General features: G+C 41.1%; 2 protein-coding genes across 3 annotated transcripts; both read left to right on the top strand.

Moving 5' to 3' along the window:
- Positions 1 to 20,912: 20,912 nt before the first annotated feature.
- Positions 20,913 to 33,164, top strand: LOC118802243 (C-type mannose receptor 2-like). Of its 2 annotated transcripts, none has more exons than XM_036562729.1 (11): positions 20,913 to 21,152; positions 22,663 to 22,737; positions 25,903 to 25,950; positions 26,428 to 26,534; positions 29,521 to 29,655; positions 29,758 to 29,863; positions 30,098 to 30,163; positions 31,895 to 32,001; positions 32,341 to 32,475; positions 32,578 to 32,683; positions 32,918 to 33,164. In XM_036562729.1, exons 2-11 carry the CDS (start codon positions 22,674 to 22,676, stop codon positions 33,061 to 33,063), a joined length of 1,020 nt encoding a protein of 339 aa, XP_036418622.1. In that variant the 5' UTR covers positions 20,913 to 21,152; positions 22,663 to 22,673; the 3' UTR covers positions 33,064 to 33,164. The 2 variants fall into 2 exon arrangements, with proteins under 2 accessions (XP_036418622.1, XP_036418621.1); XM_036562728.1 differs by having other exon boundaries at positions 20,934 to 21,143; positions 32,918 to 33,142.
- Positions 33,165 to 33,996: 832 nt separating this feature from the next.
- Positions 33,997 to 40,387, top strand: LOC118802247 (ladderlectin-like). Its single transcript, XM_036562732.1, has 6 exons — positions 33,997 to 34,032; positions 35,119 to 35,259; positions 37,194 to 37,316; positions 37,419 to 37,524; positions 37,771 to 37,836; positions 40,140 to 40,387. The coding sequence occupies exons 1-5, from the start codon at positions 33,997 to 33,999 to the stop codon at positions 37,824 to 37,826; spliced, it is 462 nt and encodes a 153-aa protein (XP_036418625.1). The 3' UTR covers positions 37,827 to 37,836; positions 40,140 to 40,387.
- The last annotated feature ends 31,189 nt before the right edge of the window (positions 40,388 to 71,576 follow it).

Here is a 71,576-nt window from a genome sequence, read left to right as displayed (position 1 = left end):
GGCCTCAATTTCAAGACACACAAAATAATATGTCTTGATGCTGCTGTGTGGAATTAGTTACAAAAGCATAATAAGTGTCATATTTGTGAATGTCCACCAGGTGGCAGTAGAGTATAATTAATGACAAGAGAACCCACAATTCCACACTGATCTCATGGTCTTAATTTACTTAGTTACTTTAATGAGCTCTAGATAACTTCACTGACACACACACAGGTGACTGAATGATCTGAAGGTACTGACAGTGTACGACGCTCATTAAGGGAACATCAGATAGCAGATCTGATATGGGCCAAGCCTGGGTAGTTACTTGTGGCCCCCATACTGCATGGAATGATGGAAGGAGGGGGCTGGATGTGGTTCCTAGAACCCAGCCTGTTTACTGCATTAGAGAGCTGCATCTCAGCCACCTTTAAAGCAGCACTGCCACAACTGACCCACCAACACTAAAAACAGGCTGTTACAACAGCTTTCCTGCTGGGTGGGACTTCCACTGTCACGTGGCAGCACCAGGCTCAGGGAGTGGAGGTTGGCAGGAGCTTCAGCAGCCACAGATGACTGTGGTGTTGGTGGGACTTGAACTCATGATCTCCTGAAACAGAGTGAATGCTTAGTCCACTGAACCAGTCCTGTAACTCATGATTATAAGACTACATCTCCAAAATAAGCCTACGTGTCCAAAACGTTTACTACACTGAAAAAAAAAAAAAGTGTTTTTGTTTAAACTACGTAACTTAAAAGTTCAAGTTTATTAAACATCAGATGTTCAGTTTTAATGGTCTATTAATTTACTACTTGATGTTCAATCAGCACAAACTTTGAATCAGCCACAGATCATTTTAATCTGAATCTGAATTAATCTGTAAACAGGATGTGTAGCACTGCTCCTTGTGCCGAGGCTGATTGTGCTGGACCGACTAAAATGAACTTTATGACCCAACATTATTCTTTGTTAAAATAACAGACAAAATGTTTCTGAATGGTTATTTGATTAGATAAAATGAAGCAGTGCTCAAGTTAAAAACTGTGTGACTACCATGATAAACAAAACTCAAGTAAGTATTTTTATATGAAATATGTCGTATGATTTTATATGTTGCATAAACGTTTATATCTTCCTTATTTTGTTTAAAGGATATGAACCAATCAATTATGCTGTTACTTTAGCGCAAAGCTGCGGTGATGCGATTATAGCACTGTACGCAAAGATGAGAATGACGAGGTCAAATTCAACCCTATAGCAAGAAGTTCTTCCAGTAAGTAAAATTAAATGTTTTCCCATATTTTTCTAAATCTTTTTGCACTGTCCTAATTCTATGTTTTGTTTCTCTTCAGATTTCAGTCACGCACCTCACCAAGAACCATTCTGGCAGGAAGAGATTGATGATCGCTGCGATTTCCGGCATCCATCACAAGCCGTCAGCTTGTCACTATGGAAAATGAACTACGTGGCCTGCATATGTATCAAGGCGAGATACTTAAATCTATTTATTCATCATTGTAATACTGAGTTTGTTGTGCTCCTTGAATAAAATTGAGTGAGATTTACTTCATAAGCATTTGTTTGACCAATGTAATCTTTTTGAGTAAAACTCAGCATCTTTCCCATTGGCTCCTGGCATCTTCGATCTGCATATTGTTTTACTCAGACTCTTTGTGTTGTCCAGCCTACCTTCCATCATATGCGCATCTTTTTTATACTTCAACTAGACATATAGATGTTGTTTGTAAATGCAAGTTACCATCAAACTTACTGATCAGTATAACTCTACAACAGCTATGTAACACAGTGACAACTGAACAAAACTATGTAGATTTAATTTAATCTTGTTAACCTTATATGTTCTTTTCTACTTTAATTGGTAACGTAACAATAATAATCTGAATGTTGGAGTAATACTTTAAAATAATCAGTTCAGCTAATTAGAACTCACTCGTGTGTGATTTACTGAGTTATATATTATATATTATACATATTACTCAAGTGACCAACTTTAAAGCTACCTGACGTAACATTTTTGAGTAAATCCAACATTTCATTTATAGGTAATACATAAAAATCTCCAAGGTTAGACACTGAGGAAGAACTGGTTGACCAATGTGTTAAAAAACCTAATCATACTAGAGAAATAATGACCTCCCACAATCGAATTGTGAGAGATAAGAGAGGCTTTCACTTGAAAAACAAAGCACAGATGAAAAGATTTATAGTTGTGTATGATCAACATGTTCTATTACCAGATTTTACAACTTTATCTTACATATTATTAATTGATTTATGCCATTTTAAAAATGGTTATGCCTAAAGGGTTTGATTCTAGGCTTTAACTGCCATATTCTTGTATTGTATGTGGCCCTAGCAATAGTGGAATATCTTTTTTTTTATTAAAATGTTACTGAGAAATTGTATGTATTCCATGTCAAAAATCCCAGAAGCACCTCCTCTCTGTATGCTGACTCATCATTCTTGCTAATCAGACCCACCACAGTCGTGTCATCAGCGAACTTGATGTGGTTTGAGCTGTACAGTCGTGAGTCAGCAGGGTAAACAGCAGCGGACTGAGCACACAGCCCTGAGGGGCGCCGGTGCTCAGTATGGTGGTGCTGGAGATGTTCTTATGGATCCTGACTAATTGAGGTCTCTCAGTCAGGAAATCCAGGACCCAGTTACAGAGGGAGGTGTTCAGGCCCAGCAGGCACAGTACAGCATTCTGACGTAGGTGTCTTTATTGTCCAGGTGGGTGAGAGCCAGGTGGAGTGTGGTGGAGATGCCATTGTCTGTTGAATAGTTGGGGCGATATGCAAATTGCACTGGGTCCAGTAAAGGGGGGAGCTGGCCTTTAATGTGCTTCGTGACAAGCCTCTTGAAGCACTTCATGATGATGGGAGTGCAACGGGATGGTAGTCATTGAGGCAGGGATGATGGTGGTGGACTGGAAGCACGTTGGAACGACTGCAGTGCTCAGAGAGATGTTGAATATGTCCGTGAGAACATCAGCCAGCTGTACGCCGCATTCTCTGAGCACTTTGCCCGGTACACTGTCAGATCCTGGGGCTTTTTGTGGGTTGACTCTGTGTAGAGTTCTCCACACATCAACAGTGGACAGATACAGTACCTGTTCATTTGGAGGGGGTGTGGTTTTCCTCACCGTTGTGCCGTTCTGTCCTTCAAACCAAGCATAGGAGTTATTCAGCGCATCTGGAAGGGAGGCATCACTGTCACAAGCAGGTGGAGGTGTCTTGTAGTTGGTGATGGCCTGGATGCCCTGCCACATGCGCCGTGTGTCAGCAGTGTTTTGAAAATGATCATGGATTTTCTTTGCGTAGGCGCGCTTTGCTTTCTGATGGCCCAGGATAGCTTGGTTTGGTTCTCAGCAGCATGCGCACCTCTGCAGTCATCCATGGCTTCTGGTTGGGGTGCATTGTGGCGAGTTTGGAGACAGTAACATCATCAATGCATTTGCTGATGTAGCCAGTCACTGGTTCTGTATACTCCTCCAGATTGATGGAGTCACTGGAAGTTGCTGCTTTTCTGAACATCTCCCAGTCAGTGTGCTCAAAACAGTCCTGAAGAGCAGAGATAGCTCCTGGTGGCCAGGTTCTCACTTGCTTCTGGTCCAGTCTGGCACGTCTGATGAGCGGTTTGTATGCTGGAATGAGCATCACAGAGATGTGGCCTGAGTAGCCATAGTGGGATCCAGCACATTAGCCCCCGAGGTTACATACGGGAGGAATTTAGGAATTTAGGGAACACCGACTTCAGATTAGCATGGTTGAAATCTCCAGCAACAATAACCTTTCATAACGTAGCAAGACTAGCTCATGCAGCTCTTCCCGCAGTCCATCTGAAAGCAGAGATTGTGGCTGATTTCTCAGCTGTAGCAGGCTCTGGCGATGGTAGACGCTGGTGCTGTTTGTTGCAGTCATGATTTTTGAGTTTTGGTCGGGTTACAGCGACAGATAGTAAAAAAGAGCAAAAAGCACCTCTTTGTTGTTACCGAAGTGGATGTGAACACAACAGTGTTATGGTTCACCAGAAATTATTGAGAGCTCTCTTCAAACCGTTTGGGGACTTTCCCAAAATCCGTAACAAGGATCCTGTGAGACTTAAAAATTAGGAGACCTGCTGAGAGAATTAGAGTGTTACCTAGCTGACTTTGGATATAGCAAGAGGAATCAACTCCCTAGCTGAGAAACTACCTTATGCACTGCAAGAGAAATGGATAGTTCTTGGCAGCCAGGACAAATTAGAGCACCAAGTTCCATTTCCATCATTTTCATTCATCACTTAGTTTGTCTGCAGAGATGCTCACAGTCAATGACCCTAGCTTCATTTTTGGCTCATCTGGTGGTATAACAGCTAATGTAGAGCATTCCCCAGAAAGATTTGGCTACTGTAAGAATCTCATCTCACAAAACTGAGCTTTTTCCATCATGCTAAAATGATTTTCGAGTTAGAAGAATGTCTTACATCTAAAACAGCAGCTATGGGACTTTGTGTGTTTAACCACAAGGTGGTGCCCCTCACTCTTATTTCAGTAACTCCATTAGAGTTTCTGCACCGTTCATCAGAACAAGCTCTGCCTCTTATTGTTCACTTACATCTTTTGAATTTGAATGTTGGTGAACCATTACAGCAGACCATCTGTTCTTAAACTGAGTCTGGTCTGATTTCTCTGGTCTGCACGCTGGTCACCTTCACTTTAGTGGTTTAGTTCAGTTCAGCTTCAGGTTTTTCTGGTTTTAGAGATCAGCTACAGCCTCCAGAGAAACCAACAGCGCAGCAGAGTGAACTAAAACTCCAGCGGCAAAGTGAGTAATTCACCACTTCAACCACATAAACCTGTACTGTAAAACATTTCTGTAATTTCCACAGTAATGTACCGCGTTCAAGCCAGTATGATACTGTTTTACAGCATCACACAGTATTCTGTGTTGAATTCTACAAAAACACTCTTTTTAGCTCTTATGTTCAGAATAGAAAGCCAGTAGATCAGGACAGACTCAATAAAAGACTTTTCCTTTAAAATTCTTTCAGTGTGAAAAAAATAATAAAAAACTGTTTAAGGAACCTCAAAACTGAGGTTTCTTAAACAAAACAAGTGCTGTTTATTGTCAGTGATTGTACTTATGTACTTGTCATTCTAAGTTTCCGTCTGTCAGATCCAATATGTTTTCCTGCCCAGTCCAACTGACCCCAGTACCAGCCTGAGTACACACCCACTGAGAGCCTTGCCCACTTTATACCCCACACTTACACTGTACTAGATATCAACACACTCCACCTCCCTGCCTTTGATAACAGCTTTCAGCTAAAATCAATGAGTGTGTTTTTGATATGTTAATCTGTAAAAAAGCATCACACCATTAACAGAGTGATCCACCGCTGGATCGTTTATTATCACATTGCATTTACACAGGTGAAAGGTGAGTGAAAATCTTAAGTGCGTAGCCCCCTTGTCGAATTTAAATACAGAAAAAAATATATATAAGAAGAAGAAAAAAAAAATATATATATATATACGCCAACTATACACATATACACAATATACACTAGTCTTGTACTATTTTCAATGTACAGTTGTACAGTAACAAATTATGTAAAACTAATTGAATGAAATAAAAACTGTAATATGTGCTGTTGTACACATTTCTGTATGTGCAGTTAGTGAGTCTGAGGTAGATAATACATTAGATGCAGTTACACAGAGGATAGAATATTGATACAGAAATCTTCCAGATTACACAAGATACGAATAGAAGATGTACAGCATGGCAATCTATATGTGTGAGTACAGATTTGCTGTATTGAAGGTGCAGAGGATCAGAGTGAGTCTGATGAGATGTGGATGAGGTGTAGATTGTCCGTGGAGATGATGACTCAGAGGTGCAGTGACAGGCCTATGGACCGACACACCAGCACTACTGGCTGTTCAGCAGCCTGATGGCCCGGGGGAAGAAACTGTCTCGGAACCGGCTGGTTCTGGACTTTATGCTTCTGTACCTCCTCCCGCTCGGCAGCTGTGAGAACTGACAGTGGCTTGGGTGGGTGGAGTCCTTTAGAATCCTCCTGGTCTTCCTCGGGCAGCAGCTGGGGTATAAATCCAGGAGGTTTGGGAGCTGGACCCCGGTCATGTGCTGGGCTGTCCGTACCACCCTCTGCAGAGCTTTCTGCTCAATGGCAGTGCAGTTTCCATACCAGGTGGTGAGGGAGCTGTTAGAACGCTCTCCACAGTACATGTGTAGAATGTTCTGAGGATGTGGAGGTTCATGCCAAACCTCTTCAGCTGCCTGAGGTGGAAGAGGCGCTGTATATTTTTCTAAACATAAACAGATTTCAAATTTGATGCTTGCAACACACTCAAAAAAGCCGGTACAGAGCTATTTTTACCACTGTGATACATCATTTTTCCTTGTTATTTACACATTTTAATCATTTGGAAAATAAGCATAGAAATTGTTTCAGTTTTGAAAGTGGAATTTTTCAACAATTCTTGTTTTACTTTGTTTGAGTTTGTTTCAGACTATCTGAGTTAAGTTTGGGCCCAGAGAACTCAGCAGCATTTCTGCAGAGAATTGGTGTATTGCTTTCTTCTTGTATAATAGCGTTTCAAGTTACATTTCTTGATGGACTGGCCAACTGTGTTAAGTAATAACGGTTTTCTGTTGTTTCAAAATGGTGGAACTTGAAAATTGAATAAACTTTTCACTCTTATTTTATCCTGTACCACTTTTCTTTGAGTGTTCAGGGTAACAATTAAAATATTGACAAAATACAATCTAGTTAGTCAGATAAAACATTTAAAATCATTTCTTTGTAATACTGTCAGTTAAATAAGAGTCAAGGAAATTTAAACAATGAAAAATTTTCATTGCAGTTTATTAATTGCATAAACTATTTTGGAAATTGGGTTTGTATTAAGGTGAATAACTTACTACTTAATCCTGTGTTCCTCATCACCCTAAAGACATTTTTATCTAAAGGTTTATGATTAAATGCTATCTGATATACAGAAAGTGAAGTTGACGTATAGGATTTGACACATATGAATTATATAAGAATTTATATATCACAAGGAATATAGGACAAATACCTCCACTGAAGAAACTAAAACAGGAGACACTCTGGATTTGCGTAACACTTCTTCTTTCAGTGCATAGCTCTGTTTGTGTATTTCACTATTCCACTGTAAATACATAAAAATATCATATTCAGTAATTTCACAAATAGATTAAATGTGATTTTAAAACACGTATTCTCACTACGACTGTCAGCTGCTTCCAGTTCATAAAAGAGAAGGTGTTATTTCAGGATCATATCATGTCTAATGTCCACAAACTTTCAGAAGATTAGATTATTTGATGAAATGTGAGTCATGCTGAATGTGGTGTTTTGAAACATTCCCTGGAATTGACCTTGTGCTGTGTCCAAGTTCCTGGGAAAAGCTTTCTCATTCTTACTTGAACAAATGTAATAACATATCTCCGCTATCAGGAACCTGAAGGTTCAAATATTTGCACAACATGATCAATTTTCGATTCATCATGTTGTGAATGTTCGCTTTTCTCAGTTCAGCTGAATGAGGTGCTTTATTTTATTCAACGAATAAAGACATTAAAGATCAGTATTGATAAAAGCAGCAGCAGTTCAACTTACACAACAGTGTAAGTGTGTGGTATAAAGTGGGCGGGGCTGTCAGTGGGTATGTACTCAGGCTGTTACTGGGGTCAGTTGGACTGGGCAGGAAAACACTGGATCTGAAAGAAGGAAAATCAGAATTACAATCAGTGTCATTTTATTTTGTTACACATACAAGGAATTTGTCTTTTTGAGAGCCTCTGTCCCTGATTTTATGTTTTCTTCATCTTCTTATGTAGCACCCGATTGGTGGACAGTGTGTTTCTGCTCATTGTTCAGCAAGATATTTATGATAATTATGATTTTTTTGCAGTACATCACAACAACTTAGTGCCAAACAGAAATCTGATTCAATAACATCCTAAAACTTATCAGTGATTAATAAATAAATACTTTAAACCAAGCAGTAACATTTTTATGTTTACTTTAATATCTAGACAAGTGGTACTGAGAGGTTATTCTGAGGTTGTGAAAGTTGTGTAGTGTATTCTTGGCCTAAGCCTTTAAAAACCCTTTAAAAAAGGTCCTTCTCATAATATAGTAACAGTTCTACTTAGTTTCTACTACTCTGAGTTTCCTATTTTGAATTTTACAATTTTGGAGGTTTTTGAAACCTTTGGTGAGCCCACTTCCCCGAGTTGATTAGCCAAGACATGTTTGGTGTCTATATTTTTACTTCGTTCATTTTAACACACGCTAAAAATCAGTAGTCACAATTTTTTTTCTGCAAATGCATCTCCAAAACTACTGTGCAGCTGAAGTTTATGTTTCTAGCTCACAGTGAGTCATACTGTGTCCTAAAGCACACTGACCAGTCTGACCACCCTAATGAAGACCTGAATGAGGCTTGAGAAATGTTTTGGAGATCTATGTGTAGCTCCACTGCTAAACTAAAGAAGCAGAATTTGAACTGCAAACATGTCTCAGTTCATCGACTGCATCTACGGTAAGTGGAACACTGGGTAAATTTGATTTTTCAGAGAAATATTTGGAAAAAGGCAATTACATTAATTTTTTAAAAGAAAATAAAATATCCTCTTGAGAGAATGCACTTCTGCTCATTTTAATTAATTTAAAATACTGAGGAAAAAAATAAACATAAACGCCTGTGCAAAGGTTATGCTCCATTAAAGATTTTATTTTTTCCCAATATTTTAAACTCAGCAAATAAACAAAAACTGTGCTCTAAAATTAACAGAAAATACCATACGTAATTGAGTTCTCTGTATATGAACTGTCAAAATCTGTGGAGATAAGTCATATCATTTTACATACAATGATATCATAAAAGACATTCCTTAATATCAGATTCTATAATGAGGGTCATGTGATTCAAGTCATTTTCTGCATTAAATATATTTTATTAACATTTTTCAAACCTTAGTGGATGCTGAAACAAAAAAGTGATTTAATTGACCCATAACTACACAAACATGGACATTTCCACCAAATTCCTTCCCAATTTAGTCGTGTCCAGTTCCACCTATTAGTTTGATCTCCCCCAATAATATGATGCTACCAGCACTAGGAAGGTGAAGGCTAACCACATCTTTTCAAACTGGAGCTCAGTGCTTGGAGAAAACTGACTGCTAATTCTGTTATGTCAGCTAACAGACACAATGTTGGCTAGCATCGCACGATCAACGGAGGACCACCCAACCCAGCCAGTGAGCGGGGGGACAGCTGTGCTCAACTGTCAAACGCAGGCAGCTGTGGCTTCACCAGGGATAGAGTCATGCTGACTGTAGTGTTGTAAATATTCTCTGGAATTGACCTTGTGCCGTGTCCAGGTTCCTTGGAAAAGCTTTCTCACTCTCATTTGTGTTAATATGATAAAATATCACAGCAATCAGGAACCAGAAGGGTTCAAATATTTGCACAACATGATCTACAATTTTCAAAGAGTTGTTTTTTCTCAGATCAACTGAATGGGGTTGCTGTTTTTCTTTATTCAATGAATAAAGAAATTGATAATCAGTAATGATAAATGCATATTCAATTCAATTTACACAATAGTGTGGTATAAAGTGGGCGGGACTCTCAGTGGGTTTGTGCACAAACTGTTACTGGAGTCAGGAAAACACTGGAACAAATAGACGGCAACTCAAGGTAACACTATTTTGAGTGTTCCTTTGTAGATGATTAAAACCCTTTCAACAGCTGTGCTATTGATACATTATTTACATGAAGTAGATGTATTGGTGATATTTTACATGAAGTAGACTTAATGTTACTTCCACTACAAAACCTTACCTTACCCAAAAACCTTACCCAAAAACTTAACCCTTACCATGGCACTAATCCTAACCCTAACCATAACCTCAACCCTAAACCTAATCCTAATGCTCTCCCTGGCCCTAATCCTAACACAAACCTTAACCTCAACCCTAAACCTAATCCTAATGCTCTCCCTGGCCCTAATCCTAACACAAACCTTAACCTCAACCCTAAACCTAATCCTAATGCTCACCCTGGCCCTATTCTTAGCCTTAACCTCAACCCAAAACCTAATCCTAACCCTAACCTTAACCTCAACCCAAAACCTAATCCTAATGCTCACCCTGGCCCTAATCCTAACCCTAACCCCAAAACCTAACCCTAATGCTCAAGCTGGCCCTAATCCTAACTCTAACCTTAACCTCAACCCAAAACCTAATCCTAATGCTCTCCGTGGCCCTAATCCTAACCCTAACCTTAACCTCAACCCAAAACCTAATCCTAATGCTCTTCCTGGCCCTAACCTCAACCCAAAATCTAATCCTAATGCTCTCCCTGGCCCTAATCCTAACCTTAACCTCAACCTAATCCTAATGCTCACCCTGGTCCTAATCCTAACCTCAAACCAAAACCTAATCCTAATGCTCACCCTGGCCCTAATCCTAACCCTAAACTTAACCTCAAACCAAAACCTAATCCTAATGCTCTCCCTGGCCCTAATTCTAACCCTAACCTAACCTCAACCCAAAACCTAATCCTAATGCTCTCCCTGGTCCTAATCCTAACCTCAACCCAAAACCTAATCCTAATGCTCTCCGTGGTCCTAATCCTAACCCTAACCTCAACCCAAAACCTAATCCTAATGCTCACCCTGGCCCTAATCCTAACCCTAACCTTAACCTCAACCCAAAATCTAATCCTAATGCTGTCCGTGGTCCTAATCCTAACCTCAACCCAAAACCTAATCCTAATGCTCTCCCTGGCCCTAATCCTAACCCTAACCCTAACCTCAACCCAAAATCTAATCCTAATGCTCTCCCTGGCCCTAATCCTAACCCTAACCTTAACCCCAACCCAAAACCTAATCCTAATGCTCTCCCTGGTCCTAATCCTAACCTCAAACCAAAACCTAATCCTAATGCTCTCCCTGGCCCTAATCCTAACCCTAACCTTAACCTCAACCCAAAACCTAATCCTAATGCTCTCCCTGGTCCTAATCCTAACCTCAACCCAAAACCTAATCCTAATGCTCTCCGTGGTCCTAATCCTAACCTTAACCTCAACCCAAAACCTAATCCTAATGCTCTCCCTGGTCCTAATCCTAACCTCAACCCAAAACCTAATCCTAATGCTCACCCTGGCCCTAATCCTAACCTCAACCCAAAACCTAATCCTAATGCTCACCCTGGCCCTAATCCTAACCTCAACCCAAAACCTAATCCTAATGCTCTCTCTGGCCCTAATCCTAACCTTAACCTCAACCCAAAACCTAATCCTAATGCTCTCCGTGGTCCTAATCCTAACCCTAGACTTAATGTTACTTCCACTACAAAACCTTACCTTACCCAAAAACCTTACCCAAAAACTTAACCCTTACCATGGCACTAATCCTAACCCTAACCATAACCTCAACCCTAAACCTAATCCTAATGCTCTCCCTGGCCCTAATCCTAACACAAACCTTAACCTCAACCCTAAACCTAATCCTAATGCTCTCCCTGGCCCTAATCCTAACACAAACCTTAACCTCAACCCTAAACCTAATCCTAATGCTCACCCTGGCCCTATTCTTAGCCTTAACCTCAACCCAAAACCTAATCCTAACCCTAACCTTAACCTCAACCCAAAACCTAATCCTAATGCTCACCCTGGCCCTAATCCTAACCCTAACCCCAAAACCTAACCCTAATGCTCAAGCTGGCCCTAATCCTAACTCTAACCTTAACCTCAACCCAAAACCTAATCCTAATGCTCTCCGTGGCCCTAATCCTAACCCTAACCTTAACCTCAACCCAAAACCTAATCCTAATGCTCTTCCTGGCCCTAATCCTAACCCTAACCTTAACCTCAACCCAAAATCTAATCCTAATGCTCTCCCTGGCCCTAATCCTAACCTTAACCTCAACCCAAAACCTAATCCTAATGCTCACCCTGGCCCTAATCCTAACCCTAACCTTAATCTCAACCCAAAACCTAATCCTAATGCTCTCCGTGGTCCTAATCCTAACCTCAACCCAAAACCTAATCCTAATGCTCTCCCTGGCCCTAATCCTAACCCTAACCTTAACGTCAACCCAAAACCTAATCCTAATGCTCTCCCTGGTCCTAATTCTAACCCTAACCTTAACCTCAACCCAAAACCTAATCCTAATGCTCTCCGTGGCCCTAATCCTAACCCTAACCTTAACCTCAACCCAAAACCTAATCCTAATGCTCTCCCTGGTCCTAATCCTAACCTCAAACCAAAACCTAATCCTAATGCTCACCCTGGTCCTAATCCTAACCTCAAACCAAAACCTAATCCTAATGCTCACCCTGGCCCTAATCCTAACCCTAAACTTAACCTCAAACCAAAACCTAATCCTAATGCTCTCCCTGGCCCTAATTCTAACCCTAACCTTAACCTCAACCCAAAACCTAATCCTAATGCTCTCCCTGGTCCTAATCCTAACCTCAACCCAAAACCTAATCCTAATGCTCTCCGTGGTCCTAATCCTAACCCTAACCTCAACCCAAAACCTAATCCTAATGCTCACCCTGGCCCTAATCCTAACCCTAACCTTAACCTCAACCCAAAATCTAATCCTAATGCTGTCCGTGGTCCTAATCCTAACCTCAACCCAAAACCTAATCCTAATGCTCTCCCTGGCCCTAATCCTAACCCTAACCCTAACCTCAACCCAAAATCTAATCCTAATGCTCTCCCTGGCCCTAATCCTAACCCTAACCTTAACCCCAACCCAAAACCTAATCCTAATGCTCTCCCTGGTCCTAATCCTAACCTCAAACCAAAACCTAATCCTAATGCTCTCCCTGGCCCTAATCCTAACCCTAACCTTAACCTCAACCCAAAACCTAATCCTAATGCTCTCCCTGGTCCTAATCCTAACCTCAACCCAAAACCTAATCCTAATGCTCTCCGTGGTCCTAATCCTAACCTTAACCTCAACCCAAAACCTAATCCTAATGCTCTCCCTGGTCCTAATCCTAACCTCAACCCAAAACCTAATCCTAATGCTCACCCTGGCCCTAATCCTAACCTCAACCCAAAACCTAATCCTAATGCTCACCCTGGCCCTAATCCTAACCTCAACCCAAAACCTAATCCTAATGCTCTCTCTGGCCCTAATCCTAACCTTAACCTCAACCCAAAACCTAATCCTAATGCTCTCCGTGGTCCTAATCCTAACCCTAACCTCAACCCAAAACCTAATCCTAATGCTGTCCCTGGCCCTAATCCTAACCCTAACCTTAACCTCAACCCAAAACCTAATCCTAACATTCACCCCAACCTTAATCCTAACTCTAACCTTAGCCTCAACCAAAAACCTAATCCTAACACTCACCCTGCCCCTAATCCTAATCCTAACCTTAACGTCAACCCAAAACATAATCCTGGCCCTAATCCTAACATTCACCCTAACCTTAATCCTAACTCTTATCTTAACCTCAACCCTAAACCTAATCCTAATCCTCATCCTGGCCCTAATCCTAATTCTAACCTTAGCCAAAGCCTAATCCAGTGTATCTCCAGGTTCAGGATGGTGTCAGTCTGTCTGTATCAGCTTGTTGAGGATGTTGATGGTCTGTATTAAAGCTGTTAATGTTCAGTTCCTCTCAGTTAAATAACTTCTGACCTGAACTCAAACTCCAAATAAAGTGAAAAACTACTGAATTCAGCAGATTATAATGTTATTTAGTAGGAAGGAAGTTACATCATAAGCTCTAGTTGGAGTGTTTGAAAGGTACACTTTAAGATGTGGGCTGTATTATAAAGTGCTACTTTGCTCCTCTGACTAAATGAATTCACTCTCCAAAATCTTGTAGAAGCTTCCCAGAAGAGTGGAAGCAGTTATAGCTGCAAAGGGGGACCAACTCCATATGAACACCCATGATTTTGGAATGGGACATCCAGCAAGCTCTTATAGGTGTGATGGTCAGGTGTCCACATACTTTCGGCTGTATGGTACGTTTTGACATCACTCTTTGAGAAGACTTTCCTGTCCATTTACACTGCTGTTTCTTGAATGTACACTGTTTGCCAATTTGTTCAAGCCTGATTTATTCTCTACAATGTTAAATTAGATTATGGTCATGATTCACTTTGGTTTTGCTGATTTTGATCGGAAGCCAGTTCATATATCATAAACTAAATACAAACCGTTTTATTCAACAAAAACACAGAACACTTTGCGATGCAGTATCTTTATTGAAGGTGTGATTTAAACAATAAAGGTTTGTGTTATTCAGCTCAGTAATTGCATGTTATATATGTAAGGTTCTGATTAGCCATTCAATCAGTAGCAATGCTCGGTCTATATTGAGTGACTGAATGTAAAAGCTTTGTTGTTTATTTGTTGCAGAATTAAGTTCTGAATTCTACAAATAATGTTTCATCATTACAGTAAAGCCAGAAGATAATGTAGAAGGAGATTATTCATGTGAAAGCAAACCATGGAATGATCTGTTTGGCAAGGCCAAAACTGTCAAGTTCAATTATTGATGAGTAATTCATATAATCCAGAATCTCTGCGGTAGAATCTGCTGCATTGTATCAAAATTAAACTCATCCTGCAAAACACAGAGAAGATAAAGTCAGAAGGAACACGGTGCATATGAGTAAAGCTCAGAACACGGTTAGGCTAAGTAGGCTAGATTTATTTTCTAGCACTCTTCCAGCAGGTGGACCTGTGTGAAATTCTCTGTTTATGGAGTATGGTGTAGATCAGACGTCACAGTTATTGAACAAACTATCAGGTAGTTACAGTTCAGCTGTGTGTATGAAATTTGCAGGTGATGATTTTATTGATGTTTTAGTTTGGCCAGTAATTGAATGGGATTTTAATTAATTGTAATTTTATTTTTCGGGATCACTTTATAAAACAGCCCAGTGTAGCTTTGTCATTTACTGTGTAACTTCCCAGAACTTACAGTGTAACTTCTCCATATAAGGCAGCACATATAAAAACATATCAGTTCCTACTGGTACTTACATGTAGGTACAGCAGAAGAAAATGCAAAACAAGACAGTAACAACTGTGGACTCACTTTTCAACATTTACTGTGTAATGTCCCAGAACCTATGGTGTAACTTGCTTGTTTTGTGTGTGGTGTGCATATGTATGTGTATATATATATATATATATATATATATATATATATATATAATGTGTGTGTATGTATGTGTGTATGAAGAGTAATAAAAAGCTCTCCTAAATTCATAGCTTAAAAATAAATCTCACTTAATAAAATAAGGCCAAACCACACCACCAAAAAATATTTTAAATAGCTAAAATGTCCATAACTTAAGTTAAACAACACTTCCATAGCGTAGAGCAATATCTGGAGGAACAGATGACCACTTATCTTTCTTAGGGGGAAGTGCTAATTTTCAAAAGTGTAGAGCCATTTCTCAAAGTGTTCTTATATCGACATGTAGTCGTGAGTTATGGAGACCAAAAACATCATAATGTTAACATTTGCACATGAAATTCTAACGACGTTAGATGTTTATATGTTGGTTTTAAGTGATGGTGTTAAGTAACCAAAATTATGCCAAAGTCAAACTGACGTAGAATATTGACATTGAGTCGTGAGGTATGGTGACCAAAACCCAACGCCTGGTCATAATCTTAACATTGGTATTTTGTTGGTTTGAAATTGTGGTGTCAGGTAACCAGAATCTAACATCTTCCAAACATCTCATGACAATGTCCTATTAATGTAGAATACCAACATTTAGTTGTCAGGTATGGTGACCAAAACCCAACATCTGCTAAATGTCATAATGTTAATGTTCACACAACCAAAATCCAACGTCTTCCAAACATCTCATGACAATGAGAAAATGTTATGTTTTCAGGGTAGATTTTGTTAAATAGTTCTTTTATTTTATTGTTTGTGTGAACTAGATTTAAAATAGAAAATCATTACATTAAAAATCAAATTAGAAATTAAATTAGGATAATAAACTGCCATTACAGAGGAACAGGGGCTAGAAACACTAACAGTGTTTACACAGAGCTGAAAGCTGCTCTAATAGGAACATTTTCAGGCCGGATTTTAAAGTGTCCAGCGTCGGGGCTCTTCTAATGCTCTCTGTCAGCTGGACAGAGCCGGTCAGGAGCTAAAAAGCCTCAGTCTTTTCTCTGATTTGTTCCTGGAGTTTAAAGAGAAACAGTGGCATTATAGAAACACAAACCTGGCAGCTAAAATATGCAACACATTTTTCTAAAATGCCCCCAAAATCAATAAATTGTTAAAAATGGTTAAACATTTGTTCTCAAAAACTAATAATTAATTAATATTTGATATTTTCTTTAATCTTATCAAAAATTTGATGACAGTCATATCAAAGTTATTTAACAACATAGGAAACCAACATGGTCACAGTTGTTAAATGAATGGAAGTCAATTAAAAATATCTAAATAAAAATGCAAAAACATTAAATAATAACTCCTTATTTGTCATTGACCCATGTTTATTTTTCCCTATTATGCATTATATTATGAAATGTTTTGCATCATTATTGAATAAACAATAGAGCTGAATATTGTGCAGCAGTTCTCAGATTCCCTTCATCAGTGCAGTAATACAGCAGGACTAAAGCAGATAAAACACCTTTAAAACACTGCAGAAATAAGTAAACAGTGGACGCGTTGTTCACTTTGATATGGGAAGATTCGTTATGAAATGCACTTCAAAGAGTTTTTCATTTTAATGGAAAAAGACAACGAGACACATCTTCTAATAAAATACATGGATTTTTATTTGCGAAGTCATTTTGAACTCATGATATTGATATTATACATTATATATTCTGTATATGTAGATATTTATAGATGTGATTTAAAATGTAGGAATTCTACATAAAACCAACAACAGAATGAAAACTGTCTGATTAAATATCTCAAGTTTATGAAGCTGATGTAGGAATTTATAATGTGATTTACAGTAAACTATGATTCTCAGTGCTGTATTCATATCCAGTTATTACTCCAGTCAGATTCATTAAAATGTAAATCCACAGTGTGACCTGACAGACACTGACTGAGTGGAAAAACACTTTGCAGGTCAAAATACATCAAAATATCCACATAATAAAGCTCTTCTCTTCTCTATAATCAGCTCAGCTTCACATAAATCAGTTTAATAATCACAGTTATATGATCGTTGTGTGTATAATCTGCTGTTTTAACGGCTCACTGGAATTTCTGTTTCTCCACAGAGACGCTCCACAGAAATGTTCTCACACTCACGTATGTGTGACCTGTATCCCCTGGAGGATGAAGGACACTCCCACACCATCTCACCCACCCAGAACTGAGGAGGTCACACCTGCATTTCCACAGAAAACATCAGATCAGAGCTTCTACTGCTTTCATGAAGCCATGCAGAGCTTCAACACTGCATTCCAGAGAGTTTCAGCTCTGAATGAGGAACGTTTACTACATTATCTTAAATACTGACTTGAACTGTTTACAGATGGACTGAACTGAAATATTCACTCAGTAATAAACGACTAAACGAATAAATAAATGAAATGAGTTCAGGAATGTTGTCTGTTCTCAGGCCAGTCTTGTTGTATGTTATTACACTGTGTCGCTCTCCATGGGCCGCATTACAGTGAGGATCTGAGGGGGTGTGTAGTTTAGAGTGTAACCAGCGGATAGAAGTGTTCACCCTCTTCGTGGGTCGTGTCCTCCTGTGTTACCCCCTCGCTGTGTTTCATGTTGGGGTTTTCGCATCTTCTTCTGAGCTACATTATTAAGGGATTTTACTGTTGTTGTTCAAATGGGAGGATTTAGAGTGGTTTAGCATTTACCCTTTAATGACTCGAGGAAAACAGAGCAAAAATTATTATTCAACTCTTACTCAGAATCTTCAAATGTACAGAAAAAGCAGAAAGTGTTACAGTATAGACACAACAGCACATCACACAGTAATGAGGCTACATTAGTTTAGCGTCAGAACAGAACAGAGACACATTAGCAGAGTTGATCAGTTTAATCAGCAGGGTCCTCATCAAGGGTGAGGACCTTTTATCCGGACTTATGTGGTTTCATGAGAGCATCTGCACTCATGTAGAGTTTAGATTCAGGGACCATATTCAGGGTAACACACACAGACTGAGGCTGAACCCACACACAGTGAATCACATTCAAACACAGAACACTGTTTCAGTGTTGATCAGTGAGGACACACTTGAACTCAACACTGCTGAAAACAGGACAGTAACGGGGACATTTTGATCTGTTGTGCTGTTTGTTCATTTAGATGTGGTCTGAAAGGGATTAACCAGACTGGACAGTAATTAAAATGAGTATAAATCATCATTCAAAACTGTTTGTCTTATTTCTGCTTCATCTCTTACATTCATAGAGTTACAGGCCCAGACTTGTAGTTTACACTGCAGACCGCAGGAAGCAATGTGAGCCCTCTAAAGCTGATGGGGGGCAGCATCATCACCGCTCACCCAATCAGAGGAGCTGCTCTCTCACAGAACAGCACCCAGCCTACGATCCCTGAGAGAAGATCATGATGCTTTTCTCTTCATTCTCAAGACCACGTTTCTGTCTCTCTTTATCCACAGTTATGGTTTTTGTTTGTACTACTTTAAACTGTAGACTTTGATGCTTTCCTTCTACTAAATTACAGAGAAACCCTGTAATAAGATTTTCTAGGTGAGAGCAGCTTCCAGAGTGTAATGAGGTGTAATAAAGATGTAATAAACATGCTGATGATACTCATGTTGCTCATTAAACCTGTATAAATCTGATAATAGAAGTTGAATTTTGAATATTGTGGTGAAGTTTCTATTCCAATGTAACATTATGGGCATATATATTATAGACATTAATAATCCCAAATCTAAAGAGATTTTATTCTAAAGAGATTTTAAGCCAGTGATATACATACATTCACACTTATACCATACACAGATCCACAAGAGGGAAGTGCTGATGTTGAGGAAGGTCAGTTTTAGTGGGTCTGTAGAGATGACCCCACTCAAAAACACCTCTACCCTTAAAGATCCACAGCAGGGACAGGACAACCTGGTGTCCAGTCCTGGTCCTAGAGATCTACCACCATGATCAGTTTTGGTGTGTAATTGTTTCCAAATGATTCCTGGTGGAATCAGTTCATGCATGCATACCAATGAACACAGGTCAGCTGTAAGAATTGTTACCTTAACAAGACCTGAAACAGTGGTAGTGTGTAGTGGTAAAATATAATAACACACATTATTTTCTTCAAGCTGTGTCAAGTTCAAGCTGTAAACTTTTGCTTTTCATAATATACAGTACATAATAACATTGAAAGATTCAGAGAATCTGGAGAAATCTCTGTTTGTAAGGGACAGTATTTGCTGGCCTTTGGGTTAATTAGATAGTTTGAGTTTATGCAGCAGCAGCAGGAGGGTCAGTTCATGCAGGTGAGGTTTGCACATTGTTGTACCACATTAACATCCAGCCAGCAGGGCATTACAGTAATCTAGCCTTGAAGTAATAAACACCTCTTCGAGGACAGATGTTTCACTGTTTACATTAACAAACTGGGTAACAGGAACAGCTCTTTCCTGGTTCCTACAGGGTTTTCTAGTCTATCTAGTAACATAGACACCACTCGTGTCAAATGCTGCACTAAGATCGAGGAGGACTAGCAAAGACACATTTCCTTGGTCAAAGAATAAAAATTCTTATTAGTGCTGTCTCTGTATTATGATGTGGTCTAAAACCAGACTGAATTTTTTCATGTATATGATTCCTATACAAATAGGAACTTAATTGTTTTGCTACAACCTTTCCAAGATCTTAGATATAAAGGGGAGATTTGAGATAGGTCTATAATTTGATAGTTCACAGGGATCGAGGTTAGCTCTCTTAATCAGAGTCTAAATACTGCTAGTTTAAGAGTTTTTGGGATGTATCCAAGGGTAAGAGAAGAATTTATTATTGACAGAATAGGTTTGGTTATTTTTTGGCAACATTTCTTTGAGTAAACCTGTAGGAATCGGATCTAACATACAAGTAGAAGATTTTGCGGAGGAAACAATTTTAACTAGTTCATTTTGCTGAGGTAAGGTAAACGATTCCAGCCTCTCTGCAGTGATTACAATATTCTCAGGATCTGGCATTATAAGGCAGCAGATTTGTAGAGTTTAATTGTGTATTCTGAATTTTCTGTCTATTTTTTTTCAATTTTATCACTAAAGAAATTCATAAAATCATTGCTGCTATAGGCTGATGGCATCTGGGGTTCAGTAACTGTTTGGTTCTTAGTTATTTATAAATTGTGCTAAATAATAATCTAGGATTATTCTTGTTTTCTATGAGAGAGGAGAGATAGGCTGAGCTTGCTGCAGTAAGGCTGTCCCTCCAGGCAGACTGGAACACTTCTAGTTTAGTCAGGCACTATTTTTGCTCTAGTTGTCTGACAGTCTGTTTTAAAGCTTGAGTATGATCCCTGTACCATGATGCAGCTTTTTCTGCATCATTTAACTTTTTAATGGAGCCACATTATCTAGAGTAGATTGAAAAGTACCCTCTAAACACTTGGTCATAATATCTAATTCGGTAGGATTAATTTGGACGCTGAAGTTCCATTTGATTAGGGTGAGTGTAAACATGCTCTGTCCCCTGATCTCTATATGTAGTTATGACAGCAAACAGTCAGATCAGCTGCTTTGATAGTGAGAAAATCTGGATTAAGATGACAGAATTTACATTAACGTGGTGGAACATCAAAATTCCTGACTGAACACATACCAGGGGATGCACAGTTGACTAGTACGCTAATTACTCCACTAGTGGGCGCTGTGGGCAGACTGTTGGAGGACAGTGTCTGAAACACAACCTCAGTTCACTCCTTCTTCCAGCTTTGCCGATTGAACCAGACTCTCTCATACGATCTCTCCACTTCATCTCCTCCTGTATATAAAGAGGTGATCCAGCAGTCCAGCATCACTGTCTGCTTGGGAAGATATTCACAGAGTTCTCCACCACCTCAGCAGAAGAACCCATCCACAAGATCATCCACCAGAGGACAAGAACATCTTGTTAACTGGTAATTATGGTCAGCATGTTTTCAATATGCTTTTACCAAACACTAATGTTAGATTAAACACAATATTATTCATATACTAATATTTATTAATGCAATAAGTAGTGTTTTTATGTATATTAATGTGTTTGTTTAACCATTTCCAAACCTCTCCTCATGGAAGTTGAGTATTATTTGTACACTTGTTTGGGCTAAACAGTGCTTTATTATATTAAATCAAGTGTGCTGGCTATAAAGTTTCACCATTCCATGTGACATCTGGGGTCATCGAGAACAAATCTTAAACTAAACTTTGTTCTTCAAGCTAGCTCACGAGATATTACATACTATTTTTCAAAATAAGACTTTTTTTGTTCAGTTTTACTGCATCTATTTCCCATGGGTGATTCACATGTTGGATCATTTTGCTTTGTAAATAACTGAAATGATTAAAAAAACATATTTTTGTGTTTGAAAGGGTTCTCTTTGCCTAATATTATATATATAAATATGCAATAACTGAGAAAATCAGAAGGAGCAAATACTTTTTCTGAGCCCTTTAGCAGCCATGGATCAAATCAAACCTTAGTATGAAGCCAAAGTGACTCAGGGAGATGGGATGTAAATGTATGACAAGCAAAAGAAAAAAAAAAATCTTTGCTCAACACACACACAGAAGTGGACTGTGATGCTCTTGTAGTTCTTTGCAACACGTTCATTAGCTTTAGGCGGTTGTGGACATTATGTAAATGAATGAAGCAACCGCATTGAGTTTAGCCAATCAGGCTGGTCTTCATCACGAATGGCAAACATGACTGTCTCTGATAGTACACAGTGGAAACTACAGCTCTCAGTCTCTTCCCTCAATCCATGACAGTTTACACAATAATGAAATATCTGCTTTTATACAGAACTGTAGACAGTGAGGGTTTGGAGAAAAGACCTTCAGCTGGGTGAAGTTCACATGGTTTGATAAGGCACAATTTAAACCACACAGAGCTTGAAGGTCACTTGCTAAGGTAGCTAGCTAACTTTCTAAGTTGTGTGGATGACGGATTCATTTTGAAAATGAATAAGCATAAAAGCGTACGTCTGTATTTTAGTCTAATTGTGAGTCTCTGAGCAACAGCAAACAGCACATCAGATATCCAGCACCATCATCCCTGCAATTCTCTAGAAAAACATGTAGATGAACTTCCCTAGAAATTCTTATGACTAGTAGTTATGCCACGCCTCCAACAAACTATAAAAGTATCTCCACAATTTCTCCATCAACTTCTTCTCTCAGAGCTCTGTTAAAATTTCACAGGAGACTGGCTGGAGATCTAAAGGTAGAGCGTTTCAAACCTTCCCTCAGTGACCAGCTTCTGCTGTATATTTGTATTTTAAAATGATTTCAAATGAAGCTCAACATCTAACAGCTACATTTACTCTGACAAAAGACTTAATGAGTTAAACTCTCTGTTTGTGTACATTGTGAACGTAGAGTCTCTGATACATTAAACTCTGTCACTGATCTACTGTGTCTGAAATTTCTCTGCAGTCTCTGCCGTCATGGCGATCCGGTGCTCCTCCTTGCTCCTTGGGGTCATGTGTCTCCTCAGTGTCCAGCTAGCTGGTGAGAAAACACATCCATTTCACTGATATGCAGTCACATCATTACGGATTAAGGACAGTGTATAAAATAGTGTGTGATTCTGCGAGAAATCAGGAACAACTCCAGCACTCAGATTAGGAGATTAATCTACACTGACACATAAGTATTGACACACTGGTGTGAAATACTTATTTTTGTCAATTAAATAATGCAGGAACAATACTGTGTGTTTTGTATCTTTCCCCCCTTTTTAAGATGAACATCAGTGGATTATTCTACTGAACTGGCTCAAAGTCAGAATCAAACATATTTTGGACATTTAACTAATTACGTTCATTTGATTAAAATTACATTTCATCATGACCAAAACAATCATAACTCTACCTTGCCAAATATGTCAGTAGTGACTGTTTTGGTGACAATTTTAGCTCATTTTGAGCTCAAAAACGCAGCCAGTATGAACAGCAAACACAGCTCTGAACAGCTGTTCACACAGAAAATCATCATATTTTACATTAAAACACTAAAAAGTGCTGAACTGCAGAAAATATGGTGATGCTTAATGTTCCACACTGACTTTCAGAGTTTTGGACACATTTACTTTAAAATAATGGGATCTAACCATGGCTCACCATGTGGCCATGAGGGACAGGGATGCAGCCTCACTTCCTGCTGTAAAATGCAGGGGCGTGGCTAAAATTACAGATTAAAATCTTTGGTTTTTGTTGGAAATGGTCTACTACATACTGCTCGTGTACTGATTGTGCCCAAAACAAAGTAGCTAGAATGCAGTATGTGACCAACATGAATTTTCTCAGTATTACAAAGATACCCGGTGATGTACTACTCTGGCAAAATTTTACAGTACGTGGTTTGGGTTATGTTCTGTGTTTATATACGGCATTCCATAATGCAACACAGTCATTTCAGGAGGACATAACCACTGATGTAACCACATGGTTTACTCCAAACAGCACCCTCCATTCTGTATTGGTATCATTTTAAAACTCAGCAGGCATGCCTCTTCACTAAAATATATTCACATGTGTTGATAAAGATCAATACCAGGTTTTGAGATGGTTCTGATTGGCTCAGTCCCAGATGTTGGCCGTCTAGTTGCGCCCCCTTTCTGTAGTGCGGCACATGGATTTTGTCTTATACTGGATACTGTACTGTGTACTATTACCAAGAGTAGTATGCAGTATCAGTATATACTAGTGCAATATACAGTATGTTGCATAGTAGTGTGCTGTTTTGAATACAGCCTTTTTGTTTTGTAATTGACATGAAAATGTGGGACATCATTTTAAAATATTTTTATATTATAAATCTAAATATTTCAACTTTACTTTAAACACACTAAAGATATCTTTTTAAAAGCAAAAAAGCACAAAAAGTTAGTATAGTCACAAGGCGCAATCATCGGGGTCCAAGCACCATCAGCGCAATGAGGCACTCATGTTTATAAAAATTCACATTTGTTGTTAATTATTGTTTCAACTCCTCCAAAGATATTAGGATACAAGCCTTAAATTGTTTGCATGCACCAACAGCTCAGACGGGACCTATGTTCCAAATTTAGTCACAATTAGTGACTTAAGTTTGCAATGACAGCTCAGACAGGATTCAAACCCAGCACCTTCACACCAGATGAGAGGTGGTTTCATGGTAAGCCTCTAGCAGCCCATAGGAAGACTGCACTTTGTGAGATCATTTATTTATAGGGGCAACCAGCATCATTTTAGCAACTAGTTCACAACTTTCAATTGTTATTATTTAAATTTTTTATTGAGATCATTTTGTTTCTGTGTCAAATTCTCTTTTATATAGAGAGAACAGCCACATATGCAAACTTAGCTCCACTTCAGAAGGACTAATTAACACATGGTGGCCCTACTGTTTATAAACATCCAAGTTTTGTGATGATTCTTGATCTTTAGACTGCTGTGAAGGTTTTGAAATCTTGAAAATTGACATTTAAAAAATTCACTTGTTTGAAAAATAAGGTTTCATGTATTTTCCCAATCATCTAAAGTTTTTGTGGCAGGAAATAAATAACTAATCCCAGTGAGGCACTTATGTAGAATAAACAAAGGATACTGTGGAAAAAAGAAATTTGACTGTAGATCTTATGAGAGGAGAGATGGTTCAGGAGAAATGGTCTGAATGTATGATTGTATAGTGGTACCATTAGGCCAGTTTGGATAATTTCATTTGCCTGTGTATTGGGTCACATACTGAACCTACTCTCCAAATTTGGTCTTTGGATGACTTACAGTGTCGTCTCCATAATGTGTTGCATCATAAGAGGCCCTGACATTTATAATTATCAACATTTTTAGACAACTGCTGAGTTTTTCTTTTGTAAAGACTTTAGTAGACAAATCAGCACCTTCACAAAGGAAGGGAGATGTTTTCAAGATAAGCCACCAGAGGCTGATAACAACAACTGTACTGTTTGAGACCATTTATTTTCAGGGAGTCAAGCAATATTTTAGCATCTAGTTTTGGACTTTCAGTTATTTTATGTTTGGGAACTTTTCTTGGCGACTAACTGAACAAATTTGGTCACAATTGTGCAATCCCTGATAGAACAGTGAAGCAGAAGAGACTTGAAGGAATGAATAAAGCTTTGTAGGTCTTTTGTGTGTTTCTTGGATGTATTTCCAGTTTGAAATTGAAATACATCTGTACCATAAAAATGACCTGTTGATCTAGAAACCTTTAATGAGAAGAGCCATGTTAATGTTCAGGGCTTTTTTTTAAACTGTTCAATGCCTCTTTAGGTTTTACACACCATGATAGAAATGTAATATGATATTAATGTAAAAGGGTTGTTTTGTCATATTTTTACATATTTAAACTCTCACAATCTATTGTTGATGCAGACACTGTGCAAAAAAAACAGTACACCAAGGTGCTAAATATATATTCATTGATTTCGGAAGCTGATGTTGCTGTTAGAGATGATCATTTGCTCACATTCAGCTGCCTTTTGGGCACTGTCTGCTGCTACAAAACTTTCAACATATCAGCAAAGAAGGAATCATTGAGACTTTGAAATTGTGTGTGTCTGGATTTGGCGTCTCTGTAGGTATTCAAACGCTCATAAACTGCTGTTGATGCAGACACTGCGGAAAAAAAAACAGTATGCTGAAGTGTTACATATTTATTTACTGATTTCAGGTGCTGATGTTGCTGTTGGAGATGATCTCAACCTTCCTCCATCTCTTGGTAAGTTTAAGGGTAACAGCTATGTAGCCTGTTTCCACTGCAGGTTTATTTTATTTTTCTTGCTTTTAAGCTTTTTTTGATATTCTAGAAGAGTTCTTTGAACTCCCATCCAGCTGCCTTTTGGGCACTGTCCACTGTTGTGCTCTAAAATATTAAATATATTAGGAAAACAGAAGAAAATGAGACTTGGAAATACGCAGAACATGATTTGTGCTTTTTCAGAAACAAATATTGTTTTTATCTTTGAGAGTTTTCAGTTGACAAACACCTGTACCATAAAATGAACTATCAATGTAGAAGCTTTCAATGAGAAAAGCCACGTTAATCTCTGAACTGTTCATTGTCCCTGTAAGTTTGAACCACCATCTTAGATATTCCAAGATAATGTAAAATGTAGTTTTTGTTGTTTTGGCTTGTTTTGGCCAAATTTGGCATCTTTTTAGATATTCAAACTCTCACAATCTGTTGTTGATGCAGGCACTGCGGGAGATAAACAACCTGTTCTCAAAGCCTCTGGATGGACATCATATGGACCACGCCAATTCATGTTCTTTGCCATCGAAAAAACCTGGGAGGAGGCTGAGGTGTGTTTATTCAATGCTGTTCCTACAGGTGTTCAGTCTAAACCACCATATTTTGTAAAAAATATCCTTAAGGTGGACTGTTCTACCTTCCAACATTTGATCAGTAAAGCAGTTTGAGTTGATTTTATGCTTTAATTTTTATTTTTAAAAGTGTTTGATGTTCTAGTTGTAAGAATATAATGTTATAAAGTGTTCATTAGTGTCTCATCCAGTGTGAAATACTGAAGAGCAAGATTTGGAGTAGAAACTCCAACATCTAAAAGGAGACGTCCAAACAGGTTGTGTTAAAGTAAAAGTCCATCCTGGTGAAATGTTTGTCTCTACTAATTCCTCCTGTAGAGCACCTGTGAGGAGTACGGCGCTCATCTGGCTTCAGTGCACAATGAGAATGAAGACTATTTCATTAGGCGTCTGATTTACAATCAGGCTGGTTATAATCGTCCCTCGTGGCTCGGTGGCTACAACAGTCACATGGTAAGTGTGTTTGAGTTAGTGCTGAATCTCTCCCAGTGTTCTGTGTGCTCAGTCTCCTCTCTCGGGGACAGTGGATACTCATTTCAGATTGCTGTTCTTCAGGTTCCCAAACGCTGGTACTGGACAGATGAGTCTCCTTTTGTCTTCTCTCCCTGGACCCCAGGCCAGCCAGAAGGCTCTGGACACTGTCTGCAGACCAACTTCAAACGTAGCGAGATTAGAGTTCCTATCTAACTTTGTTCCACACACTCTACTGGTGGCTACATGAAATGTTCCATGCATAGTCTTTTTGATATAATACTTCTGGTCTATATTTGCCTTTATGATAGTGGTTTATATCCATTACCATGTTTTCCACCCCTGTGCTTTTATAATGACTGGAATATTGTGTGTTTTTTCATCATGACTGTATTTTATAGAAATCTGTGCACTGTTCTTGCAGGTGGCTGGGATGATCTTGACTGCAACAGTAAAATTCCTTTTGTCTGTGCTCGACTGGTCATGACAGGTGAGTTTAATGTTTTTTAACAGTGGACCTGGAAGATTGTGTTTTTCAGAAATGATATGTTTTTTATCTTCAAATATTGATCCAGACCTTTAGAGATGATCAGCTGACATTTGAGTGGGTGTGAAAGAGTTCACACTCCTCTTTACTGAATTAGGGGCTCAGATTGTTCTTTAGATGAGTCTCCTCTCTTTAGCTGGTCACTACAGTAGTGTGTGTGTAATGAAGTGACACAGGCTTGTATGAAGTGACTTAAACAATGAAAGTTAGGACTTGAGTTAAATTGATTCTTCTCAGATTTTCATAAAACATCATTCCAATAAAACAGTGCTAGTTCAGTAGATTTTCCTATTTTCCTATTCAGATTGGATAAGTCACAGAAACAGCTACATTAAATGTAGTATGTGGTATTTGTTTAATGTATGATTTGAATTCATTGTGTTCAGAGACAGTATAAGCTACACTGTATGGGCAGCAATGTTTTAACATTCATCACAAGAGCATTTGACAGGTCAGGGCTCTGTGCCAAACTGGTCACTCCATGTCTTTATGGAGCTGCTTTGTGCACAGGGACTCAGTCATGCTGGAACAGGAATGGCTCTTCCCCCAACTGCTGACATAAAGCTGGAAGCAGATGACTGTGTAAAATGTCTTTGTGCTGTAGCTTTAACATCACCCTTCACCCTGAGAAGTTATTGGGCTGAAATCCTACCGATTCATGATATTAGCACTCACAGTTGACTGTGGCAGATCTACTAGGTCAGGCATTTCAAGAACTGACCCTAAGCAAAAGTGTCATCCTGTGACAGTGCCATGCTGAAGGTCACTGAGCTCTTCAGTACCACCTCTTCTACTGCCAGTGTTTGTCTATGAAGACTGCATGGTATGAGCTTGATTAAATATACCTGTTAGCAATGGGTGTGGCTGAAACACCTGAACTCAATAATTAGAGAGGGTCCCCAGACGTTTGCCTATAGAGTGTATGGTTTATAGAATATATGCAGAGGTCTCATAGATTTGTTCATTGTTTTCAGGGGCTCATACAGCTGGTACAAGTGATGCCCAGCTCCCTCCATCTCTTGGTAAGTTTAAGGATAATGGCTGTGTAGCCTGTTTCCACTGCAGGTTTATTTTATTTTTCTTGCTTTTAAGCTTTATTTGATATTCTAGAAGAGTTTTTTGACTCACATCCAGCTGCTTTTTGGGCACCATCCACTGTTGTGCTCTAAAACGTTAAATATATCAGCAAAGCAGAAGAAAATGAGACTTAGATATTAGCAGAATTACGATTTGTGCTTTTACTGAAACAAATATTGTTTTTGTATTTGAGCATTATCAGTTGACCTGCACCTGTACCATGAAAACAACCCAACGATCTAGACGATTTCAATGATAAGAGCCATTTAAATGTCCAAGGTTTTTCTGAACTGTTCATTGTCCCTAGAGGTTTGAACCACCATCTTAGAAATTCCAAGATAATGTAAAAGTGTAGTTTTGTTGTTTTTGGCCAAACTTGACAGCTTCTTAGACGTATCAACTCTAACAATCTGTTGTTGATGCAGGCACTATGGAAACAAAACAGGCAGTTGACGCTAAATCTGCATGGACATCATATGGACCACGCCAGTTCAGGTTCTTTGCCATCGAAAAAACCTGGGAGGAGGCTGAGGTGTGTTTATTCAATGCTGTTCCTACAGGTGTTCAGTCTAAACCACCATATTTTGTAAAAAGTATCCTTAAGGTGGACAGTTCTACCTTCCAACATTTGATCAGTAAAGCAGTTTGAGTTGATTTTATGCTTTAATTTTATTTTTAAAAGTGTTTGATGTTCTAGTTGTAAGAATATAATGTTATAAAGTGTTCATTAGTGTCTCATCCAGTGTGAAATACTGAAGAGCAAGATTTGGAGTAGAAACTCCAACATCTAAAAGGAGACATCCAGACAGGTTGGGTTAAAGTAAAAGTCCATCCTGGTGAAATGTCTGTCCCTATTAATTCCTCCTGTAGAGCACCTGTGAGGAGTACGGCGCTCATCTGGCTTCAGTGCACAGTGAGAATGAAGACTCTTTCATTAAGCGTCTGATTTACAATCAGGCTGGTTATAATCGTCCCTCGTGGCTCGGTGGCTACAACAGTCACATGGTAAGTGTGTTTGAGTTAGTGCTGAATCTCTCCCAGTGTTCTGTGTGCTCAGTCTCCTCTCTCGGGGACAGTGGATACTCATTTCAGATTGCTGTTCTTCAGGTTCCACAACGCTGGTACTGGACAGATGAGTCTGCTTTTGACTTCTCTCCCTGGACCCCAGGCCAGCCAGATGGCTCTGGACACTGTCTGCAGACCAACTTCAAAGGTAACGAGATTAAAATTCTTCTCTAACTTTGTTCCACACACTGTACTGGTGGCTACATTAAATGTTCCATGCATAGTCTTTTTGATATAATATTTATGGTCTATATTTGCCTTTATGATAGCGGTTTATATCCATTACCATGTTTTCCACCCCTGTGCTTTTATAATGACTGGAATATTGTGTGTTTTTTCATCATGACTGTATTTTATAGAAATCTGTGCACTGTTCTTGCAGGTGGCTGGGATGATCTTAACTGCAACAGTAAAATTCCTTTTGTCTGTGCTCGACGGATCACGAAAGGTGAGTTTATGTTTTTTAACAGTGGACCTGGAAGATTTGTGTTTTTCAGAAATGATATGTTTTTTTTTTATCTCCAAATATTGATCCAGACCTTTAGAGATGATCAGGTGACATTTGAGTGGGTGTGAAAGAGTTCACACTCCTCTTTACTGAATTAGGGGCTCAGATTGTTCTTTAGATGAGTCTCCTCTCTTTAGCTGGTCACTACAGTGGTGTATGTGTGTAATGAAGTGACACAGGCTTGTATGAAGTGACTTAAACAATGAAAGTTAGGACTTGAGTTAAATTGATTCTTCTCAGATTTTCATGAAAGATCGTTCCAATAAAACAGTGTTAGTTCAGTAGATTTTCTACAAAGTCCTATTCAGATTGGATAAGTCACAGAAACAGCTACATTAAATGTAGTATGTGGTATTTGTTTAATGTATGATTTGAATTCATTGTGTTCAGAGACAGTATAAGCTACACTGTATGGGCAGCAATGTTTTAACATTCATCACAAGAGCATTTGACAGGTCAGGGCTCTGTGCAGGCCACTGGAGTTCGTCCACACCAAACTGGTCACTCCATGTCTTTATGGAGCTGCTTTGTGCACAGGGACTCAGTCATGCTGGAACAGGAAAGGCTCTTCCCCAAACTGCTGACACAAAGCTGGAAGCAGATAACTGTGTAAAATGTCTTTGTGCTGTAGCTTTAACATCACCCTTCACTGGAACTGAGAGCCCAAACACTGAAACCCACTCCATGAAGCTCCTGATGCTCAGTTCTTGTGCTGATGTTAACCCAGAGGCAGTCTGAGCTCTTTAGTGAACAATTACAGAAGATAAGCCTTTTCTAATGTGCTGCTTGTGTCGGCACTCAGAGTCTTCATTCTGTGGGTTGGCGTGTTCTACTGCTTGGTGGCTGAGAAGTTATTGGGCTGAAATCCTACCGATTCATGATATTAGCACTCACAGTTGACTGTGGCAGATCTACCAGGTCAGGCATTTCAAGAACTGACCCTAAGCAAAAGTGTCATCCTATGACAGTGTTTGTCTGTGGAGACTGAATGGCTATGTGTTTATTTGTATACACCTGTTAGCAATGGGTGTGGCTGAAACACCTGAACTCAATAATTAGAGAGGGTCCCCAGGCTTTTGCCTATAGAGTGTATGGTTTATAGAATATATGCAGAGGTCTCATAGATTTGTTCATTGTTTTCAGGGGCTCATACAGCTGGTACAAGTGATGCCCAGCTCGCTCCATCTCTTGGTAAATTTAAGGGTAATGGCTGTGTAGCCTGTTTCCACTGCAGGTTTATTTTATTTTTCTTGCTTTTAAGCTTTATTTGATATTCTAGAAGAGTTTTTTGACTCACATCCAGCTGCTTTTTGGGCACTGTCCACTGTTGTGCTCTAAAACGTTAAATATATCAGCAAAGCAGAAGAAAATGAGACTTAGATATTAGCAGAATTACGATTTGTGCTTTTACTGAAACAAATATTGTTTTTGTATTTGAGCATTATCAGTTGACCTGCACCTGTACCATGAAAACAACCCAACGATCTAGACGATTTCAATGATAAGAGCCATTTAAATGTCCAAGGTTTTTCTGAACTGTTCATTGTCCCTATAGGTTTGAACCACCATCTTAGAAATTCCAAGATAATGTAAAAGTGTAGTTTTGTTGTTTTTGGCCAAACTTGACATCTTCTTAGATGTATCAACTCTAACAATCTGTTGTTGATGCAGGCTCTGTGGGAGATAAACAACCTGTTCTCAAAGCCTCTGGATGGACATCATATGGACCACGCCAGTTCATGTTCTTTGCCATCGAAAAAACCTGGGAGGAGGCTGAGGTGTGTTTATTCAATGCTGTTCCTACAGGTGTTCAGTCTAAACCACCATATTTTGTAAAAAGTATCCTTAAGGTGGACTGTTCTACCTTCCAACATTTGATCAGTAAAGCAGTTTGAGTTGATTTTATGCTTTAATTTTTATTTTTAAAAGTGTTCGATGTTCTAGTTGTAAGAATATAATGTTATAAAGTGTTCATTAGTGTCTCATCCAGTGTGAAATACTGAAGAGCAAGATTTGGAGTAGAAACTCCAACATCTAAAAGGAGACGTCCAAACAGGTTGGGTTAAAGTAAAAGTCCATCCTGGTGAAATGTCTGTCCCTATTAATTCCTCCTGTAGAGCACCTGTGAGGAGTACGGCGCTCATCTGGCTTCAGTGCACAGTGAGAATGAAGACTCTTTCATTAAGCGTCTGATTTACAATCAGGCTGGTTATAATCGTCCCTCGTGGCTCGGTGGCTACAACAGTCACATAGTAAGTGTGTTTGAGTTAGTGCTGAATCTCTCCCAGTGTTCTGTGTGCTCAGTCTCCTCTCTCGGGGACAGTGGATACTCATTTCAGATTGCTGTTCTTCAGGTTCCCAAACGCTGGTACTGGACAGATGAGTCTCCTTTTGACTTCTCTCCCTGGACCCCAGGCCAGCCAGATGGCTCTGGACACTGTCTGCAGAACAACTTCAAAGTTAACGAGATTAAAATTCTTCTCTAACTTTGTTCCACACACTGTACTGGTGGCTACATTAAATGTTCCATGCATAGTCTTTTTGATATAATATTTATGGTCTATATTTGCCTTTATGACAGTGGTTTATATCCATTACCATGTTTTCCACCCCTGTGCTTTTATAATGACTGGAATATTGTGTGTTTTTTCATCATGACTGTATTTTATAGAAATCTGTGCACTGTTCTTGCAGGTGGCTGGGATGATCTTAACTGCAACAGTAAAATTCCTTTTGTCTGTGCTCGACTGATCACGAAAGGTGAGTTTATGTTTTTTAACAGTGGACCTGGAAGATTGTGTTTTTCAGAAATATGTTTTTTTTTCATCTTCAAATATTGATCCAGACCTTTAGAGATGATCAGGTGACATTTGAGTGGGTGTGAAAGAGTTCACACTCCTCTTTACTGAATTAGGGGCTCAGATTGATCTTTAGATGAGTCTGCTCTCTTTAGCTGGTCACTACAGTGGTGTATGTGTGTAATGAAGTGACACAGGCTTGTATGAAGTGACTTAAACAATGAAAGTTAGGACTTGAGTTAAATTGATTCTTCTCAGATTTTCATGAAAGATCGTTCCAATAAAACAGTGTTAGTTCAGTAGATTTTCTACAAAGTCCTATTCAGATTGGATAAGTCACAGAAACAGCTACATTAAATGTAGTATGTGGTATTTGTTTAATGTATGATTTGAATTCATTGTGTTCAGAGACAGTATAAGCTACACTGTATGGGCAGCAATGTTTTAACATTCATCACAAGAGCATTTGACAGGTCAGGGCTCTGTGCAGGCCACTGGAGTTCGTCCACACCAAACTGGTCACTCCATGTCTTTATGGAGCTGCTTTGTGCACAGGGACTCAGTCATGCTGGAACAGGAAAGGCTCTTCCCCAAACTGCTGACACAAAGCTGGAAGCAGATAACTGTGTAAAATGTCTTTGTGCTGTAGCTTTAATATCACCCTTCACCCTGAGAAGTTATTGGGCTGAAATGCTACCAATTCATGATATTAGCACTCACAGTTGACTGTGGCAGATCTACCAGGTCAGGCATTTCAAGAACTGACCCTAAGCAAAAGTGTCATCCTATGACAGTGTTTGTCTGTGGAGACTGAATGGCTATGTGTTTATTTGTATACACCTGTTAGCAATGGGTTTGGCTGAAACACCTGAACTCAATAATTAGGAGAGCGTTCACCGGCTTTTGCCTATAGAGTGTACTGAATATATGCCAATGTGTAAAATTTTTGTTCACTGATTTCAGGGGCTTATGGTGATGTTAAAAGTGGTGCCCAGCTCCCTCCATCTCTTGGTAAGTTTCAGAACAATCACCGTGTAGCCCGTTTTAACTGCCTGTTCATTTAATTTTTCCTTCTTTTTTGCAGTCCTTTGATATTCTGAGAGAGTTTTTTAATGTTTCACCATCATTTTCTCACATCCAGCTGCTTTTTGGGCACTGTCTGCTGCTGCGTTGTAAAACGTTCTACATATCAGCAAAGAAGGAATCACTGGCTATGTTTACATGCAAACATTTTTGAATTGAATGTATTATGATTACAGATTCAGACTGAGGTGTTTATTCTCACTCTACTCAACAATCTGATGAAAATCTTCGTTTATATGTGCGCTACAAGTAATCCGATGCAAAATGACGCGTATGCGTGGAGTACCACTTAGTGTAAATGTTACCATGACAGCGAACATCACGTGAGGTCCAGTCCGAGTGAGATGAGTTTCCAGTTGATGTCAGATTCAGAAAAACATCCTTCACATATACTTATAAAGGAAGTGGTGAGAGGAAGACGTCGTGTTCTGAGACACATAAGCTGGACGTCCGTCCCACCGCTGTCTTTTAAAGATCAGAGCATAAACTTCGTCTCCTCTGCAGACCAGTTTCTGCTCCACCATGTTGAACGGTATAAACTTTCACTATGACGCGACGAACATGATCAGAACGGACTTAAACTTTCCGATAGGGAATGTAATCAGATACAGGCATTTACATGGATATTATTCTTCTATTTAACGGATTATTTACAGGATTACCCACCTCATTCAGTCGGATAGAAACTGTATTCCGAATGGCCTCAATCAGACTAGTCTGTTCCGACTGAGGTGTTTACATGGATGTATTCTATTCCGATTGAGCTATTAGTTGGATTATTCACCAATTAATAGGCTGCATGTAAATGTGGCTATTGAGGCTTAGAAATTGTGTATCATGAAAACAACCCAGTGATGTAGAGGCCTTTAATGAGAAGAGCCATTTCAATGTCCAGGGTTTTTCTAAACTGTTCAGTGTCTCTGTAGGTCTGAACCACAAGGTCTGAACCACAATTTCAAGATAAAGTTCAAGTGTAGTGTTTGTTGTTTATGTCCAAGTTTGTCATCTCTGTAGATATTCAAACTCTCACAATGTGTTGTTGTTGCAGGCTCTGCAGGAGATAATCAACCTGTTGTCGGAGCCTCTGGATGGTCATCATTTGGATCACGCCAGTTCAAATTCTTCACCATCCAAAACACGTGGGAGCAGGCTGAGGTGCGTTTATTCAGTGCTGTTCCTACAAGTTTACAGCCTAAACCACAGTGCTTTGTGGAAATATTCTAAGTTGGACTGTTCTACTTTCTAAGGTTTTGATACTTAAATCAGATTGAGTTGACTTCATTTTTTTAATTTATATTTAAACAGGTACAGTGTTTTAGTTGTAAGAATGTAATGTTATAAAGTTGTTCATTTAGTATTTTCTTTTCAGTGTGACATTCTGAAGATGTAACGCGACAGCCCTAGTCAGACGCTCTCGGTAAAAACTGATGAGGCTTTAATAAAAAAGGATTTGACAAGAATTGTAGTCAGTTTTTGTCAGACAAAAGAGCACTAACATTACCAAGGCAACCAAAACCAAAAGACAAAGTCAGTAAATGCTGACTCAGAGTCCGACACACAAAATGGCAAACAATAATACTCAACAGCTCTACAAAGAGAAACACTACCTTGCAAGTCATCTACTCTAAAGCCCAGGTTTTTAACCCTGCAGACCCTCATGACGTGTTTTGCATCACAAATCACACCTTGTCTTCTGAGCTTTATACCTCAGGACTGCTTTACCGCAGCAGTTCACTATGCATATCCTTAGAAACTGCGGCGTCTACCGCTTCTAAAAAATAGCGGCCCATCGCGGTCCGATGAAGCATCTGTGAGTAATCCGCCGTGGAAAAACAGTAAAAATAGACGCTCCTTCAAAGTTTATGTTTTATTTCTCTAGTAAATTTCAATTTCTGTGCTGATAAACTCTGCATTTCGCTTTGTTTCCACTACTATTATTTACTATAGGGCTTGTGAAATATTTACATGGTGTTTCAAATCTAATATTTGATTAGATGAGTCAGTATTATCGACCGAAAACGCCTCTTCAGCGCCTCTCAGCGCCTCCGCCGATCAGCCGCTCTGAAGCTGCGCGCATGTCGTCAGTTTTCCTGCTGCGCGCGCACCTTCAGAGTCTTTTGGCGTCCGTCCAACACCGCTGGACTGATCCAGATTTCAGGTTTATATTACGGTACAGACTCTTTACTGTGTGTTTTCTAGATAAAGCAGTGTTTATCTGATCATTTCTGGAAGGATTCTTTATTATAGGAGTCATTGTTATTATAAGCAGCTGATAATAAACACCCAGTGTACTAAAACAGTGTTTTATTAGCTGGAATATTAGCCATATTGGCCCTGAACAAAAAACCCAAAGGCTTGACCTGCTGTGTCAGTCTGTCACATGCAGTTTTAGCAATCTGCATGGATCCTTTAGGTGAGAATATCAAGAAAAATAAGTCCGCCTGATGCTAATCACATACTATTTCACAGTAATAAGCCATGTAATGAACAATCAACAAAATTCTTATATTTTCAGCTCATAGACACTTTATCCTAAAACTTTCTCATTGACATCTAAGCAGTGCAGTGATGTTTTGAAGAGATACAGTCAAAAATAAGTAAAATAAAAAAAAAACAGGCGCTTGGTAAAATTTTGATCAAAACATGTCCAGTTTCATAAAAATATCAAACCTCTGTGGGCATTTACAACTCAGGTGATTACATATTTGAGAAGCCACATGTCTTCTGAAAATAAAACAACATATAACATGTGGCTGTCTCATATAATTACGAGAGTTACAACAGCTGAAAGAGGAACTGACAAAAACAGGGAAAAAAACACCTAATAGTGCCCTAAGGGTGTTACACTAAACTAAACTAGTCAAATGCCCCAGAAACTGGTGCATTGTATCAGCATTCAGGTGATTTGGTGGAACGAGGAAGTTCAGCAGACACATGATATGGAGTCCACGTTTGAGTCTGCTGCGTGACAGAAGAGCAAGGTTTGGAGCAGAAACTCCAATATTTAAAAGGAGACGTCTAAACAGGTCAGAATGAAGTAAATGTACATCTCAGTGAAATGTTTGTCTCTCTGTCAATTCTATCTGTAGAGCACCTGTAAGCAGTTCGACGCTCATCTGGCTTCAGTGCACAATAAGAATGAAAACAATTTCATTATGAGTCTGATTCACACTCAGGCTGATGGAGTGTGGCTCGGAGGCCACACTGACGGAGTAAGTGTGTTTGAGTTGGTGCTGAATCTGTCACACTGTTCCTCCTGCTTGGTCTCTTCTCTCTGGTTCAGTGGATACTCATTTCAGATTGCTCTTCTTCAGGATTCCGGTATCTGGTTTTGGACTGATTTCTCTGATTTTGACCACACTAACTGGAGCCCAGGTGAGCCGAACGGCTCCGGAAAGTGTCTGAAGATCTACAACAACGGTAATGAGATGACAGTTCTTCTAAACATTTCTCAAATGTTTCCTCACACTGTACTGGTGGCTACATGCTCATCTCACTGAGAAATGCTCCTAGCATAGTCTTTTTAATAGAATATTTATGATTTATATTTGCATTTATTACAGTGGTATATATCCATTACCATCTTTTCCCACCCCTGTGCTTTTATAATGACTGGAATATTGTGTGTTTTTTTGATTTTGAGTTGATTTTTCACTGTTCTTGTAGGTCTCTGGGATGATTTTCATTGTGACAGGCAGCTCAATTTTGTCTGTGCCAGATGAATCAGGAAAGGTGCGTTTTCTTCATTTCTGCATTGTACAGCACGTCATAGAAAGTTGTTATTGACATTCTTTTATTATAACAGCGTACCTGACTGTCCTTTTTTACTCAGCCATCATGCATTTTCTGTTATCTGTAAATACTGATCCAGACCTTCACTGATGATCAGGTGTTGTTTGACTGGGTGTGAAAGAGAGCAGTGCAGTCCTGAATTAGAGCTCACACTCGTCTTTACTGAATTAGGGGCTCAGACTGCTCTTTAGATGAGTCTCCTCTCTTTAGCTGGTCACTGCAGTGGTGAATGTGCAGTGAAGTGACACAAGCTTGTATGAAGTGACTTAAAATGATTAAAGTGAGGACTTTTCTAGTATTTAATGTTACATGTGCATTCCAAGGAAACGGTTTGAGTAGATTAGTTTAGTGGGCACATTAAGAGGTGCAGTCAATGCACAATGTTCTACATGTTGTTGGTGTAATGTGTTTGTGTTATTTTCTGCAAGAATGCAAGAAAAACTACTACTACTACTTCTACTACTAATACTAATACTACTAATAATGATAAACAAACACAATCTGAAATTTAAACTAAGAACTACTTAGACATAGATAGTAAACCAGAACTATTAACAATACAGTTATTTGATATTTTGTGTGTGTGTGAGTGAGAGAGAGACAGAGAGAGAGAGAGAGAGAGAGAGAGAGAGAGAGAGAGAGAGACAGAGAGAGAGAGAGTGAGAGAGAGAGAGGACAGTCTAATAAGGGTATCATCAGCTGTTGGAGGAGTCACTAATGTAAGAGGGAAGTGAGTGAGTCCAGGCTGAGTTCACTTCTGTGGGTTTAGTGTTAGAATTTTTTCCCATTGATAGTCAGTTAGGAAGTTTTTTTTACAGTTAGTGAAGTTAATGTTTTTCTTGATTTCATGAAAATCATTTTCTTGGTGATGGTTAGTGCAATGAGAAGTGTAAAAACTGGGTTTTGTTCATGAATTTTTGTAATTTGTATCCATGTAATTCATACTCAGTGTTCTTAGTGGGGTTATTTACCATCTTATTCTCTGATTCTTTAATTTTCTGTTCTAATTATAATTAATTCTCTGTATCTTTCTTTTTTATAGGAAGAGTATGGTATTATTTTGCCTCTAGTACAAGCTTTTCCTGGTTTCCCATATAAATATTGGTGGAGTTTCAGAGGAATCATTTATTTCCAGGAAGAATGGCCATGCTCTTTTAAAATCTATAAATGATATATTATTATAAAATATGTAAATATTATTATTACTATAATCCAGATCTTTTGGTAGGTACGTGTTAGAGTGCCATCTGAGGGCTGAATTATATGGATGATCTGCGTTCCATGTAAGCGTGGTCACTGTATATGGTATAACTGAATTTCTGATTAAGAGGAAGTCTATGTGGGAATTTGAGCCGTGAACTGCTGAGTAAAATGAGAACTCAGGTGTTCAAGATACCAACCATCACCAAGCCCAAATCGGACAGGAGTTGTTTTATTGTCTCTGTGGATGGCCAGTTCTGTGTGTTGAGTAAATTACCGATCCTTACTAAATCTGGATCAATAACTGTATTAAAGTATCCAATTATAATTGGAGAGTTAAGGGAGATTTGAAAGATGTGTGAACAAAATAGGATGAAAGGATGGGTCATCAGTATTTGGGCAATAGAAACAGCATAAGTTATAGCATAGTTGCAGATGTTAATATTTATTAGACTAAAGGAAGGTAAAACCCACTTTTACTGCGTCAGTGTCTCGCTGTGTTTCTTGTCATGCAGAAATGTACCGTAAGTCTGCTTATTATTATATGGGCCAATTTTTACCAGTTGTTTTGCATACAACTGTATATTTATACATTTATGTTTATAGCATTTAGTAGATGCTCTTATCCAGAGCGACTCAGAGAAAGTGTCTTCGCTAGAACAAATAGGTTAGAGAGAGAAAGTATCAATAAGTAATAATTAGTGCTCACTTAAGCGCTGTAAAAAGAGACGGTCTTGATGCTCATCTTTCACACATCTTGAAGGATGGCGGGTCAAGCTGAGCTGTACTGGAAGCTCGAAGGGCTCGAGGTACAGTTCGAGATTTGACCATTGCCATCAGGGAAGGAGGGGCTGGTCCGTTTTTGGTTTTATAGGCATCAAGGTTTTAAATCTGATGCAGCTACAGGAAGCCAGTGAAGGGGGCGCAGCAGTGGGGTGACATGACTGAACTTAGGAAAAGTTAAGACGAGCTGTGCTGCTGCATTCTGGATGAGTTGAGGAGGCTTGATGACTTGAGCTAATGGACTTTCTTTCTTGTTTTAGGTGGTTTGGAAGGCTAAACTGACCTGACCTGTTCCTTCCAGTACCCTTCTGCATGTATCAGAAATCACTTATAATAATCAACTCTTCAGCTCTGAGAGCCCCAGATATTAAACATAAAAGATTATTATGATCATGTGTTTCAGTTTCTGTGTTTGATCTAAAAGCAAAGATCCAGTAACACTACATCACTGTAATCTGTGTGTACAAGGGGCTGTGATTGATTTCAAATAAAATTCAGCATTGCATAATTCCTGCTTCCTGACTGATTCATCACCCATCTGTGTTATTAGTCTTCTTACTAAGAGGAGTTGGTCAGTATATTCCAGGGTCCATGTACTGTACAGTAGAACGGTGTCCCTTTTTACTGTAAAGCTCTGATACTGAACTGGATGTATTACACAGCATCTGATTTCTTTGCATGACTGAATTATGAGCTTTTATCTAAATTACCTATTTACAGTTGCTAAATGTTCTTTTATGCAGTGTGTAGTTATCTAATATACTCTGCCTCAGCTGCCTTATCATTATTATACACTGATTCATCAGGTACGGTGTGTTACACAGGTTCATTCACCAAAAAAAAAAGAAAAAATTCAAAAAAGATTAAACGCAATCCCTACAGTTTCTTAAAGGCAAAGGGCTACATGTATTTTTTATTTTCTTTCTAAAAGAAATTATGTACAGATTTGTTAGTTAGTTCAGGAGTTTAATAACAGGTATGGGCTGCATATACTAATGCAGACAAAATCACAAAAAATTACTACAGTAATTCCCCTAACAGTTGGTGCTTTGGCGCTATCTGATAGGTGATATCCGTAAATGACTCAATGATAATAAGAAAATACTGTGGCTAATCTAGCCATACACATCCATGCAAGTAGCCAGCAAGAAAATTCAAACGTGGTCCAGCTGTAGCCTGAGTATGTCTAATTTTATGCCCTTTTGGCTGGTAATGAGCAACCCCATGAACTCCAGACCAATGAACCCACTGGAACAGCGCAACAGGAGCATGTATGGGTGAAGAAACGGCTCTGTGCCATTAAAACTAGAAGCATGATGCAATAACATACACTATATGGACAAACGTATAGGGACACACCTCTTAATCATTAAATTCAGGTGTTTTTCAGTCTAATTGCCACAGGTGTATAAAATCAAGCACCCAGCCATGCAGCCTGCCTTTACACACACTAGTGAAAGAACGGGTCTATAGAGCTCAGTGAATTTGAGCATGCAAGCCTTACATCACCAAGCACAACGCCAAGCGTCTGATGGGGTGCTGTAAAGCGCCGCCACTGGACTCTTTAGCAGTGGAACCGTATTCTGTGGAGTGACCAATCAGCTTCTCTATCTGTCAGTCTGATAGACGAGTCTGGGTTTGGCGAATGCTGGGAGAACGTTACCTGCCTGACTGCACTGTGCCAGCAGTAGAGTTGGTGGAGGAGGGATGATGCTACGGGGTTGTTTTTCAGGGGTTGGTCTAGAACCCTTAGTTCCAGTGAAGGGAATCTTAATGCTTCAGCAGAACAAGACATTTTGGACAACTGTACACTTCCAACTTTTTGGAACAGTTTGGGGAAGAACCTTTCCTGTTCCAGCATGAAACTTGCATAAAGCTGGCTGTTACTTGCCAATGTGTCAGCTGAGTGATACAGTATTGGTGTAAAAAGCCATGAAGTTATCATAAATATCAGCACGGTTAGACGCTTCTCTACCAATCAGACTGTAAGGTCGGGACTAACTGCTGTGTAAGACGTAATAAAGAACATGAAACAAAATAGGATCAAAACTTACTGCTTTCTTTTGATGGGTAGCACTTCTGTGTTGTCATCAAAGTCTTGGACAGTGCTGGACAGCTGCTGTTCCTTATATTTCATATTAATACTGATCATACATCATCTAAACTGCTTATCCTTCTGGGTCGCAGTGGGGTGCAAGTATTGAACATGTCACGAATTTTCTAAGTAAATATATTTCTAAAGGCGCTATTGACATGAAATTCTCACCAGGTGTGAACCCCATCCAATCTATACATGCAAAGAAATCAAACCATAGATGTCTATAAATTATGTGCAATAATGAGAAATGAGACAGGGAAAAAGTATTGAACATGCTTACTGAAATTTATTCAATACTTTGTAAAAAAGCCTTTGTTGGTGTTGACAGCTTCAAGACGCCTCCTGTATGGAGAAACTAGTCGCATGCATTGCTCAGGTGATTTTGGCCCATTCTTCCACACAAACACTCTTCAAATCGTCAAGAGTTCAATTTTGGTCTCATCTGCAAAAACTATATTCTCCCAGTATTTCACAGGTTTGTCTAAATGTTGTTGAGCAAACTTTAAACGCGCTTCAACATGCTTTTTCCTCAGCCATGGAGTCTTGCGTGGTGAGCGTGCACACAGGCCATGGACGTTGAATGCGTTACTTATTGTTTTCTTTGAAACAACTGAACCTGCTGATTCCAGGTCTTTCTGTAGGTCTTTCTTTCTCTCCACAAGTGGTCCTTGGTTCTTGGACAACTCGTCTGATAATTCTTTTCACTCCTCTGTCTGAAATCTTGCGGGGAGCATCTGGTCGTGGCCGGTTTATGGTGAAATGATGTTATTTCCACTTCCGGATTATGGCCCCAACAGTGCTCACTGGAACCTTCAGTAGTTTAGAAATTCTTCTGTAACCAATGCCATCAGTATGTTTTGCAACAATAAGGTTGCAAAGGTCTTGTGAGAGCTCACTGGTTTCACCCATCATCAGATGTTTCTCGTGTGGCACCTTGGTAATGAGACACCTTTTTATAGGCCATCAGTTGAACCAGCTGATATTAATTTGCACTAAGTGGCAGGATTGCTTTCTAATTACTGATAGATTTCAGCTGGTGTTATGACTTTCCATGGCTTTTTGCACCTCTCTTTCTTCATGTGTTCAACACTTTTCCCTGTGTCATTTCTCATTATATTACACATAATTTATGGACATCTATGGCACCTTTAGAAATATATTTACTTAGAAAATTTGAGACGTGTTCAATACTTATTTCACCCGCTGTATATTCTGTTACACACACTCACACATATATATATATATATATATATATATATATATATATATATATATATAAACAGAATCACCTAGCTAGAAATGATGTGGAAGGCAGAAGGCATCACAGCACAGTAATTAAAAGCTTGACCTTCAGTCCTCCATTCCAACACTGGCTAAAGGATAAATGTGTGATAAGCCTGTCCTTTATGGAGCTGACTGTGATCTGGAACCTGGTTGGCTCTGATGCTCCAGGGAGGCCATCATAGGCTGGGTGCTGTTCTGTGAGAGTGCAGCTCCTCTGATTGGGTGAGTTTATTAAAGTAGCTGGCAGATGTGGAGAAACTGTGACACTGTAAAGACCATTAGGCCTCATTGTAGAGACCATCAGGCCTCACTGTAGAGACCATCAGGCCTCACTGTAGAGACCATCAGGCCTCACTGTAGAGACCATCAGGCCTCACTGTAGAGACCATCAGGCCTCACTGTAGACACCATCAGGCCTCACTGTAGAGACCATCAGGCCTCACTGTAGAGACCATCAGGCCTCACTGTAGAGACCATCAGGCCTCACTGTAGACACCATCAGGCCTCACTGTAGAGACCATCAGGCCTCACTGTAGAGACCATCAGGCCTCACTGTAGAGACCATCAGGCCTCACTGTAGAGACCGTCAGGCCTCACTGTAGAGATCGTCAGGCCTCACTGTAGAGACCATCAGGCCTCACTGTAGATATCATCAGGCCTCACTGTAAGGACACACAAAATAATATGTCTTAATGCTGCTGTGTGGAATTCATTACAAAGGCATAAGAAGTGTCATTCTCATGAATGTCCACCAGGTGGCAGTAGAGTATTATTAATGGCAAGAGTACCCACAGTCACGCACTGATCTCATGGTCTTTACAGTGTTGGAGTTTCTCCATCTCTGCCAGTTGCTTTAATAAACCCAAAGTTCCAGGGTACTGCACTGACACACACACAGATGACTGAATGATATGAAGGTACTAACAGTGTACGATGCTCATGAAGGGAACCCAAATAAAGTGCCTTAAATTAAGAACGTAAAACAAAAATAATAACATGAGTTACATAAGGGGAAGTAAAGTAACATAATAGGAAATAAAAAAATAGGTACAAAAATAATAAAATGAGATAAAACAAGATGAGTAGATATAAAAACACAGACTTTAACATGTATAATTCCCACAACCCTTCACTATTCAAATGCGAGTTTCTATAGCAGTGATTGAAGGTGCTTTCGTGAACAGTGGGGGGTAGAATGTTCCATAGTTTCAGAGCATGAACTGCAAAAGCAAAATCGCCCTTAAGCTTCCAAAAGAACAGCCAGCAGGTTCTGTGAGGATGATCTCAAAGCTCGCGGTGTGGTAGAGGGAGTGAGCATACTGCCAACATACGAGGAGCTTTGACCATTAGGTGCCTTAAAAACAAATAAAAGCACTTTGAACTGTATGCTGAACTGGACAGGTAGCCAGTGAAGTGAAGAAAGGACTGGAGTAACATGGTCTTTTTTTCTTGGTACTGGTCAGTAACCTAACTGCTGCATTTTCGACTAACTGTAAGTGTTGCAATAAAGACTGGTTAAAATTGCATTATACAAAGATTTACAGTAGTCAGTTCTACAGGGGATGAATGCATGAATAACTTTCTCCAGGTCAGAAAAACAGAGAAAAGGCTTAAGCTTTGCAATGTTTGAGCTGGCAAAAGCTACTCCTTACCACAGAGTTGATTTGTTCATCAAATCTGAGGTCAGAGTCAAGGATAACACCAAGATTTCTAGCAGAAGTCTTCACATATGGGGACAAATGACCAAGGCTATTGGAGACACTATTAATGTGATGAGAACCACCAAAAATAATAACCACTGACTTGCCTTTATTCACTGGAGGAAACTGACAGCCATTAAAGACAGACACTAAAGAGCCATTGTCTTTTAGTTTTAATGGGAAGGTAAAGCTGTATATAGTCAGCATAAGGATGAAAGCTGACGTTGTGCTTCCTAATAATTTGACCTAATGGCAGTATGTATAGTGTAATAGCATGTATAGTGTATAGTGTACAAGAGACATCAGCAGAGGAAGAGAAGAAGCTGCCAGCATTCATTGAAAAAGGTTCTGGCTTAAGATAAGATATGAACCGACTTAGGGCCTATCCCTGTAACCACACCCACTTTTCTAGGTGACCAATAAGTATGCTGTGGTCAACTGTAAAGGCAGAGCTTAGATCCAACAACGTGAGGATAGTGCAATTTCCTTCATCAACAGGAAGTAATAACCAGCTGTGGAGGCATAACATCAAATCGAGAGGTTGTCTGCTTTGTGTTCAGCACTAAATTTGTTTATTCAGAGATTGAGACGGCTCAAACTCTAAACACACCTGGGCATGGCAGAGCAAATGGAAAATCTACACCCAAAGGTAAAGGTTTAAGTAAAGTATTAATTGCGCTGAACAAAATTTTAGGTCTGTTGCAGTTTTTAGCAATGACGTTTGAAAGGAATGCCTCCCTAGTGGACTTAACAGCTAGATGATAGTCAACCAGGCAACTTTTTAAAATATCAAGACTTACTTGCAGTCTGTGTTTTTTCCATCTGGATCCTGGTGATCGGTTTGCTGCTCCCTCTTTTGTACCACAGGAACAGAGGGGGTAGTTCACCATGGTTGAGGCTAACAGGAACTTTGGTGAAACCTTCTTTTATCAACTGTGCTTATTCTTCAACACTGACAGAGATTTGAAGATTGGTTGGGCCATTTTGAGCTTTGATGGTTTATTGAAGTACCTGGTGTCAAGAGGACAAGAAGCACATGTTACAGGACAGCAGGGAGGCAGACCCAAGTGCAGAAGGGAAAACCTGTGAGAAAGTGTTTTAAACAAATTTACTGCGGTGATGGAGTGTGAATTTGGTGATTGTGCATATTGGGGTTGAGGTGGCTCAGTGCCAGGTTTGAACCACCAATGTACTAATTGGCAGTCTGAGGGGTTACTGCTGCACCACCAGGAAACACAGGCAAAAATGGGAATAACAGCTCAACGAATGGGAAATAAATGGCGGGAAAAATCCATACAAATGGGATGCTGAAAGCGGAGATGCAGGAAGGCTGTTCTAGTAATATTATTTACATGTGCGTCGAAGGACAGATCAGGGTCTATAATGACACCAAGGCTTTTTACAGATAAGCTTGATGCAACTGAGAAATTGTTAACTTTAAGTGTAAAATCAGACAGTTTGTTTCTGGCTGCTTTTGGGCCAAGAAACAGAACCTCTGTTTTATCCCAGTTTAGAAGGAGAAAATTACTCGACATCCAGTCCTTTATGTCTTTTATACAGTCTTCAATCTTGCTAAGTTTAATTCTATCACCTGGGTCGCTTGCTAAATATAGCGATAAATATAGAGTGTCATCGGCATAGCAGTGGAAATTTATGCCGTGTTTACTGATAATGGTGCTTAGTGGTAGCATATATAATGTGAATAATACAGGTCCTAAAACAGAGCCTTGTGGAACACCATATTTTACTTTTGTGAGAACAGATGATTCACCGTTTATATTAACAAACTGATAGCGATCAGTGAGGTAGGACCAGAACCAGGAAAGAGCTGTTCCTGTTACCCCGACAAGGTTTTCTAGTCTGTCTAGTAAGATAGTGTGGTCTAATGTGTCAAATGCTGCACTAAGATCGAGGAGGACTAACAAGGACACATGATCTTGGTCAGAAAATAATAATAGATCATTTACAATTTTTACTAGTGCTGTTTCTGTACTATGATGTGGCCTAAAACCAGATTGAAATTTTTTGTGTATATGATTCCTATGCAAATAGAAGCTTAATTGTTTTGCTACAACTTTTTCCAAGATCTTCGATATAAAGGGGAGATTCGAGATGGGTCTATAATTTGAAAGTTTGCATGGATCGAGGTTCGCTTTCTTAATCAGCGGTCTAATTACTATTAGCTTAAGAGATTTTGGGATGTACCCAAGGCTAAGAGAAGATTTTATTATTGACAGAATAGGCTTGGTTATTTCTGGCAGAATTTCCTTGAGTAAACCTGTAGGAATCAGATCTAACATACAGGTAGATGATTTTGCGGAAGAGACTATTTTAAATAGTTCATTTTCTTGGAGTAAGATAAACAATTCCAGCCTCTCTGCAGGAATTATAATATTCTCAAGGTTGAGGCTGGCATTATAAGGCAGCAGGTTTCTAGAGTTTAATTGCATATTCTGAATTTTCTGCCTAATTTTTTCAATTTTATCACTAAAGAAATTCATAAAATCATTGCTGCTATAGGCTGATGGCATCTGGGGTTCACTAACTGTTTTGTTCTCTGTTAGTTTAGAGATTGTGCTAAAAAGTAATCTAGGATTATTCTTATTGTTTTCTATGAGAGAGGAGAGAGAGGCTGAGCGTGCTGCAGTAAATGCTCGTCTATAGTCTATAAGGCTCTCCTTCCAGGTGGACTGGAACACTTCTAGCTTAGTCAGGCGCCATTTACGCTCAAGTTGTCTGGCAGTCTGTTTTAAAGCCCGAGTGTGATCATTATACCAAGGGGGGAGTTTTTTCTGCCTTACTATTTTACTTTTTAATGGGGCCACACTATCTAGAGTAGATCGAAACCTATCCTCTAAGAGCTTGGTCATAGCATCTAGCTCAGTAGGATTAGATGGACAGCTGAGAGAGGCTGATAATCTAGGAAGGTTTCTAATAAAGCCACCAGCTGTGGAGGGAGTTATTGTCCGCTTGACACAGTAACATGGTGATGAACGCACATTACCACTAAAGTGAATTTCGTAAGAGATTGAGTAATGGTCAGAGACTGCTGTGCTCTGGGGGAGAATGGCTAAGTTATCTATGTTTACACCAAAGGTCAGTATTAAGTCTAGAGTGTGGTTGTGGTAGTGTGTGGGCCCTTTTATGATTTGGGTGAAACTTATGAAGTCTATAATGGATATAAATGCCTTGCTTAGTGCATCTTGGGGATTGTCTAAGTGGATATTAAAATCTCCGACAACTATGATTTTATTTGAAAGCGTTATTAGACTTGATAGGAACTCCTGTAAGAACTGAGAATTCGGCCCTGGTGGCCTGTAGACTGTAATTAGTGTAAAGGAATTTTTATGTGTTCCTTGATCACTTATATTAAGAAAAAGAACTTCAAAAGAAGAGAATGTATAGCCTACTTTCTGCCTCACGCCTAAAGCTTTAGTATGGATGGTTGCTATACCTCCACCTCGGCCGCTTAAACGAGGGCTATGTGCATAGCTGTAGCCTGGGGGTGTGGCTTCGTTTAGACTAAAGTATTCATCGGGTCTAATCCACGTTTCTGTGAGGCACAGAGCATCAAAACCGTGATCGATAATAATGTCATTAACAACGACGGCTTTAGGAGTAAGAGATCTTATGTTAAGCAGTCCTAGTTTTAGACCAAAGGTGCTGTCACTGCACTCTGGTATAACTGGTCTGATATTAATCAAGTTACTGAAACAGACTTTTCGAGGCTTTTTGATGCTTTGTTTTATTCGGAGTCAGCGGATGGCCCAATCAATGTTCCGTGAGAGAACTATGGATCCCAGGCGACTGGGGTGGAGGCCGTCCCTCCGGAAGAGCACTGGCTGTTCCCAAAATGAGGCCCAGTTGTCCACGTAGGCCAAGCCGTTGAGGGTGCACCAGCCGCGGAGCCAGGACTGCAGCGCGAAGAGCCTGCTGAAGCACTCGGATCCCCTCCAGTAGGTGGGAAACGGTCCGGAGATGACGATCCTGGCGTCCGTCTTCTTCCTGGCGGTGTCTAGCAGCGTCTGGTAGTGCTCCTTCAGGACCTCACTACGTTGATCGAGGATGTCGTTGGTCCCGACATGGATCACCATGGTCCCAAAGGCGTTTCGTCTGAGGGCCGAGGGGAGACGCTTGGCTATGTCTAGAACACGAGCACCTGGAAAACACGAAACAGTGGCATGGGTGTTTCGGCGTGCGGAAAGACGACGCTGGCACCACCACCGAGGGGGAAACTTCCTGGCTTCGAGCATCGACTTCTGCCGAAGGAGCTCGTCCTGCTTCTGCAGGAGGGCGGTGATCTGCCGGTCCAGCCGGGCCAACTCTGCGCTCAGGGTCTGGAGGGCGCTTTCCTGGGCGGACGCCATGGTGGATGGGCTGAGGGAGTAACTGGGAGAGAGATAGAGAAAGAGAGGGGGAGAAGACAAAATAAGAGGGAGAGGCGTGAGGGGGTTAGCGGCCTGCTAACTGCAGAATTTTCAACTAATTTTCAAGTAAAGTTTGGGACGCTGCTTCACCTTAGGACGCTGAAGTTCTAAGGTGTGCTGCTCTCTGTCGCTCGCAGTGACGTGCTCGAAGAAAAGATGCATAAGAATGGCAACAAGGCAAAACAAAACAATACACACACACACACACACACACAACAGGCTTACCATGTGGCTCCCAAAATAATCAAAATATACACAGTTTAAAATTCAAATAAGAAACTGGTGAATAAGAAGCTGACTTCAGCTTTGTAGTTTTAATGCTGGTAGAATTGTTTGATGAGGTGGTTTAAGCTCAAAATATCCTACCTAGAGTTTTAGGTATGGAGCTACCTATACATATGGGCTACAGAAAGCTATTTCAGATAGCACAATTGCTCACAGACTGAGAAAACTGATATGGTCACTCGCATCAGATGTCCAAATGTCTGTGGTAAGGCTAATGGATCCCACATTATTGTCAATGAGCTTGTGAATGAGTTGCTACTAAGTTGTGTAGCTCTGGTAGGGCTAAGTCAGAAAAATATTGATGACTGCCCAGACAGCAGGCATGTTCGGGCTGGATTACCTTGGCCGTCACAAAGTCCTCCTAGCAGTCACATCTGCATTGCGGACTTCTGCTACATTTGGCCAAGTAACCGTTAACAGCACTGGACACACTGCCGGTCAGCGGACTCAGAGCGCATTGGGGCCGGACCTTTAAAACAGACGCGCCTCATTTAAAATTTGCCCCTCCCCTTTTCCCCCTCAGTCCTCTGCAGTCGTCAGTCGACTTTGACTGTAAAACTCGCTGCTGCATTTGAGGTAAGGTGTGTTTTGTATTTTAAATATTTGCACATTTATTAGAATTACGATCAGGAATCTTGGGTTTTATCGTTTAACTTTTAATATGTTATTCAGTTTGACAAGCAAATAAGAGAAGTGAATTTGAGTGACTAATGTAAGAAACACCCATTAGCTGGAATCTAAAGTTACCCTATATTGTGGTGTGGAGCTAGCCAGCTAACGTTAGCTAACTAGGTTAGCTAAGCTGTATGAGCCAATGTAAGCAGTATCGTTAGTTTAAACATCTTATTTTTATCTGCTTTTTTATAGTGTCGGATTTTACAATTTTTACCTAAAGAAATGGTAGGTTAACGGTACTTTTAATTATTTTTTTCTTTAAACTGCTGAAATAACATAAACCAGTAACACAGTCCTCGTATTTGGTTAAAAGTGTGTAAAATACCCCTCAGAAACAGAACCAGGTTCCCTCTGATTGATCTATTATTAGACGAAGCTTCAGCTCCCACACTGCGTGTCGGAATACTGTTTAACGCTGTGGTTTGCATTAAATAAACCAATGAAAGACCGTGTTTTACCGTCATTATTGGGCTGTTACTGCGGTAGCTCGGTAACTCTTACCGGGCTCAGGCCAAGGCCTGATAAGTAAAACGGACACGCCTAATTAAAAAAACATTCCCCTTTCTTTTTTCCTGCTCAGCGGTCTACAGTCATCCGTTGATATTGATCTGGAAAGTTTGCTGCTGACTTTAACTTACCTCAATCATTACTTTCAATATCTGCACATATGTGATCAGGTATCACAAATTATTGCATTTGTTTAAATTATTACATTTATTTTTAAATATTTTATTCAATTTGACAATCAGATAAGCTTGTTGGTAGAGGAGTACAGACAATTTTAGTTCTGTTAAAACAAATTACCGTTAGCGTCTTCTCTTTGATTGTCTTTAAGTTAAAAACATATTTTGCCTCTCCACCAGGGCCAGCCTCCTACACCTCTCCCCACAAGGGCCAGCCTCCTACACCTCTCCCCACCAGGGTCAGTCTCCTACACCTCTCCCCACCAGGGTCAGTCTCCTACACCTCTCCCCACAAGGGCCAGCCTCCTACACCTCTCCGCCAGGGTCAGTCTCCTACACCTCTCCGCCAGGGCCAGTCTCCCGCACCTCTCCCCGCCAGGGCCAGTCTCCCGCACCTCTCCCCGCCAGGGCCGGCCAGCCTCCCGCACCTCTGCCAGCCTCCCGCACCTCTCCGCCAAAGCCAGCCTCCCGCACCTCTCCGCCAGGGCCAGCCTCCCGCACCTCTCCGCCAGGGCCAGCCTCCCGCGCCTCTCCCCGCCAGGGCCGGCCAGCCTCCCGCGCCTCTCCGCCAGGGCCAGTCTCCCGCGCCTCTCCCCGCCAGGGCCGGCCAGCCTCCCGCACCTCTCCCCGCCAGGGCCGGCCAGCCTCCCGCACCTCGGCCAGCCTCCCGCACCTCGGCCAGCCTCCCGCACCTCTCCCAGCCTCCCGCACCTCTCCCCGCCAGGGCCGGCCAGCCAGCCTCCCGCACCTCTCCCCCGCCAGGGCCAGTCTCCCACACCTCTCCCCGCCAGGGCCGGCCAGCCTCCCGCACCTCTGCCAGCCTCCCGCACCTCTCTGCCAGGGCCAGCCTCCCGCGCCTCTCCGCCAGGGCCAGCCTCCCGCGCCTCCCGCGCCTCTCCGCCAGGGCCAGCCTCCCGCGCCTCTCCCCGCCAGGGCCGGCCAGCCTCCCGCACCTCTCCCCCGCCAGGGCCAGCCTCCCGCACCTCTCCCCGCCAGGGCCGGCCAGCCTCCCGCACCTCTCCCCCGCCAGGGCCAGTCTCCCACACCTCTCCCCGCCAGGGCCGGCCAGCCTCCCACACCTCTCCCCGCCAGGGCCGGCCAGCCTCCCACACCTCTCCCCGCCAGGGCCGGCCAGCCTCCCGCACCTCTGCCAGCCTCCCGCACCTCTCTGCCAGGGCCAGCCTCCCGCGCCTCTCCCCGCCAGGGCCAGCCTCCCGCGCCTCTCCCCGCCAGGGCCGGCCAGCCTCCCGCACCTCTGCCAGCCTCCCGCACCTCTCTGCCAGGGCCAGCCTCCCGCGCCTCTCCCCGCCAGGGCCAGCCTCCCGCGCCTCTCCCCGCCAGGGCCAGCCTCCCGCGCCTCTCCCCGCCAGGGCCGGCCAGCCTCCCGCACCTCGGCCAGCCTCCCGCACCTCTCCCCGCCAGGGCCGGCCAGCCTCCCGCACCTCTCCCCGCCAGGGCCGGCCAGCCTCCCGCACCTCGGCCAGCCTCCCGCACCTCTCCCCGCCAGGGCCGGCCAGCCTCCTGCACCTCGGCCAGCCTCCCGCACCTCTCCCCGCCAGGGCCGGCCAGCCTCCTGCACCTCTCCGCCAGGGCCAGCCTCCTGCACCTCTCCGCCAGGGCCAGCCTCCTGCACCTCTCCGCCAGGGCCAGCCTCCTGCACCTCTCCGCCAGGGCCAGCCTCCTGCACCTCTCCCCGCCAGGGCCGGCCAGCCTCCTACACCTCTCGGCCAGCCTCCTACACCTCTCGGCCAGCCTCCCGCACCTCTCCCCGCCAGGGCCGGCCAGCCTCCCGCACCTCTCCCCGCCAGGGCCGGCCAGCCTCCCGCACCTCGGCCAGCCTCCCGCACCTCTCCCCGCCAGGGCCGGCCAGCCTCCTGCACCTCTCCACCAGGGCCAGCCTCCTACACCTCTCCCCGCCAGGGCCGGCCAGCTTCCTACACCTCTCTGCCAGGGCCAGCCTCCTACACCTGTCCACAAGGGTCAGCCTCCTACACCTCTCCCCGCCAGGGCAAGCCTCCTACACCTCTCCCCGCCAGGGCAAGCCTCCTACACCTGTCTGCAAGGGCCAGCCTCTTTCACGCCCTTTTTTTAGCCACTTTATCTAGACTGGCCTCTGTTGTTTTTCTCTGTAACCAACCTCTTTCACCACTTCTTTATATCCAACTTCCTCCATGTCTGCTATAGGGTGAACATTCTTCTTCTAAGGTTTCACCCACCCTTTGAAAGGCCATGACCCCAATAAAACTGTGGGCTGCAAATATTGGCTGATTTGGGCCAACCAATGACTTGGTCAGACTCTTAATGGGACAGTAGTGCCAGTACTCCTCTGGCAGCAGACTCATTCTTATCATGTATTTTCAGTGTTGATATTGTAATGCCTGTTACAATTTCAGTGTACATCAAAAAATCTAGATTAAATCTCGGAGAAATCACTAGATTATTCAATTACTAAAATAATCGATAGTGACAGCCCTGTTTTAAATAAAGTTATTAATATGTTGGATAGACGAAAACAGTTAAGAACATTGTTTTTTTTTTTCGTTTTTTTTTTGTTCCTGCTTTCTTGTTGCAGCACCAGTCATTGCATGGATTTGTTCAATTTCATCAGCAGCACACTTGGTTCAGTTTAACGTAGGCTTGGCTGAAGCAGGTACTGGATGGTAACTGTAAATAATGGGCTTCCTCAATGAGAGCTTGAAAAAAAGGTTGTAAAGATCGTTACCATTCAGTTTACCTGTAGCTGTCGACCGCAGCAGCGATGAACTGTAAGAATTTTATGTGATTTGAACTTAAAAAAAAACTGACTGATACTAGTAATGATTGTTAAGAGGCTGGAAATTATGTTAACACTTAACAATATTGGCTGGTATTATTTTATATTGTAGTATTTTATTTTGTATTCTTTTATACTCCAATTCATTTTAGTTGAACTGTGCTTCTCTGATACAATTGTCACTTCTCAATGGTCACACTTCTTAATTTGACATTGTAAAACTCAGCATGGTAGTATTTTGTGTTCAAATTGCCAGTTAACCTTTATTATTGTGATGACATGAGCAGAGTTTATCAGTCTCTATCAGTGTTAAAGTCTGTTTTTATGTCAGTTTATTACAACTGAAAACAAAGCAGATAATTATCACTTCTTTAATGGCAGGATTTTTTGCTGATAAGTCTACACCTCAGTACTGGCATTGTATTTTTTCTTGTTTGAATTCATTTTTCAAAAAAATGCTGTGTTGACAACATAATGACAATCAATAAACCTTTTTTTGAGGTATTTGGTTTTATGTTTCCCTTTTTGAATTTACTGTTTTTTGAAAACATTCATTATTAATGATTTGCAAAAAATTATGTGGGATATGGGGCTGTTGTTGACTCTGGAACGGATCCGGTGCAGATGCAACAAGTCAGGGCCGGATTCGTTCCAGAGACAGCTGCTAATATCAACTTGAGCTTGGACCTCTTCTGAACTGGGTCTGTGCCACATTTGGGCCAGATATGAAGATAATATTCAGACCTGCACCAATTCAGGGCCAGACGTAACGCTGTTCTTTGCTCATCTGGGCCAGTTTTTAATCTGTTTTGGTGCAGATCCGTAAAACAGATCAGTTCCGGTATTGGGCCGTTGTGCAAAAAGACACCGGGCCAGGTCTGCTATGCGGATCCGGACCGGATGCAGTGCTACATTTGGTCCTAATCAGGCACAGTGTACATTTGTTGTCTGGGTGGGTTTGGTGTAACACGGTTCGAGATGTTTGAGCTGCAGTCAAGTCCCAACATCCTCTACCACAGAGAACAACTTATCATCACCTTTGCTGCAACAGTTGTAGCTTTGGGGCTGTTTAGTCAAATTGTTTTGATTTTTGAAGAAACAGATCAAGCAGCTGAGTAGCTGCAGGTTTTGCTTCTGTGTGCAGTGCTCTGGGAGACATTTTAGCTGCACTGCACATCACCTAAACATTAACAGTGCACTTTCGGCATACAGTAAATCAGATATGTGTTTATATGATCGGGCACTCCTGCTAGTGCCAAGGCCAGCGCACACCAAGGAGACCAAACAAACAAGAACAAACAAGAACAGACACAAATGTTTGGTTGGTGTGCCATTCCCTTGTTTGATTGACTCAGAAATGTTCTTTTCCCATTCACTGTAGCTGATTAAGTTCGTATAAATACATAAATGCCTGTGCAAAAGTATTTTTTTTATTAAATAACTTTTTTATATGATATATATAAGATATGTTATCTAAGCAAATAGTCAGAAATTGTACACTAAAATCTGACATTAAATGCATAGAAAATAGTAGAACTCAAATAATATTATGGCATTATGTTAGTTTAAAATATTCCTTACGTATAGGGTTCTACAACAAGTGTCATGTTATTCAAGTCAATTTCAGTATTAAATATATGTAAATAAAGTTTTTTTTTATTTTATTTTTTTTTTAAAAGGAATGGATGCGGAAACAAATAAATGACTGTCATGATGTCATTGACCTATAACTACACAAGCAACAAACATATTTCAGTAGAACTGTGTAATATTATGAAGTTCAGTAGAACTTCACTGAACTTTCAGGTTCCATTTGATGGCTTCATTATTTCTTGCTCTTTTAAAAACCCGCCTCACACACGCGAGCGGGGCTACGTGCAGTTTGCATGATAAACTGCAGGCTAAGTACAAAGTAAGAAGTAAAAAATAAAAAGTAGGATATTTTACTGTGAAATGTAGTGCAGTGACAGCTAAAGTATCAGACAGTACAGCACAGTACTATACAGTACAGTAAAGTACTGTAATGAAAGACATGTATTTTAATACTGTCCAGCACTGCAAATGGTAATTTTGAATTCACTCTGAGCCAAAAATAACATGGTTATTTATATAATACACTGCAGTGTATTGGACCATGCTGTTATCCTGTGTTGTATTATACTGTACTGTATTCTTTATTGTACTTTACTGCGGTATACTGTATTATATAGCATCGTCATGTACTGTACTGTGTTGCATTGTACTGTAGTGTATTGTTCCTTACATACGATACTGTACTGAAGTGTATTGTCCCATACTGTATTATACTGTACTGTACTGTATTGCACTGTACTGAACTGTATTATACTGTATTGTACTTTATTGTATTGTATTTAATACACTGCACTGGGTGAGTACTGATGTTTTAAAGGAAAGTCTAATTTTCTACTAATAAATAAAAGCATTGCAGAGGTGCAGTTGTGTTGCATTTCTTCTTTTGTTGGACGCTTTTTTTCTTCTTTTTTTTATTTTCCATGGTGAATCATAGTTAGCCTTACTTTCCTCAGTTCCTCAGATACACCAAGCTGAGTCAGTATTTTGCTTACAGTGTGTTAAGAGAACATTTACCATAATTCAGGGCGACGAACATCATCAAGGATGTTTCTCATCCTAACCATGGACTTTTTGCCCTCCCACTATCTGGCAGGCATTACAGAAGCCTCCGCTCCTGAACCAGCAGGCTCAGGAAGAGCCTCTTCCCTGAAGGTGTAAACCTGCTGGACTCCACACCGTCACTTTAACTGCATTCCTTGCACTCACTGCACTGTATTGTACATTATGTCCTAGAATTACTGCAGTATTCATATTTGCACAGTCTATTATTGCACTATTCATATTTGCACACACAGTTACTGTACAAGTTTACACTGCATACTTTTACATATGCTGCTATCACAGTACATACTACCTACATTTGTATGCTCTCCACTCACTCTGTATAGATTTTTATTATATTTATACTTGCATATCTGTATATTTTCTACCACTCTACCATCCTTCTGCACTTTATATGTAAATAAGACTGTATTTTGCACTTCTGGTTAGATGCTCTCAAGATGAAACATTAGAATGCTTAGAAGTCACCTCCACTCATTTATTGTGTTCAAACACCTTACACAATACAGACATGCTTCAGAGAATTACTGATAAAGGATTCATTTTATTTACCAGAGATTAGGAGTCAGTCAGTGATAAGCAGTGATAGCTTATAACAAGCTTTGCCCAAATGTGGACAGGGTTGATTAGTGCACACACATGTTTAAATCAATAATTACAGCATATTGTAAAGTTTTATTTGTTTATATTCTCTTCCAACACACAATGGATGTGTATCTGATGTTTCACTGTGAACTGGTTTCTTTTGAAGGTTTGAATTATTTCCATTTGCTGTTTCATTCTTTATGTTTGTAGCCCAAACCAACATTTTAGGGTCAGGTCCTCCACCTGCTTTCTCACTTTTAGAATTCCTTCCTCCTTCTTATCACTGACACTCAAAGCCAGATCAACTGCAGTCGTGGTCACAGGATACTTTCATTCCACCCCCGCCATCCATGTCTACATCTGTCTTACTCAGGTGCGTCCAATCTTATCCACAAAGGCCGGGTGTGACTGCATGTTTTCCTCTCCTGCTTCCAACAAAGCAGGAGATCACCTGATCACTAGTTTGAAGACTGAGACCAGCTGATTAAACAAAAGTGGAATCAGGTGAGCTCCAGCTTGTTTGGAGTGAAAACACTGTGGAGCCACGCTGGCCCTTTGTGGATAAGATTAGACACCCCTGGTCTAACTTGTGCAGGTAGGCAATGGTCTTTCCCTAATAGCCATTCCCCTGAAACAGCACAGGTAAAGCCTCCTTTCTTAGATGTCATCTGCAATGAGATCTTCAGAAGCTAACATCGAGACAAAGCAGTTCTAGCCAGTAGAAAAGAGACATGTTTGGACAGCGGACATACGTCATGCTACATTGTGCAAAAGGTCTGTTGAGCAAAAGCAATCCTTAGTGTTGATGAGGAGGATGAGGAGATGTGACAGTTTTCTTTGCAAACTTGATCAGCACCTACATGGGAGTGTATTGCTTGTACTGTATTACTCTTGTAGTTCTCTGGAACATGTTCTCCTGTAGTAGGTGGTTAAATTAAATCAGTAATTCCATCACCAGAACTGTGATTTTATTTTGTTCTCTGGTGAAATTTAGTGCTTTCCCACCAGAACAATATTCCACAGTCATCAGTGGAGCACACGTTGGCCTTATTTTCAGGTTGGTCAATCATTTCATAAGAACAAAAGAGAAAGACACTTTAGCGCTTCCCATTTCGATTAAACCCAATAAACTGTGTACCCTGACAAGATTTGACTTTACATGTGACCTCCATAGGATACGTTAAAAACTATAAATATAGATAAGTGTGGTTTTGATTTAGAATGATTAAGTACCTAAACATGTTTATGAAAGGTTTATAAACATTTAAATTCAAAATTTCTCTAAAATTATTTAGCAGTATAGATTAGTAAATGAATGTGAAGAAAATAGATCTGCCAGAAACTCGCTCACAAACTTGATGACTTCCTCATCAACGATAAAATGAAGATGTAAAAATGAAGTAATTTAAAGGTTTAATAAAGTCTCTATGCCAATTGTGTATAAACATATCGCTTAGGGTCAAATTTAATCCTGTATTGAAGAACTGAGCATAAGCAGATTGAATAAACACAGTGCAGATAAAGTTAATTTCTAATTTTTAACACACACACACACACACACACACACACACACACACACACACACACACACTCCATATCTTCTCTTTCAGCATGACAAGATGAGTGTGTGTGTGTGTGCACTTTTAAATACCTTTTTACAGTAAGTAACCCTTAATAAAAACAGACAATTACTATTTGTCGCAATTACTATTTTACAGTCATTTCATTTTTAAATGAAGTTATTTATCATTTCATCCACTTTCATTGAAATTATAAAGTAAGAAATACACATACTACAGTAATTACACCTTGAAACATGGAACATCACTTCATTTTACAGTTTTTTTTATTACCTGGTTAATCATCATTTTGTAACTGCTTAATTAAAAAACATTCAGTAACTACATAATTTGTCACAGGTAAAAATATAAAAACCTTAATTAATAGTGATAATAAATAGATAAAAATGTTATTAATAAAAACATCAGACATCAGTAGAATGCTTTTACATTCAAATAATTTTTCTCATAAAAATAAATAATAATAAAATAATTATTGTTAATACTACTACTACTACTACTACTACTACTAACTAATAATAATAATAATAATAATAATAATAATAATAAGAAGAAGAAGAAGAAGAAGAAATAAAAACTATACAGACTATAACTATCTCAGAAAATGAAAATTTAAATTAAGCCTAGGGAATATGATTACCGCAAAGACCACATGTGTTTTGTGGTTTCCTGGGCTTCTGGCGTCCTCTGAAACTGCCCTGAACTTGGCTAGCATGCTAAAATTCGTCAGGAATTGGCAGAAGTTAGCAAAGCCCAGGAAGTGCTGTACCAAGCAGAGGCATGTGGGTTGTGGCCACTGGGCCACAGCCTGGACCGTGGCTGGATCCATGCTCAGGCAGTTCTTTGACACCACAAATCCTAGAAAGGACACTGTGTGAATATGGAACAGTGATTTCTCTAACTTCACAAACAAGTGGTTCTCCAGGAGCAGGTGGAGAACCAACTGGACATGGGCTAAGTGTTCGTCTTGGTTCTTGCTGTGGATGAGAATATCATCCAAATAGACGAACACACAACGATCAAGCACTGCCCTCAGAACCTCGAAAATGTGGCACTGGAAACTGGCTGGGGCATTCATTAGCCCAAAGGGCATAACTAAATATTCATAGTGGCCCAATGGTATGATGAAGGGCATCTTCCATTCATCCCCCTCCTTTATTCTGATTAGGTTACAGACACTGTGCAGGTCCAGCTTGGTCAAGATAGATGCCTGTTGCAGTGCCTCAAAGGCAGAGGACATGAGAGGTAAGGGGTAGCAGTCCTTAACAGTGATCTTACTGAGTCCCCGGTAATTAATACAGGGACAAAGACCCCCATATTTCTTCCCTACGAAGAAGAAACCTGCTCCCACTGGGGATGTTGATGGCCAGATGATACCTAGTGACAAGAACTCCTGGATATAATCCTCCATGGCCTTACATTCTGGGGCAGACAGGGGAAATAGTTGGCCCCAAGGACAGGTGGCAGGTAACAGGTAATCGAGATAGGGGTTGGGAATTTACTCCTCAGTGTACTGGGACCTTAGACCAGGGGGTCTAGCACAGGGGACTCCACAAAAGGATGGACTGTTTTTGCCAGTCCAGACAGGGATTGTGATGCTGGAGCTAGGGAAAGCCCAGCACTGGATCAGCAGGTATAGACACACACACACACACACACACACACACACATACACACATACATACATACATACATACATACATACATATATACACATATACACATTATATATATGTGGATTAGGTTCAGGTTTCCTCTTTGTAGGGAAGAAATTTGGGGGTCTTCGCCCCTGTATTAATTACCAGGGACTCTACCCCTTACCTCTCATGCCACCTGCCTTTGAGGCACTGCAACAGGCATCCATCTTCACCAAGCTGGACGTGTGCAGTGTCTATAAACTAATCAGGATAAAGGAATGGGGTGAATGTAAGATGGCCTTCATCACTCCATTGGGCCACTATGAATATTTGGTTATGCCCTTTGGGCTAATGAATGCCCCAGCTGATTTCCAGCACTACATTAATGAGGTTCTGAGGGAGGTGCTTTATATGTCTGTCGGGGCAGTCGTGGGATGGAGGTTAGGGACCCAGCCTTATGACCGGAAGGTCGCCGGTTCGATCCCCTTGGCCGACAGTATGTGACTGAAGTGCCCTTGAGCAAGGCACCCAACCCCCGATTTCTTCCCAGGTGTCGTGGATAGGACCCTAGTGTGTGTGTTCACTAGTGTGCATGTATGTGGGTGTTTCACTGCACAGATGGGTTAAATGCAGAGGTCTAATTCCAAAACACCGTTGGCTGATGGTTCTGAATTCTAATTCTAAAGCATACCTGATTTTTCTCTTAACTTCATGCCAACTGAAATAAGGTTCTGAAATCATACCAAACAAAGTTAAAGGATGGTGTGATAATTTGAAATAGCACACTTAAAGGAATGCAATTATTCACTGATTAAAGGTTTTGCTTATGTACGTATTTTATTACATAACCTTATTTCTTAGTAGGCTACTGTCCTAGTCTAGCTTGTCTAGCAGCAAAAGTCTTTTTTCAGTGGGGTGTAATGGTTAAAAAGGTGGACATAACTGCAAGGTATCTAGTTCAATTCTTAGAGAGGGTTATGAAGATTGCTGTTCAGTCAGGTACTTATACCCAATTATTTCAGTGAAGATACAGCTGTATTAATAAATAGTGTGCACAAATGTAGATTGTGTAAGTTGCTCTGGATAAGAGTGTACACTGAATGTAGAATGTTTCATGAACATTGACTATTATAATGTCATTCAATTCATTTTTATTTGAAAAGAAACTGAAATTGTCATTATATTGTTAATTTGTTGTTACATTGTTAAATTATGTTACAATGTTGTCATTAAATTTTATCTGGCATTTTTCAGAAAAACACAGTTAAAATGGGGAACACCCCATCAGAAAGCCACATGGGCCACCGGCTGAGATGCTGCATGTGTCATAAAGTCTTGCCTCCATGCCGCACCTTCTCAGATGTATACCAAACAACTATTAATGGGTGGCATGTGTATGTTTACAATGGAGGGGAATACTACAGACTAGTTGGCATTGATAATGCATATGAGTGTGAAGACTGCTTTTATAAGCCAATCAGGGATAAAGAAGAAAGAAGAAGAGAAGAGATGGAGAGAGGAGGAGAGAAGAAGAGAAGAGGAGAGAAAGAGAGGAGGAGAGTAGAAGGGAAGAGGAGAGACGGAGAGAGGAGGAGAGGAGAAGAGAAGAGGAGAGACAGAGAGAAGAGAAGAGGAGGAGAGAAGAGGAGAGGAGAAGAGAAGAGGAAAGACAGAGAGAGGAAAAGAGGAGAAGAGAAGAGGAGAGACAGAGAGAGGAGGAGAGAAGAAGAGAAGAGGAGAGGAGGAGAGAAGAGGAGAGACAGAGAGAAGAGGAGAAGAGAGGAGGAGAGAAGAGGAACAAAAAATGAAAGAAGAACAGCAAAGGGCAAGAGAGGCTGAAGAGAAGAAGAGACGAAAAGAAGAACTGAATCAAAGACTTGAAGAGTCAGACCAGCAAGCACAAAATCAGCACGAGAAACAACTGAGCAGCCACTTTTCAGAGGAAGAAGAGTCCAAGCAACATGCTCTAATTAGTAGTCTGGGTGAGTTTGAGACAAACTGTGGATCAGGCAGTGACAGTGATGAGCTTCTAGAAACCCTCTCATCAAAATGCAGTTTCCGTTTCAGACCTCACTCTCGATCAGCTGAGTGCTGATCAGCTGGAGAACATCCTGTCAGCCATGGACAAACTCCTGTTCCATGAATGGGTTAGTGCTCCTCCATCCCTTAGCACTCTGCAGCACAGTCAAGTGTTCATCACAGAACTGTGTTCCCTGTCTCTGGAAATAGCTGAGGGAGTTTCCCTGCAAAGCATCTCCAATCAGGTGCAGTCCCTGGTGCCAAACAGCATGCAACGTTCCTGAGAATTTCCTGCTGACTCAAGCCCTGTACCTAAACCTCATGCACTTCATCTCTGACCACAACAGCTGTGATACTGATGCTGCTCTCATAGCCAAACGATGGGCTGAGGAGGACCTTTCCACTGAGGATCTCTATCTGATAGAATTCCTGGGCACCCTCACATTGTCACTGGAGAATGCAGTTGGAAGAGCCTCTGTGTTCATTTTAAAAATGGAAAACCAGTGCTTGGAGCATCTGCTCTTCACACTCACACATCTAAATGGCAAGGAAAGCCATTCAGAGTCCACTGATGTGCTTCTCAGACTTGTGGAAACAAACCAGTGGACCCCAGTAGAGGCAGTGACTCTGCTCAAAGCGCTATCAGATAAATATGCAGAGGATGCTCCAATAACTGAAGTGCTCACATTAGTACAAGTGAATGACATATCACCAGGGTGGACAGATGACTCCGGACACTCTCTCATCCAGGCTCTGGATTTTGTTGGCCCTGAGAAATTCCCACAGGATTTCCAAAGGACTCTCAGAAAGCAAAATGCAGGCAGTCTAGATTCAGCTTTTGCAGAATTGAAAACACTCAGGAATTTAGATGATTCTGTGATCGATATGATAAATAACATTACCACTGGTGTCCTATGATATTCAGAAAATGCCCCAATAGATGAACCATTCATGAAAGATTCCTTTAAATTTGCAAACCTAAACGAAGAAGACATCCAAAACTCTCTGTCTTAGCTCTGCAAAGCAGTTTTTGACACAAAGGGCTGGTGGCCCACAGTGCAGCACATGCTGAGGTGGTGTGTGTTGGTGCTGCCCGAGAAGAGCCGGGCATCAGAACTAGTTGGTGTAGATGAGGATCCGTGTGTCACAGCCATGTTTGCAGCCACACAAGTCTGCATGGGAAACAAACTGGACATTGTGCTAAGCTCTGACATTCATACACATGAGCAAATTAAAGAATGGTCTAACTTCTACAAGCACCTTGGAATTACTGTCAACACAAACATGAATAAAAGTACTGTGTCACGGAGGAATATCTATGAAGCTGACATTGTGTATGGTACCATGGATGACTTTGTCTCAAATTACTTTCAGTATGGCTTAGAGGTGATGAAAACAGGGAACCCTCACCTCAGCCGAGGATTTATCGTTGTTGAAAGAAGTCTCAGCACCTCCCATAATCTGGAACTTTCAAGGCTCAAGGAAAATGATGCCCTGGTGTCTGCTAGAGAGACCCTGCAAAGTCTTATGGGTAATTTCCAAAGTGAGGATATGGAATTGAGACACGTATTTATTAAGGCTCTTTTTCAGGTGCTCCACACTAACCTAAACAAACACACAGATGCTGACAATAAAATCACAACCATCTTGCAAAAATGTACCGGAAAAGAACTTCCTTCTAATGAGGTCTACATTCTGACCTTTCTTGAGAATCTCCTCCGAGTGTTTGCTGGAGAAACAGAAAAAGAGAAAAACAGGGCATGTCTGGCAGAAAAATTGTGTTTGGAGGTTTTATTTGCCTGTGCAGTGCAATCCACAGCCCCAAATGAGCAAGCTAAAGAAATCTTCCAGAAGGTGTCAAATCTTGTGGCACAAGAACTTTGGTCACCAGTAGAAGCCTTAAACCTCCTTGTAGCATTAACTGACCACCATCTCAATGAAGACTATATTTCCATTATGAAGATTTCACATCTGATGGAAACATATCAGGTATCTTCTGAATGGACAAATGAAAAGAACCAGTCTCTCCTCCAGCTCTTGAACTCAAAAACTGAAAAACTGATCCAGCATTTAGAAAAGAGCTTCAGAGATGAGAAAGAAAAAAGCATTGAGTGTCTTTTTGATGAAATACGGCAGATGAAAAACATTGATGAACAAACGCTGGAGAAATCATACTGTATAGTAAAGAATGTTACAGATATGATTAAATCTGGGGAAATTAAAAACCACACAGATGTACATCAAGCTAGGAATCTGAGTCATAGCACAGACACAGGAGACCTTCAGGAGGTCCTGGCAGTCTTATGCAATGCTGTACACCAGTGCAATGCTAGAGGGAAATGGTGGCCCAGAGCCACTCAAATGATAAGCTGGTGCCTCCTGACCTTGTCTGACACTGGAAAGCTCCTGGAGATGGGAACTGGAGAAGGAAAGTCTTGCGTCATAGCAATGTTTGCAGTGCTGCGTGCACTTAGGAACGAAGAAGTAGATGTGTTGTCCAGCTCTTCTGTGTTATGTCAAAGAGATGCACAAGAATGGAACAACTTCTACTCCTACTTTGGCATCACAGCTGACACAAACACAGACAAAACTGAAGACGAAGCTAGAAAAGACTGCTACCAGAAAGACGTGGTCTACGGAACAATCGAAGCCTTCGCTGCAGATCACCTTCGCCAGATATTTGAGATGAAGGATGTGAGGCCTGATCGCAGCTATCAATGCATCATAATCGATGAAGTGGACTCACTGCTGCTGGATCAGGGAGTGCAGCTGACCTACCTTTCCAGCCCCATGGTCTCCATGCAGCACCTGAACATTATACTGGCCATGATCTGACCAATCAGACGCTATGCTGCAGGATTGTTTTGATCATGTGGACTGGGAAATGTTCCGTGATTCGTCGGGCAGCGTGGACGAGTACGCAGACACAGTCACCGCCTTCATACGCAAGTGTGTGGATGACGTAGTGCCCTGCAGACAAGTCCGCGTTTACCCCAATCAGAAGCCCTGGCTGAACTGTGAGGTTCGCTCCGCCCTCAGCGCACGCAGCGCTGCATTCAGAGCGGGAAATACGGAGGAGTACAAGCAATCCAACTACGCTCTCCGTAAATCCATCAGAGCAGCTAAACGTGCGTACAGAATGAAAGTGGAAGCACAGTTCAACACAGCCAACACACGAAGCTTATGGCAGGGGTTAAATACAATCTCTGACTATAAAACTGCCTCTCGCACTCTGCCCAGTACCAGCGCTGATCTGCCGGACGAGCTTAATAACTTCTACGCTCGCTTCGACGGAATTCCCGCAGCACCACTGGAGAGCGCCCCGCCCACCGCTGATCCCAACGCCCCCTCCGTCTCCGTAGCTGATGTGTGCAAAGCCTTCAAGAGGGTGAACCCACGCAAGTCAGCAGGACCAGATGGCATTCCCGGGAGAGTGCTTAAAGCCTGCTACAGGGAACTAGCAGGAGTTTTTGCAGACATCTATAACACCTCACTGTCTCTCTCGGTCGTGCCAGCTAGTTTCAAACTAGCCACCATTGTGCCAGTTCCAAAGACAGCTAGTATTACCTGTCTGAACGACTGGCGACCTGTTGCCCTGACCTCCATCGCAAGCAAATGCTTTGAGAGGCTGGTCAGAGATATCATCTGTTCCTCACTGCCTGCCACCCTGGACCCACTGCAATTTGCATATAGGCGGAATAGATCCACCGACGATGCAATCGCCCTGACCCTGCACACTGCCCTCTCCCACCTGGAAAAGAAGGACACGTATGTGAGAATGCTGTTTGTAGACTACAGTTCAGCATTCAACACAATCGTTCCTTCGAGGCTCGACTGCAAGCTCCGGGATCTGGGTCTGAACAGCACACTGTGCAGCTGGATCCTGAACTTCCTGACGGACCGACGGCAGGTGGTAAGGATGGGAAGTATCACATCCTCCTCTTTGACCCTCAACATCGGAGCCCCCCAGGGTTGTGTGCTCAGCCCGCTCCTGTACTCCCTGTACACCCATGACTGCACTGCTAGACACAGCTCCAACGTCATCATAAAGTTTGCTGACGACACAACAGTTGTGGGCCTGATCTCCAACAACGATGAATCGGCCTACAGAGAGGAGGTTAAAATCCTGGAAAACTGGTGCCAGGAGAATAACCTCTCTCTAAACGTCAGTAAGACCAAGGAGCTGATCGTGGACTTCAGGAAGCAGGAGAGAGTACACCCATCGATTTCCATCAATGGGACTGCGGTAGAGAGGGTCAGCAGCTTTAAGTTTCTCGGTGTTCACATCAGCGAGGACCTGACATGGGCAGTGCACACCTCACAGGTGGTGAAGAAGGCCCACCAGCGCCTCTACTTCCTCAGAAGGCTGAGGAGGTTTGGCCTGAACCCCAGCATCCTTAAGACCTTCTACACCTGCACTGTGGAAAGCATCCTGACGGGCAGCATCACCACCTGGTACGGGAACTGTACTGTTCGTGAGAGGAAATCTCTGCAGAGGGTGGTGCGGACAGCACAGTCCATCACCGGGGTTCAGCTCCCTAACCTATTGGATTTATACACCAGTCGCTGCCTGAGGAAATCCAGAAGGATTATGAAGGACCCCTCCCATCCTAGTCACTGTCTGTTCTCTCAGCTGCCGAGTGGTAGGAGGCTCAGAAGCTTAAAAGCCAGAACCAGTCGGCTCAAAGACAGCTTCTTCCCCCATGCAACCAGGCTATTGAACAGCCAGTAATCACTGCTCTGCCCAGCCCAACCCTTCCCATTACACGTACGTGCACCCACTGTACTCCCGCACTTTACTTGCATAGCTGGACTTTGAATACCTATCCAAAGACAATACTCTCCCCCTGCGCTTCCACTTAACTTCCTGTACCTTGCACTTTACTAAATACTCTGCCACCTACTGTACCATCTTCTACCTCCACACCTAGTGTGATTACTTGCACATCTACATAGCATTGTAATATCCATTACTATATATAGTATATAGTTGATTACACCCACCCTACATTCCCAGTGCAATATTATATGTCTCGGTGCAATATTATTATTTTTAAGTTATTGTGTAAGATTATATGTATATATTTTAGTTAAATTGGTTTTATCTATTCTTCTATCCTATCTATAGTTTTGTTTATCTATGTGTAAATACTGTTCTCTGCATAATTTGTGGAACTCGCACTCAAGTTTTTCACTCACCTGTGTCCCTGTACTCTTGTGATGTGACAATAAATCTGATTTGATTTGATTTGATTTGATCTGGAGCCATGTCTGGCAGTATGGCTTCCTGTCAACAGGACAGCAGACATTTGTACAGGGTCCCCCTGCTTCATTCTTCAAGGCCATATTTGACTCCTTTGACACAGAAGAAAGTGAAATTAATGATCCCATTGATATTTTACATATTGCTGAAGAATCAAAGATTGTGCCACAAGGATTTTCAAAGGATATTTACAAAAGTAAAAAAGACGAACTTCTCAAAAAACTGAAAACTGTAAGTCAGAATGCAATGGTAGATTTTTTCCAAGAAATTGAGAACTATGTCCCCTATGGATTTACTGTATACAATTTAGATGACAATGGATTGCTCTGTCTTAGAAAGCCCAACCCGTACAACAACCAGGAAATTCCAGACCTTACATTTCTTGTTTTGGAGGAAGGCTTGTGTTGCACACTATGATTCTGAAGAAATTCTCCTCAAGCCCATTGCAGAATTAATCTCAGAGAGGATTCAGTACACCCCATGTACAAATGAGAAAAACAAAATCAGCATCCCTGGATTCCTGAGAAATCTCATAGAGAGGAAATTGCCGGTGTGGGTTCAGAATGCCTTTCTGGCAAAGAGACTGATGGAGGGACGGGAATATGTTATAGAAAATGACAGATCCACTGGTATTGTAGAACCGAGTAAAAAATGGGGTGATGGTCTACAACAGTTTATTGAGATTAAACACCAAATCAATCTGAGCACGATTTCAACAGTGATCAACTACATTTCTAACATTTGTTTTTTTGAAAAATACCATGGACAAATATATGGAACAACAGGGACACTTGGGAGTGCGACAGAAATGCTGTTTTTGCAGGACCTGTATCCAAATCTCTCAGCCTGCAAAATGCCAACTTTCAACCGCAAGAAACTGTTTGAGGTCAAAGGTACTCTGAAGACTTCAGCTGAAGAGTGGACATCTGAAATAAAACATGTAGTTATGGCTGAAATTACCCCAAATTCATACAGAGGTGGAAGAGCAGCCTTGGTAATCTGTGAAACTATCAACACAGCTAAAGACATCTATGAAGAGCTGAGAGGCATCAACACAGGTGAAACCATTCTCTTCTGCCGCAGTGACAAAGAAAGTTTGAGCAAAATACATAAGAAACTGCATCCTGGTGATGTCATTGTTGCCACAAACCTTGCCGGCCGTGGCACAGACATAAAAGTCATAGAAGAGGTGAACAACAGTGGAGGATTATTTGTGATCCTCTCTTTCCTTTCTGAGAACACAAGGGTGGAACTCCAGGCATTTGGCCGAACTGCACGCAAAGGTGAACCTGGATCTGCTCAGGTAATCATTACCACTGATCATCTGCAGGAGGCCTTCAGGACAGTGTCTTCTCTGGAGGAGGCAAGGAAAACAAGGGATAGACTTGCAGCAGAAAAGATAACTGACATGATGAATGGTGTCACTGAGATGAAACTGCGGGAGGACCTGTTTTCAGAGTACTGCAAAACCCTTCAGGATATTCACAGGAACACAGATGAAGATGAAAAAAGAGCTGTTGTTGCCGCCGCCATCTTAAATGAGTTCTGGGGGATTTGGTTGCAAACTAAATCAGAAGAATTTGAGCAGTTGAAAAGAAGTGAATTGCAAAAGAGTCTGACAGTTGATTTGTCTCTGGCGAAAAGTCAGTCTCAAAGTCAGACTTCACCATGTTCTAGCATTTATCACTACATCAAGTTTGGGAATATTGCACTGGATAGAAAACAATGGGATATCAGCACCAAGTTGTTTGAAAGAGCTATAAAACTAGACAAAAGTTGGGCAGCCATAGCTTTTTATAGTCATGCGTACTGCACTATAAAGCAGCAGAAGGGAGATTACCTCACTAAGGCCATAGATGATCTCAGGAAAGCACAGGAGTCTCTGACATACCTCACTGAAGAATGCATGGTCTGCCTACAGTTTGTAAAAATCTCCTCTGAGGACTCAGCCAACAGTAAGCCAACCAGCCTCGAAAAACAGTTTACAACCAAGTGCAACATGTTGGGTTACTTTGATCAAAATATCAGTGAGGCTGTCAAGAAGCTGGAGGAAATCAAAGAAAGAGGGAGGAATGCAATAGCCAAGAAATCACCCATGTTCTCCCTGGTGTCAAGTGCTGATGAAGATCTCCAAATGGAGGCCTACAATCTGTACAGTCGAGGTCTGAGATATGTCTTTTCTGTGGAAGAGAAACCTTGTTTCCCATGGGAAGCTCTGCTGGTGTTCTGTCTCGGAGTTTTGCAGATTATTGGAGGGACACTGCTCACTGCATTTACCTTTGGAACATTAGCTCAAGTAGCATGGGGCTGATCACCGAAGGAGTATCAGACTGTATCTTCGGCATTGAGTCCATGGTGACAGGAGAATTCAGTTGGAAATCATGGGCTATAGAAAAAGCCATTTCTATTGGTGTATCTCTAATTGGGTTTGGAGTTGGAAAGCTGATTTCAAAGGGCTTCAAAGCTTCTAAACTGTTGATTAAGGGAATTGGCAAAGAATTGAAGTCAATGCCAAAGTTTCTCTCCAGAGAGGCAAAAGATGGCCTCAGTGTTGTTACAAAGACAAATATGAAGAATGCAGTGAAACTCTCTGCAAAAACAATAGTACAAGAAACCGGTATTTATGGATTTGGCAAGGCAGAAGAAGCATTACTGAATGAAATACTTACTAGCATTAAAAATGAGGTAAAAAAGAAAATTGTTGGTGATGCGAAATGTAATATGGAAAAAGAGCCCTTGGCTACATTAGTAGATTCCATTATACTTTCACACCTTGAAGATAAGCAACAATTGTCTGACCTCCTGCAGGACAAGAACAGAAAAAGCAAACTTCTCACCATTTTCAGAGACTTAAGCAACACTGCATTGCAGCCATTCTATGCAGATCTCAGCTGGCAGAACAAGCTTAACTCATCTATCTCCACAGTGATTGAAAGGGCTACATCCGAGGCCAAAGGCACAACACGTGGAATTCTGACAGCCATCCAAACTATCCATATGTCAACACTGGCAGCAGATGCCATCAGTACAGTGGCCAGCCTCTCAAACAAGTTTTTCTCAAACCTTCATGAACAACTGAATACGTTTAGAGAAGGAAAAGGTTTATCAGAGAAAGTGAAGCAAAATGAGCTGCCAGCTTCACAAACCGAGATACTGAAGGAATTCAAGCAGGATTTAGCTGACACCATCAGTACATTATTAGCTGATGCTTTAGTAGAAATATTCCACCAGAAGTTCTCCAGTCACATTGTTTCACATGTCCAAAGCAAAGTAAATGGCATCATTGGCCATTATGTAAAAACGGGCTTAAAGAGTGAGAGAACAGAGGAAAAACTCAGAGCTGGACAAAACAACAGATACATTACTTACATGCCAGGAGACCTTGCAGCAGAGTAAACACTCACAGTCACATGCTGAGAAGATCAGGAACCCCACAACAGCAGGTACTGTTCTCGATATCAGAGTCTTGTCAGAAACCACTCGCACTAAGGTTGTCATCCTGACAGAGGACAGCCATGGCAAGCTTACCAAAATGCAGGAGCTGAACCTGGTCACTACGCCTGCCAGTTTAACTGTGACACTGATCTACAGACCAAAGAGTGCCCAATACCCAGACGGCCATTACGACATGCTCATCAATAATCAAACAGTTAGTGTAACCAGCAAAAACAAGAGCTGTCTGTTTCATGCTTTAGCACGAGGCTTGAAACCAGAGGCCAGTGAAGAAGAGATTGCTTTGGAAACTAATCGCCTCCGATCTGTGGAGGCTGACACCCTCCTGAGACACCCGGGCCAATGGGAGCCTTTTGTCAAGCGCAAAGAGTGGACAGAAGCAATCAGAGGAGGAGACTGGTACATGGCAGAGGGAGCTGCACCAAAAAAAGAAGGTGAAAAAGATAATAGAGAACAAAAAGGTGCTCGATAAAGAGGTTGGAAAAGTAGAATTCTACAAAGATTGGCAAAAATATGCAAAGAAAAATTCTGGTATTGGGCAATTCATCAATGCAGATCACCAACCACCTGTTAGTAATAT

The sequence above is a fragment of the Colossoma macropomum genome, unplaced genomic scaffold (assembly GCF_904425465.1).
Source record: "Colossoma macropomum unplaced genomic scaffold, Colossoma_macropomum, whole genome shotgun sequence".
NCBI lineage: Eukaryota > Metazoa > Chordata > Actinopteri > Characiformes > Serrasalmidae > Colossoma > Colossoma macropomum.
The sequence above is the reverse complement of the archived record's forward strand: the minus strand, read 5'-3'. Positions and strand labels throughout refer to the sequence as shown.

Bases quoted from the DNA above. Each gene is read 5' to 3' on its own strand.
- LOC118802243 (XM_036562729.1), top strand. From the start codon at position 22,674: ATGGCGATCCGGTGCTCCTCCTTGCTCCTTGGGGTCATGTGTCTCCTC. The intron at 29,656-29,757 runs GTAAGTGTGTTT...GCTGTTCTTCAG, and splicing joins GTGGCTACAACAGTCACATG to GTTCCACAACGCTGGTACTG. The intron at 30,164-31,894 runs GTGAGTTTATGT...TTGTTGATGCAG, and splicing joins TGCTCGACGGATCACGAAAG to GCTCTGTGGGAGATAAACAA.
- LOC118802247 (XM_036562732.1), top strand. From the start codon at position 33,997: ATGTTAAAAGTGGTGCCCAGCTCCCTCCATCTCTTG. The intron at 34,033-35,118 runs GTAAGTTTCAGA...TCATCTCTGTAG, and splicing joins CCAGCTCCCTCCATCTCTTG to ATATTCAAACTCTCACAATG. The intron at 37,525-37,770 runs GTAATGAGATGA...CTGTTCTTGTAG, and splicing joins TCTGAAGATCTACAACAACG to GTCTCTGGGATGATTTTCAT.